A 72089-nucleotide genomic window follows, 5' to 3' on the forward strand; every position below is an offset into this window, starting at 1 on the left:
CTCTAGAATATTTGGGGGCCAGGTTCGACACAGCCTCGGGGTATGTGTACCTACCCGAGCAAAGGCGGTGCAAGCTTCAGAATCAGGTCCGTCTGCTCCTGATGATGCCCAGCCCGCGAGCTTGGGACATTGTCCAGCTGCTTGGATCGATGATGGCCACCATGGAACTGGTGCCCTGGGCGAGAGCGCACCTGAGTCCTCTACAGTATGCTCTACTCCAAAGCTGGTCTCCAGTATCTCAGGATTACCAATGCAGACTTTCTGGCTCCCTGCGGCCCGACTCAGCATGGAGTGGTGGCTCTCAGACAGCATGCTGCGGCAAGGAATGACGCTGGCACTCCCCGATTGGTGCCTAGTGGTGACAGATGCCAGTCTGAAAGGCTGGGGCGCACATTGCAAGGGGAAGCATGCCCAGGGTCTATGGACACCCGAGGAGTCGGAGTGGTCCATCAACCGCCAAGAGTTGAAAGCGGTGTTGTCAGGCGCTTCTGGCCTTTCAAGTGACCCTGGAAGGATTGGCTGTCAGAGTGATGTCGGAACAAACACGACAGCAGTGGCCTACATAAATCGACAAGGCGGCACTCAGTGCAGAGCTCTAGCCGCGCAGGCCGAACAAATTTGCCACGGGCCGAGCCTGCATCGACAGTTTCTGTCGGCAGCTCACATTACAGGTCAGAGCAACGTGCAAGCCGAATATCTATGCAGGCATCAGATCGATCCAGCGGAGTGGGAACTTGCAGACGAAGGTTCCTGCAGATATGTGCCAAGGGGGGCAAGCCCGTGATGGATCTAATGGCGACAAGCACCAATGCCAAAGTGCCCATGCTTTTTCAGCAGACGGAGAGATCCTCGCGTGGCGGGGTTGGATGCCTTGGCTCAACCCTGGTCTCCAGGCCTACTGTATGTCTTTCCTCCGTGGCCCTTGATAGGGCGAGTGCTCCTGCGATTCGGCTGCATCCAGGAGAAGTGGTTCTCGTCACCCCGGATTGGCCCAGGAGGCCTTGGTATGCGGACCTCCGACAGATGCTCGTAGAGATCCCCCTTCAGTTACCTCTGGTTCCCAACCTGTTGTCACAGGGTCCGGTGACCATGGAGGATGCCGGTCGATTTGGTCTTATGGCCTGGCGATTGAGAGGGCGCAATTGAGAGGCAGAGGCTATTCCAATAAAGTAATTACCATTCTCCTGCAAGCCCGCAAGCGTTCCACTTCCGTGGCTTATGCCAGTATTTGGCTCCAGTTTGAAGTCTGGTGTGCTTCCAGAGAGATCACACCCCTGCGGGCTCCTGTCTCGCCGATTCTGGACTTTTTGCAGGATGGTGTACAAAAAGGCTTGGCCTATAATTCCCTGCGGCTGCAAGTGGCAGCGTTGGCCTCCCTGCGTGGCAAGGTTGAAGGCGTGTCTTTAGCTGCTCATCCGGATGTGGCACGGTTTCTTAGAGGGGTGCTTCGGCTCCGTCCTCCCGTGGCGTGCACCTTGTCCAGCTTGGAACCTGGGGCTAGTGTGAAGGCCCTTCAGGGTGCTCCCTTTGAACTGCCTTCAGCGTGCTTCAGAGAAAGATTTGACACTGAAGGCCGTCTTGTAGGTGGCCATTACTTCGGCGAGACGGGTGTAAGAGCTCCAGGTGCTGTCCTGTAGGACCGTTTTCTGCAGTTTTCAGAGTCCGGGGTCACGGTTCGGATCGTGCCTTCCTTCTTGCCTAAGGTGGTTTCAGCGTTTCACCTAAACCAACCTATGTTCTTGCCCTCCTTTGTCGAGGAGGAGTTTCCAGAATCTTTTGGGCAATTGCACCTGTTGGACGTGCGCAGGACTCCGCTGCAAGTATCTGCGAGTTACTAACTCTTTCAGGACCTCTGATCATCTGTTTGTTTTGCTATCAGGTCTCTGCAGAGGTCTCCAGCGTCTAAAGACACTATTGCCCGCTGGCTTAAAGAATCTATCTTTTCAGCTTATTTGCTTGCCGGTCCGGCCTCCACCTGATGCCTTTAAGGCGCATATCCACTAGAGGAATTTCCTCTTCTTGGGCTGAAACTGGAGCACTTCCTCTCTTCAAGAGATTTGTAGTGCAAGCAAACATGGGCTTCTAAGCTCTCTTTTGCCCGAATCATTATCAGCTGGATGTGGCTGCCAGGAGGGATGCACAATTTGGAGCGCAAGTGCTGGCCGCGTGGTGTGGCTTGTTCCCACCTATCTAGGGATTGCTTTTGATACATCCCATCTGTAATGGCTGCATCTGCTTGATGACAAGGAAGGGAAAATTTAGGTTCTTACCGTGGATAATTTCTTTCCTTTAGTCATAGCAGATGCAGCCATGATCCCTCCCTGTCTGATGCTATCTGCTGTAAATCTATTTCAGGTTCTGTTCGTGTTTCTGGAGATTCCGTCCTTGGGAGAGTGTCGGGAAACAGTCTCAGGATTCTTGTTCAATTAAAGGAGGATGACTTAATTCCTCCAGTTTCATGTTTTGGAGGATGAGTTTATACCCTCCGGGAGGATGAGTTGTATTCCCGCGAGTTATGTCTCAGTGGAGGATGAGTTTATGCCCTCCGGGAGGATGTTTCATTCCCTCCATTCTGAGTTAAGGCCCTTTGTTGTAGGGCCAGCGTTCGCTGTGAGGAAAGCTCATGTTATTCCCATTGCGGTTTGCCGTACTGCTTTGGAAGCTTCAAATACTGAAGAGAGGCAGTGGAGCAAGCTGGATGAGGCAATGAAAAAAGTGTGCTCTCGATCTCCCTGTGCTGGTTGATGGACCAACCCATCTGTAATGGCTGCACTCTGCTATTACTAAAGGAAAGAAAATTATCACGGTAAGAACCTAATTTTCTCTTTCACAGCACAGACCGTAGAAGTCTTCCCAGCACTAGCCCCGCCTCCCAACCACCAGCCCCACCCCCCACCACCGCTCTGCCACCCAATCTCCGCTAAGCTTTCTGAGGATCCATTCCTTCTGAACGGATTCCTTTATGTTTATCCCACGCATTTTTTAATTCCGTTACCGTTTTCCATCTCCACCCACCCTCCCGCAGGAGGGGCATTCCAAGCATCTACCACTCGCTCTGTGAAAAAATACTTCCTTGACATTGTTCATGAGTCTGACCCCCCCCTTCAATCTCATTTCATGTCCTGTAGTTTCTACTGCCTTTCCATCTCCGGAAAAGGTTAGTTTGCGGATTAATACCTTTCAATATTTGACGTCTGTATCATATCATCCCTGTTTCTCCTTTCCTCCAGGGTATACATGTTCAGGTCGCAAGGTCTCTCCTCATACGTCTTGTAACGCACAATCCCATACCATTCTCGTAGCTTTTCTTTGCACCGCTTCAATTCTTTTTACAGCCTTAGCAAGATAAGGCCTCCAAAACTGAACACAATACTACCAGGTGGGGCCTCACAAGTGACTTATACAAGGGCATCAACACTTCCTTTCTTCTGCTAGTCACACCTCTCTCTATACAGCCTAGCAACCTTCTAGCTAGGGCCACCGCCTTGTCACACTGTTTCGTCACCTTCAGATCCTCAGATACTATCACCCCAAGATCTCTCTCCCAGTCTGTACCTATCAGACTCTCCCCACCTAACACACTTTGCATTCTTCGCATTGAATTTTAATTGCCAAACCTTAGACCATTCTTCTAGCTTCCGCAGATCTTTTTTCATGTTTTCCACTCCCGGGTGTCCACTCTGTTACAAATCTTAGTATCATCCGCAAAAAGGCAAACTTTACCTTCTAACCCTTCGGCAATGTCACTCACAAATATATTGAACAGAATCGGCCCAGCACCGATCCCTGAGGCACTCCACTACTCACCTTTCCCTCATCTGAGCGAATTTTATTAACCACCACCCTCTGGCGTCTGTCCGTCAACCAGTTCCTAATCCAGTTCACCACGTCAGGTCCTATCTTCAGCCTGTCCAGTTTATTTAAGAGCCTCCTGTGGGGAACCGTGTCAAAAGCTTTGCTGAAATCTAAGTAGATTATGTCTATAGCACGTCTGATTCATTCTCCAGTCACCCAGTCAAAGTATTGAGATTCGTTTGGCATGATTACCTTTGGTAAAACCATGTTGTCTTGGATCCTGCAACTTATTGGCTTCCAGGAAATTCACTATCCTTTCCTTCAGCATCGCTTCCATTACTTTCCAATAACCGAAGTGAGGATTACCGGCCTGTAGTTTCCAGCTTCTTCCCTATCACCACTTTTGTGAAGAGGGACTACGTCCGCCGTTCTCCAATTCCACTGAACCTCTCCTGTCTCCAAGGATTTATTAAACAAATCTTTAAGAGGACCCGTCAGAACCTCTCTGAGCTCCCTCAATATCCTGGGGTAGATCCCATCCGGTCCCACGGCTTTGTCCACCTTTAGATTTTCAAGTTGTTCATACAAACTCTCTTCCGTGAATGGTGTTCTATCCACTCCATTCTCATTTGTACTTTTCCCAGTCAATCGCGGTCCTTCTCCAGGATTTTCTTCTGTGAAAACAGAACAAAAGTATCTATTAGCAAATTTGCCTTTTCTTCATCATTATCTACATAGCAGTTCGCAGCATCTTTCAGTCTCACAATTAATTCCCTTTTTATTCATTACCTGAAGAAATTTTTGTCACCTCTGCTTACCTTTCTAACCATTTGTTCTTCCGCTTGCGCTTTCGCCAGACGTATCTCTCTCTTGGCTTCTTTCAGTTTCATCCGGTATTCCTCTCCGTATTCCTCTTCTTCAGTTTTTCTGTATTTCAGGAACGCCAACTCTTTAGCCTTTATTTCTCAGCCATTTGCTTGGAGAACCATATCGGTTTTCCTTTTTCTCTTGCTTTTATGTACTCTCTTTACATAAAGGTTTGTGGCCCTATTTATAGTTTCTTTCAGCCTGGACCACTGCCCTTCCACTTCTCGTATGTCCTCCTAGCCCCTCAGCTCCTTCCTCAGGTATCCCCCATTTTGCTAAAGTCAGCACGCTTGAAATCCAGGACTTTGAGTTTGAGTGCCGCCCTCCACTTCAGCTGTCATATCAAACCAAAACCATTTGATGGTCACTGCTGCCCAGGTGGGCACCCACTCAGACATTTTTTTTTTATTTGTACCCCCACGCCGTCCCACTCATGGCAGGCTCAATGCGGCTTAGGTACTTATTTGTACCTGGGGCAATGGAGGGTTAAGTGACTTGCCCAGAGTCACAAGGAGCTGCCTGTGCCTGCAGTGGGAATCGAACCCAGTCCCCCAGGACCAAAGTCCACCACTCTAACCACTAGGCAACTCCTCCAACTCCTGCAAACTTTGACACACTGTCCCCATTTGTGAGCACCAGATCCAGCGTTGCTCCCTCCCTCGTGGGTTCCGTCGCCATTTGTCTGAGCAAAGCACTTTGGAAAGCATCCACGATCTCTCTACTTCTTTCCGATTCCGCAGATGGGAACCTTCCAATCTACATCCGGCAGATTGAAATCTCCCAGCAACAGCACCTCTCTCTTCTTTCCCAACTTTTGAATATCCGCGATCAGATCTTTATCTAATTCCTCCAATTGTGTCGGAGGTCTGTAGACAACACCCACGTGGACAGAGGTTCTATCATCAGAGTTGACGTCCTTTCTAAAATGTAACGCCACATGTATAGGTTTCAAAAATTAAGTACTGATGCCGTAATTCTTATTGCTTTTCATTTTAGAGATGAAATTTAAAACGTATTCCCTCATGTAAAACCCGGGCTAAAGTGAGCACTTTATTAAAATCTGTTCATGGCTCTGAGCGGGTGGCAAAATCTGACAGGGTAATTTTTTCACATAAATGTGTATTTTTTTGTAAATGGGGAATACATGTGTAGATTTTCCTTGTCCAAGCCCCCCCCCCCCCCCCCACCCCAGAATCTCTCCATGGTGTGGATCTCCTATATAAATGATACTGTTTACATGTGGAGATATTTTTAAAGTAAAGGCCCTAAGCTCTTTGGAAAAATGCCCCTTAATGAAATAAAAGTATATGAAGCATTATTGTGTCTGGGACAGAGCATTGCACTTCTGATAAGACTGCCCCTAATGTGGCATATTTTTACTTGGTTATATTGTTGTTATTCACTTTGAGCATTGTTTAAAATGGAAGGATGTTAAATTGTGATGCCAATTCAAAAGATGAGAGCAGGCACGCCATAACTACCTGTCATTAGTAATAATTCTAACAGTTATCAGTGAAATGATTATATTTTATTTAATTGATTGATTTTCTCTCCTTCTTCTGAGTGGCAGGACTGTCCTTAGTTCTTCTTACATTGATTGTTTTCTATTATTCATGTTATCTAGAACAAAGAAGACCAGTCACTGCTATCGGGATTACATACAGACATATGGAGAAGCACCTCACGCAGGACGAGGTATCTATCATTCATCATGCACTCCAGAAATCAGTAGTTGAAAACCTGGGGGTGGAAGGCAGGTTTAAATGGGAAAGAGATTCATTTACGTTCTGTGGAATCAGTTCCTCAATAAAGACAATGGGGGAGGAGGGGAGAAAGAGAGATTATATGTCATAATCCAGCTGAAAACATTTTGTTTAAGTGGGGAATTCATATAATAAAACATTACAATAAAACGCTGAATCAAAGCATCTGTGTCTTCATGGTTATTTTTTTCTATTTAAGGTTGAATAAAGCAGTAGTTTGATAATATTTTTCAAGTGCTTTTCTTGTTCTTCTATGCTGTTAATTGGTCCACGGGATCCATTAGAGCATAAATCTGTGGCATTATTTCAATATAATCAGCAATCTAATATCTTGGCAAGAAAGCAAAAAAAGTTGCTTGTACATTTTTAAAACACTGAACCTCCTCTTTTCGAAGCCATGCGGCAATGCCAACACAGCCCATTCAAGGGGACCTTTTACCAAGCTGTGGTAAAAATGGACCTTTGGTAGCGACGAAGGCTGTTTTGCTGTGCGCCCTAAAGACATAGCCATGCGGTTAAAGGCTCCCGCAGTACCTGGCATTAACCGCTGCCCAATTACCACCAGGTTAGCACCGTGCTAAGAATGTCACGCGCTCGAAGCAGAACTACCGCCGGGTTTTCATGCGCCAACCCTTTAGTAAAAGGGCCCCAAAGTGAATGGGTTTGTGTTGGCATTATTGCACGGCAGCCGCTAGCACCAGATAGTAAATGGGAGGAGGGGGGGGGGGGGCGAATGTGAGTGTTTTATTGTACAGTACCATTTCTGAAGTTCCAGTGCAAAGAGGTTATATGAGAGAGTTGGGGAAACATGCGGCCCGGCATAGTCCATATATAAGTACATAAGTGTTGCCATACTGGACAGACCAAAGGTCCATCAAGCCCAGCATCCTATTTCCAACAGTGGCCAATCCAGGTCACAAATACCTGGCAAGATCCCAAAAAAGTACAAAACATTTTATACTGCTTATCCCAGAAATAGTGGATTTTCTCCAAGTCCAATTTAATAATAGTCTATAGACTTTTTCTTTAGGAAGTCGTCCAACCTTTGTTTAAACTTGTGCTGTTGCCTCCTGTGTTCCTCCTTTGTTGTTTCAGTGATAACTATCATGACAAAAAACGATTGCAGCTCCTCCCCACTGCCCAGACTGGAGAGGATTTTCAAAATGGGAGATCTTATAAGAAAGTCTCCTCTGATTCCTGTACAAAGATTTGTGTTTTAAAGGATTATCACTATTAAAGATACATATCAAATTCACATTTAGCATAAAACTAAAATATGTACTTTTTGGCCATATTTTGATTGGTGCTTTAATTATTTTTCCTGCAGCCCTTTCCCCCAGTAAATTTTTAGTAGTGACAATTGTGTGTCATTTTTCTTATAGAAGGATGCAGAGAATTTTAACAAATCTTCCAGTCCTGATTCTCTTGATGCGCATCACTTAAGATATATGAATTTTTCTGCTACAATGGTGTACCAATGTGGTTCTACATGCCAGCAGCTCACTCCTAGGCCCCCATTATTTTTCTGAGCTATATTTTAAATGATACACTTGCACAATTGTTATGTTTTCTTCTGTTTAGGTCCCGATTTTAATCTGCAGAAGAGGCCTGATCAAATCTCTTTCATATGCTTCCAAGCTTTTGGCTTAGATCACACAGAAATATTTATTCAAAGAAGTTGTAATTGCATTACATTACAGTACATTATAAAAGGATTTATAACCCGCATATACTCCAACAGTTCAGTGCAGGTAACATCAAGAATATCTGACTAGATCTCCAAGAATTACAATCAAAATTTAAAAATACAGTTGTAATAACATGGTTAAATTATCACTTATAATGGTGTCATCATACAACTAAATCTTACCAACGTTCATACCTAAAAATGTACTTCCAGAATAAATTTTTTGAAATTTCCTAAATATGGAATAATCACCAGTCATTCTGATCATGGAAGGTAGAGAGTTCCAGATTGAGGCGGCCTGATAGGGTAACGAAGTCATCAGTGCTCTACGGGACTTAATATTATGTAGAGTTGGAAAAACTGAGTAGCAACTGATTCCTAGTATTATGTGGGGATCCGCTGTTCAACCAGATGAAAAAAACTCCAACATCTAAAAACGGTGCTAAGCCATAGAGGATTTAAAAATGAGAATGCAAATTTTAAATTGCACGCATGGCCTCTATAGGCAGCCGATGTAAATGAAGAAAATATGGAGAAATAGATTCAAACTTATGAGCAGAGAAATCAACCTAACAACAGAATTTTGAAGTAGTTGTAATCTTTTCTTCAAGGCTATAGAATATCCAACATATACAGAATTGCAGTAATCTATCTGCGACAGAAATAAAATCTGAACAAGTAGCTGAAATGTAAAAAAAAAAAAAAAGCAAAATATTTTGTAATAGCTCTAAGCTTTTTCAACAGTATAAAGAAGTTTTTGATTACTTTCTTTACTTGAACATCCATAGAAAGACAGCTATCCACCTCAACACCTTAAATACGGGATGAGAGTTCTATCTGAATTTCCCTATCTCCCAATACAAATTGGAGAAGGAATGCATTGAACTTGGGTCTCTTATAATGATGTTGGTAGTGATTAATCCTGGATAAATCTGGGCATACCATCATTTGCTTGGGTAGACTGAATTTAAGTGCCCTGAACTGCTGTCTGTATTTGCTCTGACCCTCTCTTTGATACTAGCACATGAGAAAGTCAATCCCTGCAACATTTTGGTGGCAATGCAAGCTATGCAATGGTGCTCTTTTAAGATGTCTGTTTTTGGGGGTGGAGCTGGGCAGATCCTGGGCAGGGCACACACATATGTGTAGAACTTATAGAATACTAGAAAGATACATGTATACATCCAGACTCTGGGTGGGAGCACTTATACTTGCTCTATATATGCAATTACATTAGAACTTCCTTTGTAGAGCTGGCTCCATTTAAGTGCCCCGTTATAGAATTTTTCCCAGGCCGTCTAAGGAGCCCTTTTACTAAGGTGCACTGAAAAATGGCCTGGCGCTGGTGTAGGTGCGTGTTTCGGATGTGCACAGGTTCATTTTTCAGCATGCCTGCAAAAATGGGCTTTTGGGGGGGGGGGAATGGATGTGCAGCAAAATTAAAACCAGGGCATTTCCATTTCGGCCTGAGACCTTACCGCCACCCATTGGCTTAGCAGTAAGGTCTCATACGTTAACAGGTACATTGCCAACTACCGCTGGGTATGCGCCACGTGATACAAAAATTTATACCGTGTGTTTTGGATACACATCAAAAATGGAATTATCGCCCAGGGCATGCGGTAGCTGGGCGGTAGTTCCAATTTGGTGCATATTGGACGTGTGTAGGTGCCTACACACCTTAGTAAAGGGCCCCTAAATACTTACTTACCAAGGAATACCACCTCACTAACCCTCCTGTTTACTAAGCCACACTAGCAGCTGCCATGTGCTAATGCCACTAGTGCAGCTTACTAAACAGGTGGGGGTAAGTGAGACCAGAGAATTGGGTAAAGTACAGCAGGATTAAAGGAAAGGAGTTTGATGTTTTCAGTCACTCGTGGAGCTCATATAATAATGCTTTACTAATATTCAGATCTTTGTTGGACGGCTTCCGGGAGGAAAAGGCCATAGAATGTTATGAATGGACGTGGGAAAAATCCACTATTTCTGAGATGGGCGGGACAAATTGTTTATTCTTTTGGCCACTGTCAGAGACAGGTGCTGGCTCGATGGACCCTTGGTCTGTCCCAGCATGGCAATGCTTATGTACTATGTACTAAAATCAATATGCTGCACTGCAAGTTAGAGATTGGAGCCGAAAGTGATAAACCCAACAGCCCTGCCATGGCACTGTGTAAGCTTGAGTAGTATCACTTCCCCCTGTTGAATATAGGCAGTAAGTGTTTGTGGGTTGTTTTGTGCAGTGCTGTGCCTTCTGATGGACTGTGTAAATTGTCTAAAAAATGCCGTCAGGAGCCACACAGTTTAAGAAAGAAGCGAGTCTTTGCACTCCTTTACTCTCCTGCTGCTTTATGGAATATCACTTTAATCTTATTCTGTTTCATAAAATGAACAAGTTCCTACCATGAAATAGCACCCGAGTCTGCAGAAGTTTACAAGTAGCATAATAAGTACTTGATAAGGCAATGAAGCTACACATCATGGCTTTTGTTCTTAGAGCTATTTAACACAGTTTCAGTAAAACATAAGACATGCCATGCTGGGCGCAGACTAAAGGATCAATAAGTCCAGCATCCTGGTTTCCAACAGTGGTCAATCCAGTACTCTAGGAAGTACCAAGCAGATCCCAAAGAGCAAATCCATTTCTTATTGCTCGCATCATGGTGATAAAGTTGTGGCTTCCTCTAAGTTTACGTGACAAATAATTGTTTTGTGGAATTTCCTCCAGGAACTTGTCCAAACCCTTTAAAACCCAACTGTGCTAGACGCCTAGACAACAACATCCAAACAGCAAAATTCCCAGTTTAATCAAGCAATGAATGAAAAATTTCTGCCTCCAGCTACTTGTTAGTTTTGTTGGAGGTGGGGAAGGGCAATTTCCAAACAAGTGCATATTTTATAAAGGCAAAATCCAAGAAAACTCGCCCATCTTTCTGGTTCCAATGACTACTGGATAAAATGAAAGAGCCATTCATTCAAGGCAATTCATTAAGGGCCCCACTTATTAAGCTGCAGTAAAAGAGGGGCCTGCACTAGCATCAGCCCGTGCTTTTGTCTCGCACTGAGGCCCCCTTTTTCCACAGTGGGTAAAGGCTGTCTTTTTTTTTTTTTTTTTAAAGAAATGGCCAATTCGTTAAGTGAATCACTTACCATGCAGACTTTTCAGGGGGGGAGCACTTACCACCACCCATTGAGGTTGCGGTAAGGGCTCCTTATTAATGTGGCAGTAATCGGCAGCGCCGATTACCACCAGATAAACACTGACGCTACAATTAATAATAAATATTTTTGTAGTGGCGGAAATGGTGGGGGTGGGAACTACCGCTGGGCTGCTGCGGTAGCTGGCTGTAGTTCCGGAATAATGAGTGGTAAGCCTTCATTGGGCTTACTGCCGCTTAGTTAAAGACCCCCTAAATGTTCACATTCCCATATTGGTCTCCCCATGGTGTAATTCTAATGTGTATATAGTGATCAACTTGATAAGCAAAACAAATAAATCTGTTCATATCATAATGGAGTGGAGGTGTGGCCCAATGGTTAGTACAGTGGGTTGTGGATCTGGGCAACTGGGTTTGATTCCTGCTGCTGCTTGATGGTCAGCAGTGGGTTGAGATCCGGGAAACCAGGTTCAATTCTCTCTGCAGCTCTGTTGTGACCCAGGGCATGTCACTTAACCTCTATTGCCCAAGGTACAACAGTAGTACATTATAGATTGTGAGTCCACTAGGGCAGACCCAGTACCTGTAAAAAGAAACTGTAAACCACTTAGGTCTAAGTGGTACATAAATGCTTAAGTGAATGAATAAATGAAGCATTGCAGTACACTTCATGATATTCGCAAAGTTATCTTAATTAACGCAAGGCACAATAATATCATAAACTTATCTGCCAGCAGATATAAGGGTCTGGCTCAATAAGTGTGCCTTCAACTGTTTCTGAAAACTCTGGGTATCTACTAAAGTTGCCAAGTGTACTGGCAATCAATTCTATTTGTTCAAAAGAATCATTCTTAAGGAAGGAATTGAAAGATCTCTTTGTTGTTAGGGCCATAGATTCATCATCAAGCAGGCAATATAATGCGGTGTATCATGAGCTACAGCCTTATTGAATGAGTAGTATTTTCAGTTTCACATGAAATTGAATCGGGAGCTGGTGTAAAGTCTCCAGGTGAGATGATGGTAATGTAATGCATCTGTCAGAAGACGTGTGGCCACATTTAAAACAAGCTGTAGGGGATGGATTGTGACCAATGGGAGTTCCAGAAACAATGAATTACAGTGATCTAATTTAGACAAGATCATTGCTTGTAGCCAGGACTGATCTAAAGTCATTCAGAAAAGGGGAATTTTGAATCTGTAAATTATTTAGAAAAACAAAAGCTGTCTTTTAAAACAGAGCAAATATGGGGTTTGGCTATGAATCTCTGGGAAATGTTGCTATCTACCCTGCACAGATGCTATGGCTGAATGAGAAAAACTCTTTAGTGCATCTGGCCTTAGACTGGAGTAAAGTGTACCCCAGGATTGCTTACCTCAAAGAGGCTTTGTGATGTTGTGGAACTATTGCATGTAGGCCTATGCTGCAGTTGAGCAATGCTGTTAAGACAGCATATCCCATATCTCCTTGAAAGTAAGGCATGGACAGCAGAATGGGGTGGGCCGGGCCATGGCCCCATCATTATTTTGCCCAAAACAGCATCAGCAACCTAAAGACCTTGGAGGCAAGCCTGGAGATTAGTTTGGTTCCGTCAACCAAAAATATGTTCCCCTGCAGTAAAGGGGCATGATAGAAGTCACTGGAGAAACTGGCTGTATTTTTAACAGACTGGAATTTGCTATTTGTCTTGTTTATGAAATACATTTTCATATTGGGGGTACCTATAATCTATGGTAGATTATTCAGGGAATGGATTCTTCCTGCAGTATCCAGATTTCTGATAAAGGTGGTTAAAAATTCTACTCATTTGTTAAAGTTACAGTCCAACCAGAGACCTCATTGCACTTTGCTGGCTGAATACTGAAAATGAGAGCTCCCCTTTAAACTCCTACAGTAAGACCCAAAATAATCTGTGATTGTACACTTCTATGATCTCTTATTGGCCAACAGGTTTGTCACTGTAGTCATAAAAGATACTGCCCTTAAAGATAGCTAATGACTCCATGATAATGGAAACTCTAGAAGGCGGGGGGTGGGGGGGGGGGTTGATGGAAACAGTGGGGAAAGCTATACCATTTATATTGGATTTAATTTCCCAAAAGAAATTGGAGGACATACTTAGCAGCGAAAAATCCAGCAACCTAGTAGAGTAGCGTCTGAAAAATAATTTTATTTTCTGATGCGCAGCAAAACGGTAGTAATCGGCATTTGGTGTGCATAGACCATTACTGCCTGGTTACCGTGTGAGACCATACCACTAAATGGACACTTGCCAATGTATATTTTGCAGAACATCCATTTCAGCAAAATTTTAGAAAGGCATTTTTTACAGACGGGCTGAAAAATGGACCTGCACACACCCAAACATGCGCCTACACTAGCGTAGGCCATTTTTCAGCGCACCTTAGTAAAAGAATCCCTAAATGATTTGAGCTAAATCCAAAATTCCTCCATACTGCATGTGGTCCCTGCAGGATTAACAGAGAGATCCTTTTATTGGTTCTTTACTATCTCTTGTTAATTCTTCATTACAGGAAAAATTCCTGTAAAATGGGGAAAAAAAATCAATTATTTGACTAATTGAAACGAATAGTGTACAAGATATGGTGGTCAATACTAATTATAGGCCAGCATCCCTTTTACTGTTTATACAGTAGACTCTCATTCTCTCAGCATTTATTGGTCATAATTTATTGCCTTAGGTCAGTCTGATTCTCAGGCAGTAATAGTCCTGTGCCCCTGATTATGGGTTAGCTTAACACAGTAATTGGCCAAAAAAGGAACTCCTAGATTTTGCCATCTAATTTTGTGTTTAATAACATAATTTAAGAAATCTGGGTAATTTGACTCAAAATAAACGTCAAGCAAACACTGCATAATTGACTGCCAGAACTCGCTGGTTGCTTACTTTTTCTACCATACAAAAGTGATATCAGTATGAAAATCATTGTTTACACTAACTGTGTAAATGGTTTTTACTAAAGAAGATAGAGTTATCAAGTTTTTGTGATAAATTAAACATTACAGTGCAAAAACAAATTATTCCTGACTGAATGAGAGGAACTTCATCAATGTGTGATCAATGCAGTAATAAGACAGTGGCGGACACGTCTTTGTGCTTGTATGAATGCTTGGGGAGGACATTTTGAACAATTCTGGGGTCCTTGAACTAAGCCATGGCAAAAAGTGGCAAGTCTCCTTTGTTGAAAGGAAGCTCTGGAATGAAGGGGCATAGGATGAAGGTGAAAGGGAATAGACTCAGAAGAAATCTGAGGAAATACTTCTTCACAGAATAGGTGGTTAATTCGTGGAAGTGGTGGAGTTGAAAAACAGTATCTGAATTCAAGAGAGCTTGGGGCAAGTGCATAGGATCTCTTAGGGGGTGATAGGAAGAGTTGATGGCATGGATGGGCAGACTGGATAGGCCATATGGTCTTTATCTGCGTAGCTTTTTGTGTTTCTGTGTTTCTTTATCTGTGTTACTGTAGTCAAAACACTCTCAGAGAATCCATGTGAGTGAAAGAAATCCTCTTGTCGGATGTATGCTTTATACTTGATGCAATTTTCTATTAGCTCCTTGTTGTGAGAGTTCTTCTTCCGATTTAGATATCACATGGTACATATAGTGGAGGAGTAGCCTAATGGTTAGAGCTGTCAGCTGAGAACCAGGGAAGCGCAACTCAGATCTGGCTTTTTGTGAGCTTGGACAAATCACTTAAACCATCTATTTCCTCGGGTATAAACTTAATCTTCCAGGGACAGGAAAATATAGTATTCCTCAGTGTAACTTCCCTTGATCTACAACTGAAAAAGGTGTGAGCCTTATCCAAATAAATAAGTGAATATAAATAAATGTTACCCTTTATCTCATGGCTGTACATTGGCTCCCTATTGGCTTCTGCATTCCATAGAAACTGTCATCTGCACATGCATTCCTTCCACAGTTCCATGCTGCCTTCTTCTCTCAGATCTCTGTCTACGTCCTTCCTCATGACCTCTCTTCTCTGGGCAGGCTGCCGCTCTCTATGCCTTCTCTGCTTACTGCAGACGCTGCGCTTTCTCTCTTGCTGCAATCGTGCGCCTGCAACGGCCTCCTTGAATGGGTGCATCCTGTTCCATCTGTGGCAATGTTGAAATTCAGCTTAAAGAACCACCGCTTTAAGATTGCTTTTAAATTCAAAGTCACTGACTCTTCCTGATCCTGAGGTTCCCACACTAAACACATTTTTGTTTTGTCTGTGTGCCTCAGCTAGTTGTAAGCTCCATAGAGCGGGACTGTCCCTGCTTTTGTGTCTGTAGTGCCGGAAATGTTCAGTGGTAGTAAAATGCCTGATCAGTTTATTCTTCATTACCGGATTACAACCACATCTACATTAGCAATTGTGATAAATGTTATCATTGCCCATAAGGCAATGCATTTATCTTGCTGGATACGCCTTATCACTCTTCAGTACATGCACTCCAGACAGCTGACTACCATCCCTAACATGCTTATTCACAAATTTACATGCTCAATATTTTTTATGGGTGTTCAAGTTCATTTTGGAGATGTTAGACAGGAAACAGCTGTGAATTATCTGAACAGTGTAATTGCAGTACAATTACCCTGCCCCAGTCTTGGTGACCTGTGCTGCAAGAGCATACCCAGGGATGTTAACCAGTGATACAGATCTGATAACTGTCATGTAGCAGAGAATCCATCCGTAGCCAGTGTTCATTAATTCGAAATCTGGTCATTTTCCTATCACTTAGAAAGGAAGAATGGTTTCCTTTTTGAAATGGATTAGATGGATTGTAGGCATTGCAAATCTTTTTTACGACTTTATATCTGCTTCAAAACCTGTGAAATATTATTGAAGTCTCACCAGTATTGATTATAGTTCTATGGCTGAGAAAAGAAACTGAGAAGGAAATTAAGAAAAGACCTGAGAGCAGAGCTTTGTAATGCAGTTTCCTAATGATGATAACAACAAAAGTAGGAGGCAAAGAAATTATCAAATATTATAGGTAGATATTCAAAAGCATTTTTACGGTTTGCAGCAGTGCCAACAGCCTAAGTACTAATTTTAAAAATGTTAGTGGCATACATGTAGAACTTTTGGACGTGCATCGAGGGTAATTCTGTAACAGTTTGCCTAGGATAAGAGGGTAAGCAAAGTGCCTATTTCAAGTCTAATCCGTAAAGAAAAGTAGGTGCCTACTTTTCTGTATAGAATACTAGCACAAGTGGCAGTAAGTGTGCTTACATTTACCCTGGTTTCTGTATCTGTCGCCAGGGCACGATCTCGAGATGCAATGCATCTTACTACTACTACTATTTAGCATTTCTATAGTGCTACAAAGCGTACGCAGTGCTGCACAAACATAGAAGAAAGACAGTCCCTGCTCAAAGAGCTTACAATCTAGTAGACAAAAAATAAAGCAAACAAATCAATTAATGTGTAGCGGAAAGAGGAGAGGAGGGTAGGTGGAGGCGAGTGGATACAAGTGGTTACGAGTCAAAAGCAATGTTAAAGAGGTGGGCTCGAGATTTAAAGATGGTCAAGGATGGGGCAAGACGTGGGGGCTCAGGAAGTCTATTCCAGGCATAGGGCACAGCAAGACAGAAGGAGCGAAGTCTGGAGTTGGCAGTAGGAGAAGGGAACAGATAAGAAGGATTTATCCAGGGAACGGAGTGCACGGGAAGGGGTGTAGGGAAGGACGAGTGTGGAGAGATACTGAGGAGCCAACTAATGGCAATAATTGAATGCTAATAATCAATTATTGGCAATTGGCATCAATTGGGAGTATGGCGCCATATTCGATAACACTGTGCACACAAAACTCATAGCACGCAACCTAAAAGGGGGCTTGGCTATTGGAGGGACATGGGCGGGTCAGGAGCGTTCTACTAAGATGCATACAGCATTATAGAATCCGGGGGATCCGTGCCCAACTTGCATGCCAGGATTTACACCAGATTTTAGGGGGGTCAGGAGCGTTCTCCCAAGATGCACACAGCATTATAGAATCCAGGGTATCCGTGCCCAACTTGCAAGCCAGGATTTACACCAGATTTCAGTTGGTGTAAATCCTTACAACCAAAGTTGGGTGTAGGAATCGAGACTAAGCGCTAGTCTATAAACAGCACTCATCTTGGAACACCCTTTATAGAATACTGTTGTGTTGATTTTTCTTGGTGCCCAGTATTTGGTGCCATTTATTGAATCTGGTCCAAAATGCGTAAGTGCAACTTTCTGTAAATCAGTCACCTTATTTTCTAACTGCTCTAAGTCTCTTACCTATCTATATGTTCCATCTTTGCTTATACCCTACGCTGTCAATTAAAATGTTCTATTACATATTTGTGTTGGCATTGTAACTAGTATACTATCCACCTATAATTGAAAGAGAAAAACGCCTAGATTTTGACCCAAATCGGGAGATAGACGTTTATCTCACAAAACGAATAAATCGGTATATGGAAAGCCGATTTTGGATGTTTTCAACTGCACTCCATCGCGGAAGCGTACAAAGTTGACGGGGGCATGTCAGAGGCGTGGCAAAGGTGGAACTGGGGCGTGGTTATCGGCCGAGGAGAGATGGGCACCTTTCGCCGATAATGGACAAAAAGTATGCATTTGTAGCTAGAATTTAGGGCACTTTTCCTGGACCCTGTTTTTTCACGAATAAGGCCCCAAAAAGTGCCCTAAATGACCAGATTACCACCAGAGGGAATCGGGGATGACCTCCCCTGACTCCCCCAGTGGTCACTAACCCCCTCCCACCACAAAAAATGATGTTTCACAACTTTTTATTTTCACCCTCAAATGTCATACCCACCTCCCTGGCAGCAGTATGCAGGTCCCTGGAGCAGTTGTTAGGGGGTGCAGTGGACTTCAGGCAGGTGGACCCAGGCCCATCCCCCCCTACCTGTTACAATTGTGCTGCTTAATGCTTAGTTGTCCAACCCCCCAAACCCACTGTACCCACATGTAGGTGCCCCCCTTCACCCCTTAGGGCTATAGTAATGGTGTAGACTTGTGGCAGTAGGTTTTGAGGGGGATTTGGGGGCTCAACACACAAGGGAAGGGTGCCATGCACCTGGGAGCTCTTTTACCTTTTTTTTTGTTTTTGTAAAAGTGCCCCCTAGGGTGCCCGGTTGGTGTCCTGGCATGTGAGGGGGACCAGTGCACTACGACTCCTGGCCCCTCCCACGAACAAATGCCTTGGATTTATTCGTTTTTGAGCTGGGCGCTTTCATTTTCCATTATCGCTGAAAAACAAAAACGCCCAGCTCACAAATTGTCGAATAAAACATGGATGTCTATTTTTTTTTCGAAAATACGGTTCGGCCCGCCCCTTCACGGACCCGTTCTCGGAGATAAACGCCCATGGAGATAGACGTTTTCGTTCAATTATGTCCCTCCAAGCCATATTTTGTATTGTTATTTGAATATTTTTACTGCTGTAATTGTCTATTGCTCATGTTTGTTTTATTCTTACTGTACACTACCTTGAGTGAATTCCTTCAAAAAGGCGGTAAATAAATCCTAATAAATAAGTGACTAGAATACCTCCATTAACACTTGTTCATTCTGCCTGAAACTAGTTAGCTTCTTATAGAATTGCCTCCAGTGGTGTGCTGGAGCAGGCTCTCACAGGCTCGCAAGAGCAGGTTGTTAAGCTTTTAAGAATTTTGGGAGCCGGTTGTTAAAGTAGGGCCCTCCATGGCTACTTTAACAACTGGCTCCCAAAATGTGGGCTTGGGCCCCTTGCTGAATTATTTTTACTTTGCAGGTGGGGATGCTGAGCCCTGCCAGCCAAGTAAATAGACTACTGCTGCTCCCCGCTCCTTGTTTCCAGCTCTGGGCAGCAGGCTGGGACGTCTCGAGCATGTGAGAGAAGTTCCAGCTTGCTGTTCAGAGCAAGACGTTGGGAGTGGTAGCAGTCCATTTATTGGCTGCCAGCAAAGGTATGCCTAGCGTGCCCGCACGAAGGGAGGGAGGAGAGAGAGGCAAGTGTTGCTCCCCCCCCCCCCCCCCCCACCGGCCACCCTGGCCCTTCCAACTGCAGAGCTGGCTACGTCCGGAGAAAGAGCCAGTTGTTAGAAATTTACCAGCACACCCCTGATTGCCTCCATGTATTCAACGGTATAAGTCTGAAAAAGGGCAGTGTTTTGTGACAGAGCAAAGGAGAGAGAAAAACTTTCAACCCTAGCAATTAAATTTAGCTGCTGAGCATGTCAATAATTCTATCATTGGGTGCCTGGAAGGAACCATTCTATAAACTACAGAATGTGGGTACCTACTTTTCTTTATAGAATGTTAGCTCAACACTAGTGAACAAAAGTTGGGACCAGATGGATATAGGTAACTCGTTCCATAGTTTAGTGGCTACAGAAAGAAGGCTGAATTCTAGTTGATTCATAATGGGCCTTTTTTGATGGGGAAAGAACTAGATGGTGTGCATCCATGGAATGTAGAATTTGATTTGGTGTGTACGGAATCGTCAGAGATGATAATTATAATGGTGATCCAAGATGGTGCTTTACGTGCAATACACAGAATTTTGAAGAGAGTGTGAAACTTTACTGGAAGCCAGTATCACTTAAATAGCAATGGAGAAGCATAGTTGTGTCGCCTGGCCTTACATAGGAAGTGAGCAGCAGAATTTTGTAGAGTCTGTAACTGGCATAATTGATGTATAGGAATATTACAGTATGCAGTATTGCAGTAGTCCAACCTAGAGTTTTGAAATGCGTGAACTACTGTATGCAGCAAAGAGAAATCAGTTTTTTTATATGCTCCGCCATCTCCATTCCATCAGTAAATTCCTAGACTACTCTTTGCTGCATACAGTAGTTCACGCATTTCGAAACTCTAGGTTGGACTACTGCAATACTGCATACTGTAATATTCCTATACATCAATAAATCTCATAGAGACTTAAATCAGTTTTTTTATATGCTCCGCCATCTCCATTCCATCAGTAAATTCCTAGACTAAAGTCTCTGAGATTTATTTCTCAAATGAAAGGTATGAGTCAACATCAAAATTACACCTAAGTATGGAAAAGAATCTATTGTAGGTATTGGTAAGTTGAAAAGGAGTGGAATAAAAGTCTCCTGCTTTATAGTACTATGACTAAACCTCTGGGGCGGCCCTTTAATATCATTTTATTACATATTTCAAAAGGGCGGTTATACAAAACATCCATTGGTCTTCATTCCTTTAAATACTTCCTTGTTTGCTGCAAAATCTATCCCTCTACAGTCTGATGATTGTTAGTGTTCACATCCCTTGCCTCTTATTCGTTACAAGCAACAAGCCCATTTCGTGAAAAATTAAACTGGCCCTAGGAAGGCTCTCATCTAAGCAATTTCTCCTCTCTCCCTGCCCTCCCTTTCATGTCCAGTGATTCTCCTCTCCTCTGCCCTGCCGTCCCCTCCGTGTCCCGTGATTATGGCCTCCCCTCCATGTCCAGCGATTCTCTCTGCCCTCCCCTCCATGTCCAGCAATTCTCCTCTGCCCTGCCCTCCCATCCGTGTCCCGCAATTCTCCCCTCTCCTCTCATCCCATCCATTTCCAGTGATTCCCCCCCCCCCCCCCTCCATGGCCAGTGACTCTGTCCTTCCTGGCGCCCTGCCTTTAAGCCGTTCATCTTACCTCAGGTCACAGCAGCGGCAGGCTGGGCTCACATCGCCTCCAGCCTTCCCTTGCCTTCCCTCTCAGTGTCCCTCCCTCCTCTGACATCATTTTGGCTTTCCGCGAGGGTGGGACACTGAGAGGGAAGGGAATGCTGGAGGCAAACTGACGTCACCATGCTCTTACGAACCCAGCCAGCCAGCCATCCAGGGAAGCAGAGTTACAAATTATTATATATAGATTTACTATTTATACCTTCAGGTAGTCACATTTGTATTTTCTGGTACATGTGATGCTACCAATAATTTATGTAGAAGCAAATATGCTTTTCTCATAAACTGCTTCTTTTCCTACTTTCGGGAAAAGCATAGTGTTGCCTAGGTGACTACTGTTGGCACCATAGCTGATAGCAGAAAAGACTGAGAAATGGCATGATTCCCAGGACCAGTGTTAAACATTTTGAAGTCCTGAGCAAACTTGTAGGGGGGGGAGGGCCCAAACTCAACAGTCAGCTGCATATCCTTTAGCTTTAAGCAGAATGTGAGTGCCAAGGACAACTGCCTTATTTGCACCTCCCTACTATCAATTCCTTTGTTACAGACTCAACAACATTCTGTTGCTCACTTCCTATGTAAGGCCAGGTGACACAACTATGCTTCTCCATTGGTAATTAAGTGATACTGGCTTCCAGTAAATTTTCACGCTCTCTTTAAATTCTGTGTATTGCACGTAAAGCACTCCATCTTGGATCACCATTATATATTATCTCTGACAATTCTGTATACACCAAACCAAATTCTACATTCCATGATGCACACCATCTAGTTCTTTCCCCACCAAAAAAGGCCCATTATGAATCAACTAGAATTCTGCCTTCTTTCTGTAGCCCACTAAACTAGGGAACGAGTTACCTCAGTGGTGTTCCTAGGGGGGCTGACACCCGGGCGGATTGCCGATGCAGCGCCCCCCCCCCCCCCGGATGCAGAGCGCGACACCCCCCCCCTGGCGAAGGAGCCCCCTGCGAAAGACCCTCCTCCCCGGGTGCACGCCGCTGGGGGGGCCCCCCCCCGCGTGCCGTCCTTCGTCGTTCCATGCTCCCTCTGCCCAGAACAGGACCTGTTCCGGGCAGAGGGAGCATGGAACGAACGAAAGACAGGCACGCGCGGCACCCCCCCAGCGGCGTGCACCCGGGGCGGACCGCCCCCACCCCCCCCCCCCCCCCCCCTTGGTACGCCACTGAGTTACCTATATTCCATCTGGTCCCAACTTTTGTTCACTAGTGTAGAGCTAACATTCTATAAAGAAAGTAGGTACCCACATAAGATCACTCCACCCCTTTCTCACTATAGGACTCTCAGGAACTTATGCATCTGTGTCTACAACAGGCATTATAACAAGAATGTTCTTATCTAATAAAGTTAAACTGTGTACAAAGCAAAAGAAGCTTATTGCAGTCCTACCCATATGTCTATAGTTTAATTTACTTAGGGGTCCTTTTTACTATGCTGATTAGTCTAATCTATCTATGGTATACACGCACGCAACCCAGCAGAAGGTTCGAGATGGTTTACATTATAGAAGCTGCACGGTCCGGAGGCAGTTTAGAATCGGTTTTACATCAGAGTGAAGCTGCACAGAGGCAGGAGAGAACAGGTAGCTAGGGAGGCAGTGAGAAGAGTACAAAATCACATGACTGCATGTAGATAGCTCCCTATCCGTTTTCGCATCCTGTTCAAACTTCTTCTACTAACCTATAAATGTCACTCTGCTGCTCCCCAGTATCTCTCCACACTCGTCCTTCCCTACACCCTTCCCGTGCACTCCACTCCATGGATAAATCCTTCTTATCTGTTCCCTTCTCCACTACTGCCAACTCCAGACTTCGCGCCTTCTGTCTCGCTGCCCTACGCCTGGAAAAACTTCCTGAGCCCCTACGTCTTGCCCATCCTTGGCCACCTTTAAATCTAGACTGAAAGCCCACCTCTTTAACATGCTTTGACTCATAACCACTTGTAACCACTCGCCTCCACCTACCTCCTCTCTTCCTTCCGTTCACATTAATTGATTTGATTTACTTACTTTATTTATTTTTTGTCTATTAGATTGTAAGCTCTTTGAGCAGGGACTGTCTTTCTTCTATGTTTGTGCAGCGCTGCGTATGCCTTGTAGCGCTATAGAAATGCTAAATAGTAGTAGTAGTAGTAGTAGATAGGGTCTCCTAGGAGGAGGAGAGAACAGATTAAAGTTTATCAAAAAGCAGGGTCTTCAGTTTCCTTCAAAGACTCATATAGTTGGATTCTGGTCAGCTTGTAGTTAGGTGCTAATGTTTGCCCAATACAGCTTAAAATGTTATGCATCGTCCTGTGATGACTGCAGAATTAGTGTGCACTAATCCAGGTGCTATTTTTGTAACGTTTTTATGAAGGGGGTGTATTGGGGGCAGAGGATGGCCATTGCTGTTCTAATCAGCAAGCACATCCACATTACCATGAGCTAACTGGTTAGTGCAGGATACTAATCGCCTACAAATAGGTGTCAGTAAGTGCTCACGTGGTTGCAATGTTTGTGCGCTAATGACAACATTAGCACATCGCCATTAATAAAAATAAAATGGAAAATTGGCCATCTTACTGCTGTATTAAAAATACTCAGTAACATAGTAAATGACAGTAGATAAACCCACATGGTCCATCCAGCCAGCCCAACAAGGTGGTTAGAGCCACACCCACCAGTCTGTGTGAGCACCAGTCACCAGGGGCATAGCCACACTTCGGCAGGAGGGGGGTCCAGAGCCCGAGGTGAGGGGCACATTTTAGCTCCCCCCCCCCGGTACCACCAACCTCCCCACCCACTTTTACCCCCCCCTGGCGCCACCGCTTCTCCCTCGTCCCTTTTGACACTCCTCCCGCCGCCAGGTACCTTTGCTGGTGGGGGTCCCATCGCCCGCCAGCCGAAGTCCTCTTCAGCGCCGGTCTCTGGCACGTTGCTGATCTGGATTCTGTTTCGGTGAGTCTTGACATCCTGCACGTAGGAACGTGCAGGACGTCAGGACTCACAGAAACCGAATCCAGATCAGCGAACGCGCCGGACTCGGAGACCAGCGCTGAACGGGACTTCGGCTGGGGGGTTGGGGACCTCCACCAGAAAGGTACTTGACGGTGGGACAGGAGGGGTCGAATGTGGCGGGGAAGGGTCAGCGGCGGGGGGGGGGGGTGAAAGCAGGGGGACCAGGGCTAAATCTGAGGGGGCCCATGCCCCCGTGGCCCCACCTAGCTACGCCCCTGCCAGTCACCCATGCTTAAATGCTGGTTGTCAAGTCTCCACCATGCCAACCATATAGGCAGCCAAAAATATAATCCCCAAATATTACTGACAGTATTCAACTTACAGTCAAGATGTTTTTCCCTCCTCCCTGATGTGCACAGCACCTTCACTCGCAGCACGCTACAATAAAGTGATCTATAACAATGGAGTTGCCAAAGCTTTACCTGGTTTTTTTTTTTTTGCCATTTGCAGGACACAGACTGGAGAATTCTGTCCGCCATCGGCCTCGGTTCCCCAACATAAGTGCCACAATCGGTGCTGACTCCAGATATTCAATGCTGGGCCATTTCCGGTAACTGACACTGAATTTTTTAAATTTTTGGCCGGCTCAAACTTAACCAGCTCGGTGAATATTCAGCACTGGCTGGTTAAGTTTAAAGCAGGCAAAGATAGGACTGCTATTTATGTGGTCTGATTTGCTTTCTAAACTTATCTGGACAGCGCTTGGATATTTGCAGATAGCCGGCTATATTGCATGATATAGTCAGAACCGTTCCTGGCCAGTTAAATTGTGCTGAATATCGGAGGGGGGGGGGGGGGGTATTTATAGGTGGAAATAAATCTGATTTAGATCCCCAAATTTCCTGAAAATATGTCTTAAAGACATCAATTGGTTGTTCTAAAGATCACTTAGGGAAATTGAGAACTCTCGGATTCCATTCTCTCTGTTTGTTTTCCAATGTCTTTAGTTTTCTGTGCACAGCAAACTTATCTTCTACAAGACTATTTTGCCAATTTCTCCACTTTCTGCCCCACTGCTACAACTTATGTTTTACACTCTTCTAAGCATTTCTCCTGAGACTGTAAGTTCCAGAACAAACATTCACCAATGCGGAAACAGAGGCATCTAATGATGCCGGAACAGTCCACAATGTTATCTGAGCCAGCTTTACAACAGTGGGGCACCTGCTTACCTTAGCTAGTTGTTGAACAGCCACTGAAATTTCCACAAGATTTACCCCCACTGAGTTTACATCCAGTGTGTGTATCAAGTGCTGGGGGGGTGGGAGGAAGGGGGGAGAGGAGAGATTTCTTCCATAGCTTCTGGAGTCATTTACGATGTTGTTACTGCTGGCATCGCTCCTCCCTTTGCTGCCCAAGCACCTCCTTCAGTTTAACCTACTGTAGCAGGCTCTGCAGCAATACTCTCTACTTCCAGTCAGGGCAACCTAACCCTGTCTTTCTGGGAGAGTGTTACTTCTAGCTCAGGGTGAAGGAGGCTCCCCTATCCTCCAAAACCAGTAAGCTCAATATCGGAAGGAATTGCCAGCAAAGTTAATAGTAGTCTGATGATGAGCCCTCTCTAGATTTGGCCTTCCTCCTTGGCATATTGAAGGTGGAAAAAAAGGTAAAATTTATTTTATAGAAAAATTAAATAGTCATAAAGGTGCAGCACAATGCTAAGCACTCGCACACATCTCTCATTGGGACGCCATATTGGCCCCCTGTAGGAAAGAGTTTCTTTAGCATGAATCTCCAGTGCCAAAATCATGATCTTTCTGCTCATTAGGGGCCCTTTTACTAAGCTGCAGTAAAAGGGGCACTGCGCTAGTGGCCGTTTTTGCCGCCTTCCAGGGACCCTTTTACCGCAGATGGGAGAAAATAGGCAAAAAATGAAATGGCCATTTTTTAAGTTTGCAGTTGTGCACAGCCATTTCGGGGGGGGGGGGGGGAGTACTTATCACCAACCATTGTGGTGGTTGTAAGGGCTCCTGCAGTAACTGGGCAGCACGCAACATTGCCTGATTACCGCTGGGTAACCCCCCCCCCCCCATAGAAATATTTTTTCAGTATCTCTGCTAGTGCCAGAAATGGCGCATGCTTGGGGTGGAACTACCACCGGCACCCACTTGGGCTGGCGTTAATTCCAAGTTGCCACTTGTTCACAGCTTTCATAGGGTTCTATGAAAAGAAAAGGCATCTTTTGGATTAACACTTTAATGTATTTTTTTAATAGGGTCATTTATCTAAAATGCAAGTGGCATGGAGGAAAAATATACTTCCCTATATTCATTTTGAAACGTTAGCTGCTGCCTTAGGGGCCCTTTCACTAAGCTGTGTTACACACTGACATGCGCCTAACGCAGGTTAAAATGGCGTACTGCAAAACACACTCAGGCAGTGTGTCTGGGGGGCAGAGAGTGGGTGTTCCTGTGCTAATCAGTTAGCACAGCTAGATTAGTGTATGCTAATTGGTTCACACAGGAATAGCATGTGAGCTGTTATTGCCTACAAAATGGGTGGTGGACCGCAATAAGTGCTCACATGCAAATTTTTTTATTAATGGCCCCATGCTAATGGCAACATTAGCACATAGTGATTAATACAGAAAATAGAAAAAGGACATTTTTATTGCCTTAGCGTGTGGGAAAACCCATGCTGCTGGCTGAATGTTTACTCCTAAATGTAGGAGCATAAAAAGTGTGGTGGGGGGGGGGGGGGGGGACAAGGGCAGATTTAGGGCATGATAAAATATCAAAAAACTCAGTACTGGTTTTCAGCACTAGGCTCATACATTAGCTCATAAATCTAGGCAAATGAATGGCAGGCCTGAATTTATAAACATAACTTTTAAGCCCCTAACTTAAGATGAATTTTCAGCTGGAAATTTATGCTTCTAAGACTGGATGAAGATAAAGCACAAATTTGGGAGCATAAATTTAAGAGCTCAGCTCATGCTGAGTATTTGATCCATAGATGACAGCACGAGAGATTTCAAAGATGCATGATCTGGGCTTGGTTTTTTTTGGCTTCCAGGTATATGTGTATTCTGTGTTACACCTGCAGTTCATGTATGCCTTGGAAGTTTTGTCCATTGGCATTTCCAACTGCTCAAAATCAAACATAACCCCTAAGAGGTTTGTTTTGTCAGACCTGGAACACAGAGGACTGCTTGATGGTGGTAATCACTTCTGGGACATACATTGCCTTTAAGAGAAAGACTCCTTAACTTTTGGCTCTTCTGTTTATACGTTTACAAAATCACCACCTATAGGTATAAGAAAGTGCTAGATACAGTGGTGGAAATAAGTATTTGATCCCTTGCTGATTTTGTAAGTTTGCCCACTGACAAAGACATGAGCAGCCCATAATTGAAGGGTAGGTTATTGGTAACAGTGAGAGATAGCACATCACAAATTAAATCCGGAAAATCACATTGTGGAAAGTATATGAATTTATTTGCATTCTGCAGAGGGAAATAAGTATTTGATCCCCCACCAACCAGTAAGAGATCTGGCCCCTACAGACCAGGTAGATGCTCCAAATCAACTCGTTACCTGCATGACAGACAGCTGTCGGCAATGGTCACCTGTATGAAAGACACCTGTCCACAGACTCAGTGAATCAGTCAGACTCTAACCTCTACAAAATGGCCAAGAGCAAGGAGCTGTCTAAGGATGTCAGGGACAAGATCATACACCTGCACAAGGCTGGAATGGGCTACAAAACCATCAGTAAGACGCTGGGCGAGAAGGAGACAACTGTTGGTGCCATAGTAAGAAAATGGAAGAAGTACAAAATGACTGTCAATCGACAAAGATCTGGGGCTCCACGCAAAATCTCACCTCGTGGGGTATCCTTGATCATGAGGAAGGTTAGAAATCAGCCTACAACTACAAGGGGGGAACTTGTCAATGATCTCAAGGCAGCTGGGACCACTGTCACCACGAAAACCATTGGTAACACATTACGACATAACGGATTGCAATCCTGCAGTGCCCGCAAGGTCCCCCTGCTCCGGAAGGCACATGTGACGGCCCGTCTGAAGTTTGCCAGTGAACACCTGGATGATGCCGAGAGTGATTGGGAGAAGGGCTGTGGTCAGATGAGACAAAAATTGAGCTCTTTGGCATGAACTCAACTCGCCGTGTTTGGAGGAAGAGAAATGCTGCCTATGACCCAAAGAACACCGTCCCCACTGTCAAGCATGGAGGTGGAAATGTTATGTTTTGGGGGTGTTTCTCTGCTAAGGGCACAGGACTACTTCACCGCATCAATGGGAGAATGGATGGGGCCATGTACCGTACAATTCTGAGTGACAACCTCCTTTCCTCCGCCAGGGCCTTAAAAATGGGTCGTGGCTGGGTCTTCCAGCACGACAATGACCCAAAACATACAGCCAAGGCAACAAAGGAGTGGCTCAGGAAGAAGCACATTAGGGTCATGGAGTGGCCTAGCCAGTCACCAGACCTTAATCCCATTGAAAACTTATGGAGGGAGCTGAAGCTGCGAGTTGCCAAGCGACAGCCCAGAACTCTTAATGATTTAGAGATGATCTGCAAAGAGGAGTGGACCAAAATTCCTCCTGACATGTGTGCAAACCTCATCATCAACTACAGAAGACGTCTGACCGCTGTGCTTGCCAACAAGGGTTTTGCCACCAAGTATTAGGTCTTGTTTGCCAGAGGGATTAAATACTTATTTCCCTCTGCAGAATGCAAATAAATTCATATACTTTCCACAATGTGATTTTCCGGATTTAATTTGTGATGTGCTATCTCTCACTGTTACCAATAACCACCCTTCAATTATGGGCTGCTCATGTCTTTGTCAGTGGGCAAACTTACAAAATCAGCAAGGGATCAAATACTTATTTCCACCACTGTACATTCATATGTCATGGTTGCTTGTAGAATCCTGACAGATTTATGTAGATAGCATTTCATACATGTGTATGTTCCCACTGTGACAGTAACCTTGTCAGGTTCTAGAATGACCCTAGCTGTTGTCCATGGCACCATTTCTGCAAGTAACTTTGGCATTGTATGTATTTTATACAAGGCTCAGTGCTCATCAAGCCTTTTATAAAATCCTGGCCTAGTTTTACATGGGTGAACATAAACATCTGTTTAGTCACTTAGTACAGACATAGCTTTTAAAATTGTTCACATCTCCAAAAACTGTATTTGCACAGTTTTGGGGACTCCTAATCATTTGTTTCCTTTGGGTGTATTCTTTGTATTCCACCAAAATTTGGATCCTAATCATTTTCACAAAAAGAAATATAATAAAGATGCCAAGATGGCAATTTTCAGGTGGGCCTGGTGGCTCGTGTGGTAAGTGCTGCTCACTAGTCTGCAGAAGGTCTATGGTTTAATCCTCAGGTTGTCTTCAGGTTCCTCGATTGGTTTTGGGATGATGCAGAGGCATCATTTACATTCCTGAATACATATCATTCTTTGTTATCCCTCACAAAGAATTAGAACCCATTGTACTTTTTACTGCTATCTTTGTAGGTTGTGATATTTTTCAAGGCCCGACCAAAAAGATTTTGTAGCAATGGATCTGTTGAGATTTGATCATCTTCTTCAGATGTCTGAAGAGAGTTATGAGGTCTTGAAAGCTAACATACTACTTTAAAAAGTATTGTGGCTTGGAACAACTAGCAGGTTTCTCCTGAACCAGTATGCCTAGTAGAACTCTTGGGTTTCTGCCAGGTACTTGTGACCTGGCTTGGCCACTGTTTGGGAAACAGGATACTGGGCTAGATGGACCATTGGTCTGACCCAGTATGGCTACTCTTATGTTCTAGATTATAATACTTCAAAATAATTAATAATTTGGGAATGTACAATGAACCTACAGGTGCCTGCCCTAAACTGGTAACAGATTTTCCCAGTAGAATCCAGTTCCCTAGTGTGACACTGTAAGTGATTTGCTTGGCTTGTAAAAGTGGATTTGTTTTCCCCATTACTGACTGAGAGATTTATAGTGACAGAGGCGACAAGGGCACCTTTAAAGGCTTATAGCACTGCTTTCTTCAGCAAGTATTAATTTGCTGGGCAGTGTTTCAATAATCTACAGCTAATAATGTAGACAGTCGTCTGGAGTGTCATTCTAGTCATTTTGAAGTTACTCAGTTTGCCAAATGCACTAACAGTGGCCACATTATTGTTAAATTAAAATGATGTCTTTGGTAAATTGTACATAACAAAACTCATAAGACAACACAATGAAAAAGTGCAACAGAGGTAACATAATCTCCCCAAGGAGGACTTATCTAATTTTTGTGGGTAAACAGGAATTCAGACTGTATAATTTTAAGTTGACTCATAGTATCAAACTAGTGAATTCTTCTCATATGCACAATATGCCTCTTGTAACCCCAAATAGTTCATGTGTTGTTTGCTCTGTGGAACATGCTTGCTCTAGTAGAAACACAGGGTTGAAGTGTTTGGTCCCTCACAGAAGCAACTATATTGCCATTTTAACAAAACTCCCAAACGAAAAGCACAATATTGCTGCAAAACATATTTATTCTAATAGCGCAATGACACTTCAATCAGTGTTACAAAGTGGATGTCTAGGTTATAGCTTCTTACTAATTCCTCTCTTTCTATCTCCCCTGTGTTCTGTGTCCAGCATCTCCCTTTCTATTCCCTTTCTCCTGCTCTGTGGCTCTTCTCTTCCGCACTTCCACCTGTAGTCCAGCATCTTCCCTTCTCTTCACAACCATGTCCACCATCTCCACCTTCCTGCCTATTTCCCTCTTGTCCTAACACCTCCCTTCTTCCCTTCCCTCTGCTGGGCTTGCCACTGTCACAGCCGTTCTATCTCCCCGATGCCTGCATCACTAGTTTAAAGCTCAGTGTGGCATGCACTCAAGGCCACAATGTCCTCCACAATGCAAATTTCCCATTGGAAGGGGCAGCAGCACTTGAGTGCACATGTGTGCTTAAAGGCCCCCTGCCCTTCAAACATGGTTTTTTTCTGTTGCATGAACTTGAGCACCTTGCTGCTGCCGCTATCCCCCAAATTGTGCCACCCTAGGCAGACAAGTCCAACTAATTGTAGTACTGGCCCTGGGTTTGTATGTGCAAGTGTAGAATTGCATAAGTCAGTGGTTCCCAAACCTGGTCTTGGAGGCACCCCAGCCAATCAGATTTTCAGGAGAGGGGAAGGCGGTAGAACTAGAGGACATGAAATGAGATTGAAGGGGGGCAGACTCAAGAAAAATGTCAGGAAGTATTTTTTCACAAGAGAGTAGTGGATGCTTGGAATGCCCTCCCGCGGGAGGTGGTGGAGAGGAAAACGGTAACGGAATTCAAACATGCGTGGGATAAACATAAAGGAATCCTGCTCAGAAGGAAGGGATCCCCAGAAGCTTAGCCAGTGGTGGGAGGCAGGACTGGTGGTTGGGAGGCGGGGCTAGTGCTGGGCAGACTTATACGGTCTGTGCCAGAGCCGGTGGTGGAAGGCGGGGCTGGTGGTTGGGAGGCGGGGATAGCGCTGGGCAGACTTATACGGTCTGTGCCCTGAAAAAGACAGGTACAAATCAAAGTAAGGTATACACAAAAAATGGCACATGTGAGTTTATCTTGTTGGGCAGACTGGGTGGACCGTGCAGGTCTTTTTCTGCCGTCATCTACTATGTTACCTACAGTGAATATTCATGAGAGAGATTTGCATGTACTGCTTCCACTGCATGCAAATCTATCTCATGAATATTCATTGTGGATAGACTCAAAACCTGACTGGCTGGGGTGCCTCCAGGCCCAGGTTTGGGAACCACTGGCATAAGTAGTTGCTTGGTAACAATGGGTATGTGAGTGGGTGGGTGGGTTGTGAGTGAGAGTAGTGCACTCTTTCACACTTGAATTGTCCACTTGGGATGGAATCTGTTCCTTCCCTCACAATCATTCCGTCCTCTATCCCACACCTTCTTCTTTCAACTTCCTCTTATCTTTCTTGTCCAAATCTAATATATTGAGAGCTATCTCCTCTTCAGCCAGTGGAGGTTGGGTCTCCAATGAATTGCTGGTGCCTGAGACACTGTGTTTATCTATGGGCTTGGATACATGTCAGCCCACCTATCTGTGTGTCACTTTGGGAGTAATCTGCTCTTCAGCCAGTGGTACTGGGTCCCTGCCAGCTTGCTCATCTCTAAGTCAACATGGGTATTTCATGTTTTCATGCCACTTTTGTTAAAGCACTTCCAACCCACTGTGGTTCTTACTCCAGGGCTCTACTTTTTAGCTCTATATGTACTCCTGTGACAAACTCATGTGTACAGACAGGCAGACCCTCCTTACTAGGTGCTAGGCAATGCTCGTTGGTAACATGTTAGCCGGTGTCAGTGATGTACCATATTTTTAAGGTTCATTAAGAAAGGTATTAAATAACTAAACCTGGTGTCCCAAATGCTGCCTAGAGCCTTCTCTGCCCCAAATTTACCATATTGGGTCAGACCAAAGGTCTATTAAGCTCAGTATCCTGTTTCCAACAGTGGCCAATCCTGGTCACAAGTACCTGGCATGATCCAAAACATAGCAAGATTCCTTGCTGCTTATCCCCAGAGATTTCTACCTTTTCTTCCAGGAATATTAAATCCAGCTATGGTAATTGCTTTTACCAGGTATTCTGGCAATGATTCCAGAGCTTATGTGAAAAATATTTTCTTCTATTTGTTTTACGTGTACTACTTAGCAATTGTATTGCATGTCCCCTAGTCTGTGTACTTTCTGAATGAATAAAAAATTGATTTACATTTACCTTTTCACTCCACTCAGGATTTTATAGACCTTTATAATTTGTTGTAACAGGGGCATAACTACCATTGAGCAAGCTCGGCAAAATGCCCAGGGCTGCCCAGTGGTAGGGGCCACCTGCAGTTGAACTGTCTTCTCCTGAAGCCTGGCATCCCTCCATTACTTTGCCCCCCCCCACCCCACCCCATGCAGGTCTGGTATCTCTCCAGCCTCCTCCCCTCCCCCCCAGCAGTTCACTAGCCTTTCCTCTGCCACATCCCACTACAGGAAAGTTGCATTATAGAGGCAGGACATGGCAGAGGAAAGGCTCTGGTGGAGCCAGTTGGAGGCAGCCTTTTTACAACACTGCCTCTGCTGGTGACCTGCCAGGGAAATGGGATTGGAAAGATGTCTGACCCATGCAAAAAAAAGTTGGGGTTATGGAGAGATGCTGGACTTACTGGAGGGAGAGAGAAACAGAGAAAGAGAGACACCTGGAGCAAAGAGGAGGGGAAGAAATGCTGGACCTGGGAGGGGGAAGAAGAGGGAAAAGAGCAAGAGAGAGACAGAAAAGCCTGGACCAGGAGGAGAAATGCTGGACCATGGGGAGGAAGGAAGTGGGGATTAGGTGCGGGGGGGGGGGGAGGGGGAAAAAGAAGATAGAGGGGAGAAGCTGGATATAGGGAGGGACAGGAACACAGAAAAGAGATGCTGGGCATGGATGGAGGGACAGGGACACTATCAGGCTCATTTTCGAAAGTGAAGGATGCCCATCTTTTGACACAAATCAGAAGATGGGCGTCCTCACAGGGTCGTCCAAATCGGTATAATCAAAAGCTGATTTTGGACGTCCCCAACTGCTTTCCGTCGCAGGGACGGCCAAAGTTCAAGGGAGCGTATCGGAGGCATAGCGAAGGCAGGACTTGGCTGTGACTAACACATGGACGTCCTTGACCCATAATGGAAAAAAAAAGAGGGTGTCCCTGACGAGCACTTGGACAACTTACCTGGTCCTGTTTTTCTTACGACCAAGGCACAGATGAACATCGGAGAGAATCGGGGATGACCTCCCCTTACTCCCCCAGTGGTCACTAACCCCTCCCACCCTCAAAAAACATCTTTCAAAATATTTTTTGACAGCCTCAGATGTCATACTCAGCTCATCACAGCAGTATGCAGGTCTCTGGAGCAGTTTTAGTGGGTGCAGTGCACTTCAGGCAGGTGGACCCAGGCCCATCCCCCCCCCCACCTGTTACGTTTGTGGAGGAAACAGTGAGCCCTCCAAAACCCACCACAAACCCACTGTACTCACATCTAGGTGCCCCTCCACCCATAAGTGCTATGGTAGTGGTGTACAGTTGTGGGTAGTGGATTTTAGGTTGGTGTCCTGGCATGTCAGGGGGACCAGTGCACTACGAATGCTGGCTCCTTCCATGACCAAATGTCTTGGATTTGGTGGTTTCTGAGATGGGCGTCCTCGGTTTTCATTATCGCCAAAAAATGGGGACGACCATCTCTAAGGACGACCATCTCTAAGGTCGACCTAAATGTTTAGATTTGGGTGTCCCCGACCGTATTATTGAAACAAAAGATGGATACCCATCTTGTTTTGATAATACGGGTTCCCCGCCCATTCACCGGGACGTCCTGCGAGGTCATCCTCAGGAAAACTTGGGCGCCCCATTCGATTATGCCCCTCCACGTAATATGTGACTCTCTCTGGGAAAAGGTGACTAAAATAGAGGATCCAAAATGTTGAGAGTGGCTGATTTACATATCATGGATCCATAAACTTAGGTTGTGAGTCCATAGTATATGTAAACTGCTTTGACTGTATCTACAGAAAGGCAGTATATCAAGTCTGGAATACTATTACTAAACATTTCTAAAGCGCTAACATAAGCATATGCCATCTGAAAAAGCTACATGTTTGAATTTCTGTAACTTTTCAATTTTTTCACGAAAAAGGATCGGATTTGGAACTGTTGTATTATAAATTGTTTGCTGTAACAGAATTCATTAAAACCTCATACTTCTGGTGACTTCAGCCACCTTTTCCCAGAGATGGTCACATATGTCAGCTTTGGGAAATATGAATCTCTGATGATATCTTGCATTTCAGTATCTATTTAGTTACTATGACAAGTTTTCTATATAGGTTTTTGCAGGGTTGTTTACTGGAGTTCTGAAGGATTCTCCCTCCTACCCCATCCCCACTACTTTGGAAGAGAGAGAGGGGCATGATCGAACGCGAACGCCATTTGTAAAAACGTCCATCTCTGAGAACGGTGTCCGTGAAGGGGCGGGCCGAACTGTATTTTCGAAAAAATGGACGTCCATCTTCTTTTTCGAAATACATTGGATTAGGGCGTTTTTGAGCTGGGCGTTTTGTTTTTAGCGATAATCGAAACCGAAGCATCCCAGCTCAAAAAGACCAAATCCAAGGCATTTGGTCGTGGGAGGGGCCAGCATTCGTAGTGCACTGGTCCCCCTGAGATGCCTCTATGCCAGCCTCAAATATCATACCTAGCTCCATGACAGTAGTATGCAGGTCCCCAGAGCAATTTTACTTTAGTTGGTGCTGCGCGGGACCCATGCAGAGAGGAAAAATCGGAAGAAAAAAAAAAAAAACAAGCAAGCAAGTGCAGTCAGGGACGTCCAAATTAAAAGATAGTAAAGGGGGAATTGAACCAGCAACCTTTTGATTCAAGCTCAGTGCTCTAGCCAGTGCACCACTGATTAGACATCCTTCCCTTTCCATTAAGTCTCTCCAAGTTTCTGTCAGCCAATCACAGCTCATTTAGCTGACATCTGTGTCAGCTAAACAGCGGTGATTGGCTGACAGAACCTTGAGGGACTTAATGGAAAGGGAAGGACATCTAAGCACCTGAATAATGTGGCTCACTGGCTAGAGCACTGAGCTTGTAATCAGAAGTTGCTGGTTCGATTTCCCCTTTTACTATCCTGGTAATTTAGACGTCCCTGACTGCACTTGCTTGTTTTTTTTTTTTTTCTTCCGATTTTTCCTCTCTGCATGGGTCCCGCACAGCACTAACTAAACTAAAATTACTTCGGGGACCTGCATACTGCTGTCATGGAGCTGGGGATGACATTTGAGGCTGGCTTACAAATTGGAAAAAAAGTGTTTAACATTCATTTTTTTTGGTGGGAGGGGGTTAGTGACCACTGGGGGAGGTCAGGGGAGGTCATCCCCGGTTCCCTTCGGTGGTCATCTGGTCATTTAGGGCACTTTTTGGGACCTGTTCGTGAAAAAAACGGGTCCAACAAAAGTGACCTAAATCTCCTCTGAAAACGCCTCTTCTTTTTTCCATTATCGGCCGAGCACGCACATCTCTGCTCAGCCGATAATCACGCCTCAGTCCCGCCTTCACCACACCTCCGACACGCCCCCCGTCAACTTTATGCGTTCCCGCAACGGAGTGCAGTTGGAAACGCCCAAAATCGGCTTTCGATTATACCGATTTGGGCACCCACAAGAGAAAGACGTCCATCTCCCGATTTAGGTCGGAATTTGGGCGTTTTTCTCTTTCGAAAATAAGCCTCAGAGTGTTATAGCGGGCCCATCTTAATTTTTTCATCCAAAACCCATTCAGTCCTAGCTACGTCATTGCCCCCTTCCCCCATCTTCCAGCTCTTTCAAGTACTTTTGCTAGAGAATGTTGGAGTAGCTCTATTGTACCTGATACCCAGCTGGTCACATGGAGGGGCATTTTCAACATGGCATCTAAGTGACACAAAAAATAAATCTCACAGCCATTTTCAAATAAGAAAAACATCAGGGTTTCCTGTTCAAAAATACTTGAGAATGTCCAAAATGAACAGCCATTTTCCAAAATAAACGTGCAAATTATAAATGCCAAGAAACTATGGACAAGGAAGTCTATCTGGCAGCATTTGTACTAAAATGGCCACACAGATCTCCCTAAGAGCATAGAGGCAGCCTAGTGGTCAGTGCAGTGGACTTTAATACAGGACACCCTGCTTCATATTCTACTGCAACTCTGTTATTTTAAATGGTGAGCCCTCCAGGAACAGGGAAATACCTGACTGTACACCACCTCAATAGCCTTCACGCTTGCAGGTGTCATAACTATTTAGGTACAGTAGATATATCTCTGTTTCTGCAGGGCTCACAATTTAAAGGAGGGGGGAAGAGAACTGAATTGGGAATTGAACTTGGGTTCCTTGGTTTACAGTTCACTGCACTAACCCCTAGGCTACTCCTCAGACCTGTTTTCTATTATTCTCAGAGTGTCTATAATATCTAATACTGTCATAAAGCCAGGTATTCCCTTTCAATTTCACTTTAAGGAGAGAGAGTGGGCAGCAACCATTGGAGATTCATGAGGGGTCATAGCCTAATCCCTCCTGTGGTCAGCTGCTGAATCAGAGCAACGTTTTGTAACTTGGAAGTGATTTGAAACTGAACTAGATAAAAATGTCCTCCTTTTTTGACTTGGACGTTGCTCGTCTCATTTTCACTGAAAGATGTCATAATTTTGGGCCCGCTCAAACATGCCTCCAACATGCCCCCTTGCTATTTTGTATGCTCTGCAGTATAAACGTCCACATTCTGCCTTTCCTAAATTGCTGTTTAGATGTTTTCGGCAGATTGACATTTTTTACTCTTTTTAGATGTCCATCTTTGAAAATGAGGACCTAGTATCTGGAACCTTCATGGGCCACTCCAGACTGTAGTGGCAGCTATCTAAAGTGACACCACTAGAATGGAAAAGGGCATTGGCAATATCATTTACATGGCTAGCATGTGTTAGCTCAGAGTTCTGCATTTTAATTAAAGCATTTCAGAATTAGCTCCTTGACTAAATGACCTCCTGTCCTGCCCTTGTGAGAGGACCAAAATGACATATAGAAAGCCTGAGTAATATGAGGGGCTGGAGTCTGAAAGAACATTTCCACAGAGGACAAACTCTCAGCTTTAGAAGAATAGAGTAATCTTGGATTCAGCCTAAAGTTTCAGAAGCTTCAAGTTTATGGTTTATAACAGTTTGCTTTTCCATCAAGGCTGAATCACATTTCTGAAGTTCTCCAATCTAATATTCTATGTTTTCCACCCCAAGTTTTTTTTTTTAATCCACCAGCATGCTCCTATCAAACCAACTGACTAAAATTGTTTCCATTCCAATAGAGTTCCAGACAGAGTCTAGAGTCACAAAGAAGGTTTCTCTTGAGTGGCCATTTACAAATATCAAGAGCCAGCAAGCCCCTGTCCCATGGTTAGAAACTGTGACAATGTTAGTTCAACTCCCCAGGTCTGAGCCTGAACTCTATTCACCACTACCAGCACAGATCTGGGGAACACAGGACAATTCAGTTGCTGTTGTTTCCAGTGGGCTCAGGCCCCCTCCAGAACTGCAGCATCCCTTTACTTTTGCTGGCAGCGATGTCAAGCCTCACCAAGCAAATAGATTCAGTTGCCTCCTCTCCCCTTCTCCTTGAGCTGTGTCCTTAAGGCAGGAAGTTGGCAGTGTGCCTTCAGCCCACAATGCTGAGACTTCTCACACAGGCACAAGAAGTCCCGGTGTGGGTGGCTGAAAGCACATGCCAACTTCTATCTTAAGGAAGAAGTGCAAGGAGGAGGGGAGCAGCCAGCACTGTATTATTTGAGTGGTGGGGCCTCGGCATCCCCGCCAGCAAAGGTATGTTTGACGGGGGAGGGGGGAGGGAGGGCGGATGAGGCAGCAATGTGTTGCTCTCCCAGTCCACTCCTGAGCATCCCCCCAATTGGAGGGTGGCTACACCCCTGGTTGTCTCCCTCAGGAGTTGCAGAATAGAAATACTGAGGTCTCTTCCCTCATTGGTTGTGAGATGGCAGATGACGTTAATGTGAGCAAGTGCAAGTGATGCATGTGAGAAAGAGGACCCGAATTATAGCTACGTCATGCAAGGTTTCCACGTTAGGAGTCACGGACCAAGAAAGGGATCTAGGTGTCGCCGTTGATGATACGTTGAACCTTCTGCTCAGTGTGCTGCTGTGGCTAAGAAAGCAAATAGGATGTTAGGTATTATTAGGAAAGGAATGGAAAACAAAAATGAGGATGTTATAATGCCTTTGTATCGCTCCATGGTGTGACCCGCACCTCGAATATTGTGTTCAATTCTGGTCACCCACATCTCAAAAAGATATAGTAGAATTAGAAAAGGTGCAAGAGAAGGCGACAAAAATTATAAAAGGGATGGGACGACTTCTCTATGAGGAAAGGCTAAAGTGGCTAGGGCTCTTCAGCTTGGAGAAAAGGCGGCTGAGGGGAGATATGATAGAGTCATAAAATAATGAGTGGAGTGAAACAGGTAGATGTGAAGTGTCAGTTTACGTTTTCCAAAAATACTAGGACTAGGGGGCATGCGATGAAGCTACAATGTAGTAAATTTAAAACGAATCGGAGAAGAAGAACGAAACCTTTTCTTCACTCACATGTAATTAAACTCTGGAATTCGTTGCCAGAGAATATGGTAAAGGTGGTTAGCTTAGCAGGGTTTTAAAAAGGTTTGGACGGCTTCCTAAAGAAAAAGTCCATAGTCCATTTTAAATGGACTTGCGGAAAATCCACTATTTCTGATAAGCAGTATAGAATGTTTTGTACTTTTCGGGATCTTGCCAGGTATTTGTGACCTGGATTGGCCACTATTGGAAACAGGATTGCTGGGCTTGATGGACCTTTGGTCTTTCCCAGTATGGCAATACTTATGTTACTTATGCTCTGGGCATCACGTTGCCAAATCTCTCGGCCTAAAGGGAGCCCATGTCTCTGGATCTTTGAAGCTCTTCTTCCTTGCCTGCTATAACAAATGAGTGATAGCATCTATACAAGCCACAAGAATGGAGGTAGGCTAGATTTATGACTCTGTCACTTGCAGTTGCTGCATAGAGTCCACACAGGAGGAACTATGGATTTAAAGAGAGGTGCACCCATTCAACAGTCATCTGGCCCTGGATTTCTCAAGTTATAAGGCAAAGGAGTCTTACATTTTGTTATATTGGTGTATACAGGATGCTGGGTGGGGGGGTGTTTACTTCCCCATAAGAATGTTAATATCAAGTAAGATTATTGCCAATCTTGTTTTGATTTGGTTGAGAAAGCACGCTTTAGATTTCAGATCTTAATGCTTTTATTAGGGATGCTTCAGCCTGCAGCTCGCTCTGTTGCATGAAGTACATATTTCTTAAATGAATTCAATAGATCTTGATACATCCTGTGAACATGTCTGTTTTTAAAGAGCAATTAGATTCTGCCCACAGAACATCCATTGACTAAAAAGCTTTTCACTTTCAGACTGAAAAAGTGTTTTCTTGCATCTGTTTATGAAATACATCTGAAAGGTTGCTGATAGCCTGGTACAGAACTGTATTCAGCTCGGGAAATAGCATTTCCAAATGGATATAGACAAAATAGACTCCAGAGAAGAGATGCCACAGCTACATTCTATACCATGAAGTCTATAATGAGAGACATAAGGACATTACTAGGTATAACCTCAAAGTGTGAGGGGATATATCAAGGGTTATTGTGATGCTTCACTTAAAGAAATAATACTCAAGGGGCAAGAGTGTAGTGCTGGGAAAAAAAGTTTACGTGAGGCTGAAAGTAGGCAAATTAAGGAAGCAACATAAGATAATAGGAGTGTTCAGCATTTAAGACTATTTGCCCCCCTCTCTGAGACTGACGGGTTGTGCCTGCCTATTCTGTCACTATTCTCCTGGTATCCCTTACCCTTCCTTACTTATACCAGTGTCCTCTTTATTGCCCCAAGAACAGGACCAGTGCAAGGGGGTTGGGTAGCTTAGGTGAATCCTTGTGTTCCCCCTCAATTAACTTCATTAATTCTGATCACCTCAATGCCACACCTCCAGAACAATCCTGTAAAATGAACAATTGAACATTATACAATTAAATATTAAACTTTATTTAGTATGTATGAAATGAGAGCAATTTTCAAAAGGCAAGATGGGCTATTTGGAGATTCCCATTCTCCTGGTGCAAAACAATACAGGCTGATGGGTTTTTTTTTTTGTTACATTTGTACCCCACACTTTCCCACTCATGGCAGGATCAATGTGGCTTACATGGGGCAATGGAGGGTTAAGTGACTTGCCCAGAGTCACAAGGAGCTGCCTGTGCCTGAAGTGGGAATTGAACTCAGTTCCTCAGGACCAAAGTCCACCACCCTGGCCACTGCTTCAGTCCTGATGGTTCTATTTGCTTTCACTGCAGCTACAGTGTACTTTTTTATGTCCCCCTCAAAGTTGCTGCCTTAGTCAACTGCCTAGTCTTGCCAGTGAATGCTTGTAGCCTGTTACAGTGCTGGTCATTATCTCCTCTGATGATAAGCAATTCCAGGCTTTCAATAAATCTCACATTCTCTGTCAGCCTTAGGCCATTTTTGCATTATGACTCCTTGTCCTTGAGCTTATTTTCCTGTGGAAGATGCTACACTCTTGTTTTTGTTGAAGCCTGTTAGACATTTGAATACTTCCATTATATCCTCCACTCCCTGTTCTCTTCCAGAAAGTGCATTATGTTTCTTAAGCCTCTCTGTACCATGTTGATAGCACTTATTTAAACTATTTCTATCCTCTGAATGCCCTTACTAAGGTGTGGTCTAAGAATAGATTTTAGAAGCATCCAAATATCTAACAGGCTTCAACAAAAACACAAGAGGGTAGCATCGTCTACTGAAAAATAAACTCCAGGCCAGCCCAGGGCAAGGAGTCACAATAAGAAATCAGAGAGAGGCAGCTTCTCACAGGGAATGTGATACTTCTCTATTGAAAGTGGAAGATGTCTGGAAGTGCCTATTATCAGAGAAGATGATGATCAGCAACACCTTAACAAGCAAGGTTTTTTGGACAAGCAAGGGAGGGTGAGGGATACCTGGAGGTAGTGTTTGTTGTGATAGAATAGGCAAACACAACCAGACAATTTGAGGGTGGGAGGAGGGTGCCAAACTGAACATACTACATGAGAGAGAATCTTACCAGTGACCTATACAAGGGCAAAATTCCTACCAGTAACAGCTCTGCTTACATAATCTGAGTTTATTACCATCACATTGGCAAACTTCAAGTCCTCCAAACCAATTACTCCTGTGGTAGCTGCGAAGTCCAAGTCCAGTTTATTTGACATATTGCAAATATAGCAAAAAGCTAAGCAGTTTACAAAGTAATTAAAATATAAGGGAAGGGGAAACTTGACAAAACATAAAAACAATAGCAATAAAACCCTACTGACAGTAAAAGCAAACATACACAAAAGAAAAGCAGGGGAGGGGAAGTTGTAATTCAAATATCAGGAAAGAAGGGAAAGGAAAAACACAGAAGGAAGGGATCAAATGCAACCAGAGACACTGGTCCAAAAAAGATATGACGAGGAGACTAACCTCCCTGTTTACAAAGCCGTTCTAGTGGCTGCAGCCCAGCAATGCCGACATAGCCCATTCAAAGTGAATGGGCTGTGTCAGCATTAGCATACAGCTTAGTATGGGGGGGGGGGGGGGTAAGAAATTATTCCCAGGATGCATTTGGGAAAGACAGAGATAAATAACATGCTTTCAGTTGAATTTAGCAAAGGAAGATTCAAGCTGAAGGTAAAGTGGAAGCATATTCCACAGGGTAGGAACTACTACATTGAAACATGAAATTCTGTTGGTATCCAAATGCAACTGCCTAAAAGAAGGGGCAGATAAGAGACATCGATTTAGATGAGCAAAGGACCCTGCTAGTTGAATATGGGCTAAGAAGGGAAGCCAGAAAAGTTGGACAACCAAATGATTGAAGCTGATGGCCAAGGACAAGAAGTTTGTAAGCGATCCAATACACAACTGGAGGCCAATGTTCACTTATAAGAAGTGGGGTAACATGATCGTATTTCTTCTGGTTGTAAATAGATTTAACAGCAGTGTTCTGAGCCAGTTGAAGTCTGTGTATTTGGGTATTAGAAAGCCCAGCGAGTAGTGGAATTGCAATAATCCAGTTAGATAAAACTAAGGCATGCAAAAAAAACATGCAACAAGAAGGTTCTAAGAAAGAATGGATAGAGTGTAGCTGTCTGAAATTGAAGAAAAAAAAACCAAAGAAGAAACTACTTAGAAATATGAGAAGAAAAGGACAAAGAATTGTCATGATGACGCAAGATTTAGTAGAAGACCTGTATGGAATGGGAATACCAATAATAGTTCAAAAAGGAAGAGAAACAGAAGATGAATGTGCAGAGAATAACACTGCAACAGATTAGAAGGATTCACTGCAATTTATTTTCAAAAAGCCAATCAGCAACAGTATCCAATTTGCTACTGAATACCATCTGCATAGATAAAAAAATATAAAACCTCAATGTTTGAAGAAGAAGAAGAATCAAAGGATCAAGAAAGATGCTAAATAAAATAAGACTATGAATTGAACTTTGTGGGACCACCTGAGTGTAAAGACTGTGGCGAAGAAGTTGTGCCAGAATGATAATCACAAAAGAGTGACCAGTACAATGAGTGAAACCAATGCAGGGCAAGACCTGAGTTGTTAAGGTCCCTGAGACGCTGAAGTAAAATAGAAGGATCGACCATGTCAAAAGCGGCAGACATGTCAAAGGAAAATACAATGACATCTCTATCACCGTCAAGAATTAATTTCACATAATTGACTAACCTGAGAAGTGTATGTTCAGTGGAGTGCTAAGGGTGAAAGGGATGTAAAGATTGGTTTGATCTAAAAAAATCAGACACTGACCAGCAACAAGTTTTTCTACTATTTAGATACAAAGGGAAAAAGGGGTTGTAATTAGTGACTAAAGAAGAGTCACCCTTAGGATCTTTAATGAGGGGCTGTATGACAGCTTGTTTCCATGAGGCCAGGAAGACCCCAGAGGACAAGCTTACATAAGTATTGCCATACTGGGAAAGACCAAAGGTCCATCGAGCCCAGCATCCTGTTTCCAACAGTGGCCAATCCAGGTCACAAATACCTGGCAAGATCCCAAAAAAGTACAAAACATTCTATACTGCTTACCCCAGAAATAGTGGATTTTCCCCAAGTCTATTTAACAACGGTCTATGGACTTTTCCTTTAGGAAGCTGTCCAAACCTTTTTTAAACTCCGCTAAGCTAACCACCTTTACCACATTCTCTGGCAACGAATTCCAGAGTTTAGTTACACGTTGAGTGAAGAAACATTTTCTCTGATTTGTTTTAAATTTACTACATTGTAGCTTCTTCGTATATAGACTAAAGAAAAGGTAAGAGTGGATGGATGAACTGCACTAACAGAAAAGCAGGTAGTGCGTCATTAAAAGGAGATCAAGATGAGATGCAGAAGGACAATTAAATGAAGAAAAAGAAGCTAAAGGAACCAAAGAATAAGAAATTGAAAGGGAGGAAGGGGAGGGGGAGATAGTGATGGGGACAGAAGTGGGGAAAGGTTAGAAACTTGTGAATGTTTTTTTTTTTTTTTAGAGAAGCCAACAGCAAAGTCTTCAGCAGAGAGCTGACATTGTACTGATGATGAAGATGGATTAATAAGTTGCATCTGCATACTATAAAGGTTAGACAAATATGCACATTTAGGTTTTGCAATATTTTATTTGTAAAGCGTTGATTGTGGCTTAAAGACACTTGTGTTAAAGCTGAAGGATTTTTTCGCCAAAGGCGCTCAGCTCAACAAAGATGACACTCTATTTATTTATTTCATGGATTTATATCCCGCTTTAAAAATCAAAGTGAGTTACTTTAAGAGATGAAGACCAGGGTGATACCAGGTTTGAGAACCATGACGTGTGGAATGTCAATATAAATATGGATAAAGTTTATCCAGTGATGCTCTAAGGGTGGTGTTCCATACAGAAATCTGTTCTTCTAAGGGAAAGGAAGAAAACAGTCATTCCTATGTCCCTTTTCTGTGTGGTAGTTGCTAATTTTTACTCTCCTAGTTGATAAGTGGTAAATAGATTTTTGTACCTGAAATGTATGATTTGACACCAGTTTCCACTAAAATGCAGTTTCCAAATCAGAGACTGCTTTTCCAGTTGTCCAACACACAGAAACAATTAGCACTTTTACTTTGCATCTGCTTCAGCACCTGAGATTAGCACATTGTTTCTATAAGGCCTAGAATAATTCCAATCTCACTTATTTGTTCTTAGAACTGGGAAAACAGAGTTAAAGCCCTGATAAAGGGATTTTCATTTTTGTTATAAAATTTCATAGTAAATGATGATGCATTCTAGCAGCCATCTTGGTCTTAGTGTTAAAATGAATTGTTTGCAGGTAGTGATAATTTCTGTTGGACTAACATATGTTTTATCCCGTGAATCCTTTATGATCTGAGAAGCTCATGTGCAACAGCCTGTTAAGCCAGTCCTGACGGTATACTAGTAAAATATATTGCAGCCTGTAGAAAGTCCAGAAAATAACAGCTAGCAAAAACTGCAGTGGTAAAAAAAAAACCCCAAAACAACCCATTAATGCCTAATCAATCATGCAGTTATGAGGGGTTTGATCCACCCACATTTGGAACTTTAAAAATGCTCCACTAAAGAGATCATTACCATACTGATGTTTCTTATAGTGGAATGGAGGAGTAGTCTGAGAGTGAAGGAATAGCCTAATGGTCAGTGCAGTGGGCTGAAAACCAGGGGAACCAAGGTTGATTCCCTCTGTAGCTCCTTGTGTCTCAGGGCAAGTCACTTAACCCTCCAATGTCCCAGTATAAAATAAGTACCTAGATATAAATATGTAAACCACTTTGATTGTAACCACAGAAAGACAGTATATTTCCAGTGGTGTGCTGGTAAATTTTTAACAACAGGCTCTCTCCCTGCCCTGCAATTTAGGGGAGGGGCCTGCGGGGGAGGGCGCAGAGATGGATGGGGGGGGGGGAGGGTAATGCATTACTCTCTCTCTCCTTCCCCCCTCATCTCAGAGCTCCCATTAAACAACAAATCTTTATAGCCCAAATCAAATGCCATGTTCATAATTAACTTTGTATGAACTCGTCCCAAGCATATTGAATTACCTGTAATACAAAACCTACAAAAATCACTCAGGACCTATAGAGCTAATCTAGTTCACTATAACCCCACTAGCTCACAAAAGTAACATATGCACATCCAGCCACTAGCGCAGCTTTGTAAACAGGGTTAATCCTAAATTAAAAACAAAAGTTATTTTTCTACCTTTGTTGTCTGGTTTCTGCCTTCTTCTATCTTTTCGTAACTCTTTCAAAGAATCTCCTGTCCATCTGCCATTATCACTCTCCTCCTGTCTTCTTTACCTTCTGCACTACGTCCAGCTTCAATTTTGGTTTGTTCCTTTCAGCTTTCTTCCATTTTTTGCTGCTGCTCTATCCATTCAGATTTCATTAATTTTTATTATCCAGTCTTCACTCTCCCTCTTTTTACTGTGTCCACCTACAGTTTTCCATCTTTTCCCTTCATCCCAGCCCCCCATTCCCATTCCTTATTCCTCAGTTTTTTTTTACTAAAGCTTTCCTCTCTCCTCCCTGCCAGCTAATCTCTCCTTACCTTCTAACCCCTGATATCCAGGCTCTTTGTACCTCCATGCCCCCAACATCCAGCATTTTCTCTCTCTCTACCCCCACCATCCACCATTGCCCCTGTCTATCTCTACTTCTGGCATGCAGCAATGCCACTGTCTCTCTCTCCACACCAGCATCTCTCTATCTCTCTCCTTCCTATGCATGATTGCTCTCCTTTCTCTCTCTATCCCACCCAGCATTGCCTTTCTTTCTCTCTCCTCCCATCTTTTTCTCTCTCCCACCATCTAGCATTGTTCCATCTCTCCCTTCTCTCTTATGCAGTATGCACCTATCTCTCTCTCCCCCCAATCCAGCATTTATTGTCTCTCTCCCATCCCTCATTCAGTATTGCTTCTATCTCTCTCTCTTCCATTCCATCTCTTGCACAAGTCCACTTCTTTCTCTTTCTCTCACCCCAATCAAGTATTGCCATTATCTTGAGTCTCTCCAGTCCAACATTCCTTCCCTCATTTATATCCCTTTTACCTCTCTCACCCCTCTGTCTCTCCCCTTCCCACGCATCATCATGCAGTATCTTTCCTTTCTCTTGGTGCCTTCTCCATTCGGCGGGACCCTGACTCTACATACTGCTACTTTCTCTAGCAGTTCCAGCCCCTCAAATATAAACCTCCTCGGTCCTCTCTCTCTCTGGGGTGCAGGCTGCAGCTTCCTGAGGAAGTAGCGCATGCGGTGCCGCGGGTCTTTAACTTTCCTGTCAAGATTGGAACTTTGAAAGCAAACAAAAGTTTTCCTCACTAGAGCCCCACCTCAGGAACAGGAAGTTACGCAGAGGGAAAGCTTCTAGGGCTTGCAGGATGGATGGGAGGCTACTTTGATCTCCATTGCTGCTAAGTCAGAAGATTGCAGTGCTGGAGGCGGGCACAGGAAGGTTTCAGAGACCAGATCGCGAGAGGGAAGGGAGAGAAATACCAGAATGCATGTGGAGGGAGGGAGCGGGACAGGCTGAAGAAAAGTCTCCAGGATTGGCTGAAGCAACCTGCTTTTTCTGACTGTGCCTGCAGTGCCGGCTGGCACCACTTAAAAAAAATTGCTGCAAGAAGAGGAGCAGGAACTGCATCAGGTAGCGGGGAGGTGGAGAGACATGCTGAGCGAGCCACAGGGAAGGAGGACATCAAGAAGAGGCACAACAAGCCTAAATTTTGGGAGCCAGTTGTTAAAGTAGGTACTTTAACAACCAGCTCCCAAAATTCTTAAAAAACTAACAACCGGCTCTTGCGAGCCTGTGCGAGCCAGCTCCAGTACACCACTGTATATTTCTATCTCTTTCCCTCTTTAAAAACTGTCACGGTTGTAGCCGTGCCCATGCCCTTATGTTCAGACCTACTGTTTCTTTGTATCTAGCTCTGTGACCTCTCCTGTCTGCCTTTTTTCCTGTTGTTGTTCTTCCTGTTAGCCAAGCCTCGCTATGGTCTCCCTGCTTCTGCTTCATTTCCTACTTGTGACACCATCAGCCTACTCCTTTATAAGGACCCTGGGAGCTTTCCTGTGTGGCCTTTGCAACAGTCTATTTTCCTTTTTCTTGTTGTACTGTTGTTTGATTGTGGGGGAAGTGGTCCTCTTGTTCTGCTATGCCTTTGGGCACAGCCCTGAGCAAGTGGTTTTGGTTTGCTCTCAAGCGAAGCCCTCTTCTGTTTCTCTTGTGTGTTCTGGTTTTAACCTTTATGGATTACATGTTTGTTAACTTTGCTCCTCAAGCAAAGTCCTGTTCTGTGTGTGGTTCTGGTCTGAATCTAAATAGATTCCTTTCTTGTTTCTAGGCTCTCTAGCTTAAACCTGTTTTGTTTCCTTGTGTGGTTTCCCTTCTTATCTTTCACTGTTCAGAGAGCTGGTTGTTGCCAGCCCAGCTGCATTTCTTGATTACTTTGCCTTCACAGCCTAGCTGCTTTCATTGATTACCTTGCTCCCGTGCAGCCTTTCCCTTCCCTTCCCTTCCCTACCTGGCTGTGTTTACTGGCTGAGTTCTGGTAAGAACATTGTTTGTTTTTTCCTTTGTATGCTTTATACCTTTGACTGCAGTGTAAGCCCTGCTTCTTTCTGATGTGTATGTAAAGGCAGCTTTCCCTGTTTGCTTGACCTTCCCCTTGTTTCTAGTGTCTGTTTTTTGATTCTGTGGCACAGCCTTTTGTATTCCTATAGGTGGTTTTCCTTTACCCTTTCTCTGAATGCTGTATGGTACAGCCTAGAGTATTCCTTTGAGTGGCTTCCCCTTTTCCCTGAGTGCTGTAAGGAGAGAATCGGGGATGAGCTCCCCTTACTCCCCCAGTGGTCACTAACCCCTTCCCACCCTCAAAAAAAAATCTTTCAAAATATTTTGTGCCAGCCTCAAATGTCATACTCAGCTCCATCACAGCAGTATGCAGGTCCCTGGAGCAGTTTTAGTGGGTGCAGTGCACTTCAGGCAGGCGGACCCAGGCCCATCCCTCCCTACCTGTTACACTTGTGGTGGTAAATGTGAGCCTTCCAAAACCCACCAGAAACCCACTGTACCCACATCTAGGTGCCCCCCTTCACCCGTAAGGGCTATGGTAGTGGTGTACAGTTGTGGGTAGTGGGTTTTGGGGGCTCAGCACACAAGGTAAGGGAGCTATGTACCTGGGAGCAATATATGAAGTCCACTGCAGTGTCCCCTAGGGTGCCCGGTTGGTGTTCTGGCATGTCAGGGGGACCAGTGCACTATGAATGCTGGCTCCTCCCACGACCAAAGGGCTTGCATTTGGTCGTTTCTGAGATGGGCATCCTTGGTTTCCATTATCGCCAAAAATCAGAAACGACCAAGTCTAGAGACAACCATCTGTAAGGACCACCTAAATGTCAAGATTTGGGCGTCCCCGACCGTATTATCGAAACGAAAGATGGATGTCCATCTTGTTTCGATAATACAGGTTTCCCCGCCCCTCCATTGGGATGTATTGCGAAGACGTCCTCAACAAAACTTGGGCGTCCCTTTCGATTATGCCCCTCAATGTCTTTTTTTTTCATGCTTATTTTTGTTTGCTAATGACATGCAGTGACCTGGGATATGTCATTGACATTTCCCATGTCATCAAACTAAAAAATGTGAAGACATAAATACAGCAAAATAATAAAACCAACTCGATAAAATCTCACTCAAACATAGTGTCAAAAATATGTTAAATAAGAAGGGAAAAGTGCTCACTATAAAGTGCATGTGTTCAATATATCAAACTGGTGATACATATCAACTATCATTGCACCTTAGTATCAGGATAAAACTGCAAAACTGTAACAGCATATAATAATATTCAGTAAGGGGCCCTTTTACTAAACAGTAGTAGAGCTACCGTGCAGGTAGCATGCAGCAAAACAGCACTACCACTGGTCACGTCCAGACGCCCTGCTTTTGCCATGCACCATTTCCCATGCTAGAAAATGAAAATTTCTAGCGCAGGGCAGGGAATGGGTGTGCCTGGCGGTAATCTTACATCGTATTTTTGTTGACTGGGGATCGTCAGCGTGGCATCAAATCTGATACGCTGCCTGTGACTACCCCAGTGCTGTTCCTCTGCTGCATTCCAAACAGGAAGTTGCATCAGAAGGGGGTGGAATGCGGCAGAGGAACAGCACTGGGGTAGTCACAGACAGTGTATCAGAATTGCTGCTGTGCTGACGATCCCCTGTCAACAAAAACACGATGTAAGGTAGACGGGGAAGGGAGAGAGACCTTGGATCAGGGTGGGAAGAAGGGGGAAGAAATGGCGGACTGCGGGGGACCCCTGGAGCTGGGGGGCCCAGGGCAGCTGCCCTGTCCCCCCCCCCCACAACACTGGCCCTGCTTTTCAGCTGTGGTAAAAAGTAGACGCAGCACATGGCAATTCCATGCACCAACACTACCTCAGGCCACTTTTTACTGTGGCTTTGTAAACGTACTTATTTTTTGAAGAATAAATGTTTCAACTTGAGTGTAAAGATTTTATCCATCAATAAAAATAAAAGAAAGAAGAAGAAAAGTTTTCAATCATAACTTGTTGCTACAGCACCTCTTAGACAGATTAAAGGGAGTCATGCAATAGAGGTGTGCTGGTGAAGTTGGATAGAGAGGCAGAAGGGGATAGAGAAGGCATATGAAGCACTAGTCTGGGGTACAATTTGGGTAGGTAAAAGTACCGCTATGGCATACTGAAACAAACAACCCTAGTGAACAAGCTCTGCCTTCTTTGCTATTTTAAATAAAAGGGGTTGATATTCAAAGTGATTTAACCAGTGCGTTTTTTCTAGCGAAAAAGGTGCTGGTACTCAAATGCCAGGCCACCCTTCAGGGGTGGGGTGATCACTGAGGGAACTAATACAAAACTGCAGTACTGGCTAGAGCAAATTAGTAATCTAATGCATGTAACACGGGCTCTAGCTCAAATCATTCGCAATAGCTCTAGTACTATCTGAATGCTTTTAGATTCGGAGAAAAGCCCTCAGAAACCTCAGACACTCTTTCCTAGGTTTTAAACACTGTTACTAAGTTTATAACAATGTATCCAGTGTTCAGTTTCTATCATTGGGCAAAAACTCCGTTTAGCTTACAAATCTCAGGTTTGTGAAAAGTTAACTATCGTTTCCTCAATATAAAAAAAAAGCACTTAGCTTTCAATTCAATATAAAAAAGAGCACTTAGCTTTCAATATCAAAAAAGCACTTCGCTTCAATGTTCCAGAATCAAAGATCCAGCAATGGGTTATAAAGTTCGACGGGGCCACCGTTTCACACTTTTACGGCTTCGTCAGGAACTTTGCTGGTAAATGTGAGATATTTTGAGAACAAAGTTCCGAGACTAAAAATATCGCACGGAGATTTTGCCCAATGATAGAAACTGAACACTGGATACATTGTTATAAACTTAGTAACAGTGTTTAAAACCTAAGACAGAGTGTCTGAGGTTTCTGAGGGCTTTTCTCCGAATCTAAAAGCATTCAGATAGTACTAGAGCTATTGTGAATGATTTGAGCTAGAGCCCGTGTTACGTGATCACTGAGGGACCCACCCCACAATAGCCAGTCACAGAATCTATGACAAGGCAGAATTGGTGTGTAGAGCCAGAGCTCTTTCATTAAAACTTGGGGACCATGGGTCAATTTTAGCAGACAATGGAAAAATTGCCAGTACTCAGTACCCCCCAAGTACCCCCTCAAATAAAGCCTGGATTTAACCAGCCAGCAATGGCTCATGGTTGGTTAAATCACTTGTTTAGGGCTAACCAGTCATATTCAGTGGCGCTAAACCAGATAGTGCTGCTGAAAATATCTTGGTTAGTACCCAACATGAAACCAGCTATTTTGTGGGTGTTCTGGGGGGGGGGGGGGGGTGGAGTCAGCATCAGCATTTGGCCTGTTAAGTGCCAGTATCCAGCACTTAACAGGCCAACGTAACTGCATAAATAAGTCAATCTTATCTTTATGTGGTTCACCATAGCAGGTTGTCACGGTTGTGCCCATGTTTCGTGCTGTCCTTCCTCTCACCACCTGGTGGCCAGATCTGGTGGCTGCAATGGACTGTCTGGTTATTGTCACCCGTTCCAGATTTCAGCCCAGTCCGGTCCGGATCTTCTGGGCTGCCAGACTTGCTTGCTTTGTTTGGACCTACACAGCACCCGTAGTTGCCTGGTGATTGCTGCAGTGAGCCTCAGCTGCTGCTAGGCTTATTAGCCATTTGGAACCTCTCTGCCTTTGCCTTTGCATCATCTAAGGCTCTGGTATGTTGGTGCTTGTTGCACTTCAGCCTGAGTTTGTTTCCTTGTTCTAGTTTCTTGCCTGAAGTTCTTGCCTGGTTCTAGTTAGTCTATGTTTAGTTTAGGGTTTGCTTGTTTCTTAGTTTTGCTCCTTGTTTGTAGTTCTTTGTGTAGTGCTTAGGTGTCTGTGTTGTCTGTCTTCAGTGGCTGCTTGCAGCTTTTAGTTCTTTCCCTTGTTTGTCTGTGTTTGTTTCCTGCTTTTATGGCTGCTTGCAGCTTCCAGTTTCTGTCCCCTAGCTTGTCCATTCCCTGCCTTGTGTTGTGTTGTCTATTCTGTGAGTCCTAGCCCAGTTTCCTGCCTTGCTGCCCATGTTTATTCCTTTTCCCTCTGACCCTCAGTCCCTGTGCTGCCTAGCTGTTATCCAATCCTGCCCTGTCCTATAAGTCCTGCCGGCCGCCAGCAGCCAGGGGCTCAACTCCTAGTGAAAGGTGGCCATGTGCAGGTGAAGCCTAGCTTTTTATCAGACTTCTGCCTTGCCTCTGGGGTGGGGTGGTTTTGCCTGCCACTCCTCGGCAGTGGCCCAAGGGCTCACAACCTAGTTTCCTGCTTTGAAAACGTGACACAGGTTAAGTACTGAATATCGTATTTAACCGGTTCTGTTTTTGCCGGCCCCATATACCCCGAAATTCAGTGCCAGAGCCCAGACATGGCCCAGCATTGAATTTCCTGGATAACGATGGCAGCAGTCAGCAAATTGCTGATCACCACTGGCTGAATATCAGAGCCCAAGTAAAAAAAAAACACCAAAAAAACTAAACACCCAGCCTTAAACTATTAACTATAATCTGCAATCTTATTATATAATACATAATATAAAGTAAACTATCACCTCTTGGTTTTAAGCACTGATGAGGAGGGTCAGAACAGAAATGGGACAAAATAAATTAAAAATCACCAATTACATAGGGACCTCATTATTGAAGAAGCTGGCAACCACAGCTTTCATCCAATAATGAATGCTGAGCTACAGTATGAAACAAAGTCTTAACCCTACATTTTCCTAAAAAAAACAAAACAAGAAGAAAGTCTCTCAAAGAAATCCAAATATACCTGTACGCTTTTGGGTTTTCTTAAATTGTACTTAACATGCTACTACTCATGGATAAATGAGTTTAGTAATTGCATCAGTACAATTCAGGTCCTCAGACAGCTATCATCAGAGTGTCTGAGGATTTCTTAGAGCTGTTTAACAATATGTGAAGCACTGAGAGTCATGGTGATGGCTTATAATCTGCAGGATGTACAGATGAATTCTTATCAACTATATTCAATGTAACTGAGCAGGAAAACACTTTAGACTCCTAAGTCTCAAGCATATTGGAAAGCTAAAGTCTGTGAACTAGATTTTATAGGCCCAATATTCAGTGGCTGTGGCTACTGCTGTTCTGCCCCCATATTCATGCAAGCAGGGTGCATTGTTACGTATATTTAATCAGAGTATTTTCTGTATTCAATTGCATTGTTGTGTATAGTTAGCCCTGTGTTTTAGGGCTGCTCTTACTATAGTTTGTAGTATCCCCTGTGATTGACTCCTTGTGAGCTTTCCCTGTTGTTGGCTCTGAACTAGGGTCAACCTTCCTTCTCTGCCCCTGCGGGCTGTGTGAGAGAGTCCAGTCTTGCTAGCATGCTTTGCGATCAGCAGCTGTTCTAGGGCTAATTCCTCCTTAATCTACTGTAATTCCATCAGGATTTTTCACTATTTCCTCAAGTCATGCCCCATTTATTTTCCTTGAGTGTTATAGCTTTCCTCTTAGCTGGGCTGAGGTTCTAGCTATCTCTTTGCCTCTGGGGTGGCTAGATACAGACTCTATGTGCAGAAGGCAACAATTCTCTTCTAAGCAACTGAAATGTAAATTGGATTTTCTTTGTTTATTATGAGTACTACAATGAAGAAGATTTGCTTAAGAATTGAGAGTCTACTGGTAAAGTTCTAAGGTAGCTGTTTAAGCTACACTATACTTTGCCTAGAACAGTACAACTGCATCGGTTTGAGTGCTGCTACACATATAGGTTAATAAAAACAAAAAATGGAAAGTAAGGTGATACCTTTTTTTTTTTGGGATTAACTTAATACTTTCTGAAAGCCAAAATGTTCTTCAAACAATATGAGTAATAGATGACAATATCAGAATATATAAGTGAAATATAAAGCATTCCTATGTCAGTCTCAAGAAGAAAGGCAGAAGTAGGGACAGAGAGAAATAAGTGATCAGAAGCTGATAAAGCAGTAGAATTTTGATAGGAAACTCAGATCTTTAAGTCCTTTCTTCTTGTTATCGTGAAAGTATTTTATCATTTTAACTTTAAAGGTGTTACGTTCCTTGATTGTTTTAAAATATCTTCTTAGTATTCTGACCATAAAGTCATTGGCGCAGTGCTTTGGTCCTAAAAAGTGCTCTTCTAAAGAGGTTGTCACCTTGGTTTATTTTCTGGTATTTCATCATATCTATGTGAATTGATTCTTGTCTTTAACATCTAACCTGTCTCTCCAACATGTAATATGTGCTGGCATAATTTAAATCTCAAAATAGAGTTGTCCTGGATATCCAATAATAAAGAATTACAATTAGCAGTATATGATATCCCAAGATAATCTTGATATGTGTTTATAATAGGAGGAAAAACCTCAAATTCAAAGGGAACACTCCGTTGTTAGATAACTAACATAAGGGAGGACCCTTAAATCATCATGGGTAAAAAACCTCCCTTTTTTTTTTAAATGGCTACTGCTCAATATTTTTAGAAAATGTTATATTTATGAACCGTTTGCACTTTTTGTAAAAAAACGGATCAATATGCACTTATCTTTAACTTTACAGTCATAAAGACACCGGCCACGGTCCGACTTCGGCCCAAGTTTCACATTCTGCTTCAGGGTCCTTGGTGTCAGACTGCTAAGATAAGATACTTCGTTGTCAATATGCTTCTACTTCTGCCAGTGGAAGAAGTGCAATGATATGCTTTCAGTCACAAGGGCAGGCATATCCCTTGTAATCTGCTTGGCCTTTGTGATTGAAAGCATGATATCATTGCCTGTCCTCCCAGTGGCAAGAATGCTGGTGGAAGACTCCTGCTCAAGTGAAAGCTGCTTAGCGAGCACCTTAATCCTAACAGTTGGTAGCTATGGAATCTTCAGAGATAGTTTAATCAGGAGTCAACATTTTGACTTGGGTTCTCAACTGCATCTCCTTGAATGCTCACTGACTCTAAATTTTCTTAGGCTATGTCTGATAAAAATGAGCATAACTCCTGAAGTTCACATCAATTAACATACTTATATACCTTATTTGTATTCTCCTAAAATATTATAAAGGCATTCCTAATTGTCTGAAAGTGTTCCCAGAGGCTCTATTAATTCTCCTGCTCTCAGGAATCTTTCTATTACTTGGTTCTGCAGCTCTTTATTTTCAACACATTTTTTCTTCTGCCTCTGTCCTAATGCTGCTCTTCTTTCCTCAAAGACATCTCTGGCCCCATCAGTACTATTGCCATACCTCTCCCAGTGCACAGGACTCTGGTCCTTTAAATTTGCTGGCCCAGGTGGCATCTGCCTTTTTTGGAGCTTTCCTGGGTTCAGCCCATATCACTGCTGCTTCAGGCCTGGTACATTCGCCTTTTTCCTCTCCTACTGGGGAAACTTCCATGGCTGCTTCACCAACTTGAGACCAGAACCTCAATCGACCCAACCCTAGCACCACTCCTGCCGGATCCCCAAGTAATTCATTATTCACTTATTTATACACGACAGTGTTTTCATAGAAGATTTTGTATTGAGTTCTACCTCTGTGTTTTTGGCCTTTACTTTGAAGAAATCATAGAAATAAATTATATTAAGACACTTGCTGGTACAGCAAAAGATATAGTGGAATTAGAAAAGGTGCAGAGAAGGGCGATGGAAGTGATAAAGGGGATGGGACGACTTCCCTATGAGCAAAGGCTAAAGCGGCTGGGGCTCTTCAGCTTGGAGAAAAGGCGACTGAGGAGAGATATGATAGAGGTCTATAAAATAATGAGTGGAGTGGAACGGGTAGACGTGAAGCGTTTGTTTATGCTTTCCAAAAATACTAGGACTAGGGGGCATGCGATGAAGCTACAAAGTAGTAAATTTAAAATGAATCAGAGAAAATATTTCTTCGCTCAACTTGTAATTCAACTCTGGAATTCGTTGCCAGAAAATGTGGTAAAGTTTTAAAAAGGTTTGGACAGCTTCCTAAAGGAAAAGTCCATAGACCATTATTAAATGGACTTGGGGAAAATCCACTGTTTCTGGGATAAGCAGTATAAAATGTTTTGGAATTTTTTTGGATCTTGCCAGGTATTTGTTACCTGGATTGGCCACTGTTGGAAACAGGATGCTAGGCTTGATGGACCTTTGCAAGAGGCATATTTTCAAAGCACTTTGGGAGGCTAAGTTCAATAGGTTTCTATGGAACTTTGGGAGGCTAAGTGCTTTGAAAATGAGCTTGCAAGCTTGGTCTGTCCCAGTATGGCAATACTTATGTGGACTTTTTGGCATGACTGAGAGCTAAGGTGACTGGCACAGCACAGGAAAAGTACAGGTAACACAAAAATAGAGCCATGTGGATTCATCCTCCCCTGCCCAACAAGGCCCCAATGGTTAGAAGCCTGGAGTTTTACCCTTATCCTACACAGTATGTCTGGTAAGAAGCCTCCAGCCACCCAGGCCATTATACCAGCCTTTGCATATGCAATAAAAGGGTATCAACTAAAACAATTCATTGTTTCTTAAGACATAATAATGTACAAAGTAGGAACAATAAGAATAATTCAGAATTCTTGTTTGAAATAGTAAGCGAACCCCTAGTTTCATTAACACAATTAGGGGCCTTTTTATGAAATTGCATTAAGCACTTAGCTTCCGGTTAATGCCTGGAAATGATTGTATTAACAGGTTTTGTGGTGGTTTGCCTATTACCATGTGTTATTGAAATTCTCAGAGTATTTCTGTCAGTGACGTGGCATGGGTGGCGCGTGAGTGTGGAAGTATTAGCCAGCTAGTGCATTACGCTTTCTACCTGCAGAAAGGAGCTTTTAGATTCATGCCCATCCTGTCTGTTTTAAAATATGCATTCCTTTACCACAAAGTTCTGGGGGCGTTTCTTGGATCGGGTTAGCTCAGGGATGGAGCAGTTACTATGCATGTTGTACTATATAATCAAAAGCACATGCATAGTTTTGCCTATCAAAAGTACCTATACAAAAAGCAAGTGCTAATTTGTGTGGCACTTTTTATTCCTGTTATTATGATAGACATGGGGGAAATCACTGCTTGCCCTGGGATCGGTACAATGGAATATGGCTACTATCTGGGTTTCTGCCAGGTACTTGTGACCTGGATTGGTCACTGTTGGAAGCAGGATACTGAGCTACATTGGTCTGACCCCAGCATGTCTATTCTTATGTATCTTAATAATCAAATCTACACATGGGATTTGCCTTCCCCCAGGTATTTATTTATTTTGCTCACACCTTTTCAGTAGTAGCTCAAGGTGAGTTACATTCAGGTACACTGGCTATTTCCCTGTCCCTGGAGGGCTCACAATCTAAGGGGCCCTTTTCCTAAGCCATGTAGGCGCCTACACATGCCCAGTGTGCGCCAATTTGGAACTACCATTAGGCTACCATGTGGCCCAGGCGGTAATTTCATTTTTTACACTTGTCCAGTACACGCATTCGAAAATATATTTTATTTTCCAGTGTGCAGCGCTAACCGGGCAGTAATCAGCATTGTACACGCGCTGACGAGTATCACCTGGTTAACGCATGAGATCTTACTGCTAAGTGAATGGGTGGCGGTAAGGTCTCAGGGCCAAAATGGACGCATGCCAATTTTCATTTTGCCGCACGGCCATTTTTGACCCCCAAAAAAGGTCTTTTTTGCAGGTGCGCTGAAAAATAGACCTGCGTGCGTCCAATACACACATCTATAACAGTGCTGGCCATTTTTCGGTGCACCTTAGTAAAAGGACCCCTAAGTTTGTACTTGAGGCAACAGAGGGTTAAGTGATTTGCCCAAGGTCACAAGAAGCAGCAGTGAGATTTGAACCAGCCACCTCTGGATGTTAAGACTGGTGCTCTAACCACTAGGCCACTCCTCCAGGTAGTTTGACTATTTGTACTTTTATGCCTCAAGTGTGCACAGGACTGTGTATCTATCTGATTTCTAGTGAGGCAAACCTTTGAGAAACCCTCCTCATGGCATACTGATTTTTTGACCACTCCAACAGGTTTTTTTTTCCAGATATTTTACTTTTACTGTGGTGGAATGTTAAACAATTTGTAGGAACAGGTGCATCTGTCATGAAGCAGTAAATTAATTTCCACACGCTGCTCCTAATGCCAATTTAATTAAACTCCGTTTTAATTATTTCCTGCAAGCGAAGTTTCCTCATGAAAAGATAAGTGAAATTTACTAAATTATTTATATAAATAAACCATGCCATGGTACTATAGAAGGCACAAATATAGGCATGAGGGGGTATCATCATATATGTAATTAGGGTATGGAATAAATTAGGCAAAACCAAACGTATGTGTGAAAATCTGCTTCATTGCACATCCAGGAATAGCTTAGTGCATTTATAAAACAATTTTTTTTAAGGGGAAAATATGTCTGGTGGCTTTCTATTAAGTAAGAAGCTATATTTTATCACATATATTATGGAGAAAGTGGTACATATGCAAATTAAGGTTACCTGAAGCCTCCAGGTCTTCGGAGACAGGCTCAGCCAGTCCTGGATTTGCTCTACTGTGTATAGAGATTAGCATTCTTGCAGAATTACAAGTTCACAAGCATAATCGAACAAAATTGGATTGACTCAGCTTGTCCCTGATGACCTAGAATCATCTGCTAGCCTTACAGTAAATACCAGGTATTGAAAGGTAAACACATGCTTTCACAGGTCTGGATCTCTCTGTCTATCTTAACAAGTTTCTTTCCTCAAAAGGGCAGCGGCAGTGATTCTTACATGCTGCCTGCGGCTGACACTAAAGCCTTCCTTCTGCTGCATTCCATGCAGTGGAACTAGGAAGTTGCATCAGGGGTGGGGGGGGGGGGGGGGGGGGGGACGTGGCAAAGACAAGGCTTCCGGGTCAGCCACAGGCAGCTCATTGCTGCATGTCATATGAATCAACTGTTGCTGTCATTGCCCTTTTGAGGAGAGAAGCTCATTAAGTGAGGAGGAGAGGGAGATGCAGGCCCGTGGGAGCCCAGCTTGCTTCCTTTGTGCCAGCTGTCAGATGTGCACTGCTGCTGGGTGGGCCCAGGCCTGCCCATGGCTACGCCCATGATTCCAGCTCCTGCCCTGATTTCTGGTTCCAGCTCCAGCACATTGGTATGCTGTTCCCTTCCTTAACCCCCAGCCCCTACCTATGAGTATTGGTGTATTTAGGAAATCTAACATTGTGAAATACAATAAATAATATTGTGTCAAGGGAAAGGCGACAAGAATAAAGCAAGATGCAATGCTGTTGATATATATATATATATATATCTTAAATACTTGATTATATATGGATTTAGAAAACTGAAAGACACTGGAGAACAAGTGCGTGTTCTTGTAGTCAAAGACAGAATTAATCAACGAGACAGCAGGTGCTTATGCTTGATTTTAGTAGTGGAGGATAAGTATTTACACCAAGATTGGCATTGTTGGGGAATGAAGTAGTGGGAATTTAGGAACTTAAAAAGCACAGAGCATAGAAGGGGGAATAGCAAGTAGTATGGTCAGAGCAGGATCGACCCATGAAGGATTTTGAAAGGATATACTGCAAGTTTATACTTTGATCTTAAAATAAATGGTGGAGTGAATGTTGTTCAACAAAGTCAGAGAAATGTGATTGTGTTTAATATATGAGTATAGGGATGGGTAATATGGACATATGTTCCTCTATTTTTCTATTCATTTCTGGGTGTTAACAGTTAGATAATCAGCTCCCTACCATGGTGCTTGTGACCTTTTCTTGCTTGCTATCGCCTTCAGTCTACAGTACCAGGTCCTCCCCATCTAAGTACTAGCCAGGTCTGATCCATTTAGCTTCTGAGATCGATCATGCTTAGACATCAGTGTTCCCGAGGTTTGGCTGTATTGACACCTAAAAAGTTGGGTTTTGGGGAGTCCAAAGACTAAAGAGTTGCAGTGCTCTAGTTGGGAACTCACGAAATCATTTGAAGAAGATGATGATATTACAGTCAATGGAGTCAAGAAAGGAAAGAAAAAAACACTAAATCTTCAGAGAGCAAAAGATCACTGACTACACATGGGAAAATAGTTTCAGTTTTGTGATGAAACTAAAATCCTGATTGAAATGGTCCAGAATACAGAAGCATGAAAGGAGGTTAAAGAGGCAAGAAAAGATCACTTTCTGGACACCTTGGATGAACAAATGAAATTCTAAAATGATCTAATAATTTTAGATGAGGTTGGAATCAAGGGGTAGTTTCTAAATAGAATGTTGATTATGCCACTTATAGATAATGGGTTGTAAAGTTGGAAAACAGATGTTGGATAACCAGATGATGCTCTGTGTTGCCGCCACTACAGTGTGGAGTGCAGGAGTGGCCTAATGGTTAGTGCAGTGGCTTTGATTCTGGCAACCTGGGTTTCGATTCCCACTTTAGCTCCTTGTGACTTTGGGCAAGTCCAGTGGTGTGCTGGAGCAGGCTCTCACAGGCTTACAAGAGCCAGTTGTTAAGTTTTTTAGAATTTTGGGAGCCGGTTGTTAAAGTAGGGCCCTCTATGGCTACTTTAACAACTGGTTCCCAAAATGTGGGTTTGGGCCCCCTGCTGAATTCTCTTTTACTTTGCTGGTGGGGGTGCTGAGCCCTGCCAGCCAAGTAAATAGACTACTGCTGCTCCCCACTCCTTGTTTCCAGCTCTGGGCAGCAAGCTGAGACTTCTCGAGCATGTGAGAGAAGTTCCAGCATGCTGCTCAGAGCAAGACATTGGGAGTGGTGGCTGCCAGCAAAGGTATGCCTAGCGTGCCCGCACGAAGGGAGGGAGGAGAGACAGGCAAGTGTTGCTCCCCCTCCCCCACTCCCAGCCACCCTTGGCCCTTCCAACGGCAGAGCTGGCTACGTCCGGAGAAAGAGCCTGTTGTTAAAAATTTACCAGCACACCCCTGGGCAAGTCACTTAATCTTCCACTGCCCCAGGTACAAAAACTTAGATTGTGAGGAAAAAGAAGGGATGCTGGATGGGGAGGAGGGGGAGATAGAGGAATGGGATGAGGAACAGAGAGGGCAAGGAAATGGTGGAGAGGGGTGGGGAGATTTGGGACTGCAAAGAAGAAGGAGACAAGACTGTGGGGAAATGCTGGACCACTGGGGAGGGGCACTAAGATGCTTGACTGAGGCAAAGGGGGAGGGGAAGGAGAATAGAGAGAGGGGAGATGCTGAATTTGTTGGACTATGGGGATGAAAGGGAATGGAGAAGAGATGGAGAGGCACTAGACTATGGGGGAAAAAGTAGAAGGGGGAGATGCAGGGCATGGTGAAACCGTAACAGAGACTAAGGGAGGAGGGGGTTAGCAAGGAGAAGGGGCATAACTGGTGCATAAATATTAGCATCTACCTTTTAGAACTACCCCTCCAGTCTTAATTCTATAAAAGTTAAGCACCACCTTGCGATATCAGGGTGCCCAAAACTGGGAAAGCTCTCAGCAATATTCTATAACATGAAAACAAGTATGTGTATGTAGAGCATGTCATGTACATGTATGTGTCCTGAGAGGGGGGTATTTAGGGCACAGAGTGGGTGTGCACTGTCCTCTGCCTGTTATGTGGGTCCCAGATGAATATTAGCTGGGACCCACATTAGAGAAATATGTATGCCCCCCCAACACCTGCTCTGATCACTCTCCCAACCCTCCCAGCACAAGGACCAACCCTTCTTTAGTTAGAGGAGGCCCTTCTGGACCTACCTTACTCTCTGGTGGTCCTCTGGAGTGAAAGGGTCAGGATTAAACCCCAGTCACTCCTGCCTGTAGTGGCTCCATAGTACAAATGGCTATCATGACCTCTAGTTGGAGTCTTGTGGTATTACAGTTAGTACTGTGAGACTCTCACTAAAGGTTGCAGTGCCACTTTTACAATGTACTTTATATGGTATCAGAGTTACACTTATTAGAGGGGGCTTCTCATATATCAATCTTCTAAAAATGCCCAACTCTCAGACTATTTTACAGATTTAAGAGGTATTTTTGTATAGGATCTGTCAGATAACCATATCACCACCATTCAGCCTATACTGTGAGCCAGGCACTTTTTATGGTGGGCAGGCATTCATCATTGATCCTTACTTTTATTTCTTAAACTTTTCAATCATTAACTTATTTAGTCCATTATTCAAATTAGCACTTAGCTTTAAACGCAGTGTTTTCTTCCTTCGTTTTGTATTTTTCTAAAAAGCAATCAGTCATCTCGGAGACCTCTTAATCCGACATGAACTCATGTTTCGCATTTAATGCTGTATCAAGGCATGTCTCCTTAATCAAAGCTGGAAACATTTCTGTGCTCTCTCCGTATTTCCAGAGAGGCACTAGGGGCAGGAATAAGTGGGGTCATACCCCCACTGGACCACCAGTGAGTAAGATAGGCCCTGGGGGGGGGGGGGGGCTCCTCTAACTGTGGGGGAGGGCTGGTCCTTGGGCCAGGGGATTGGAGGTGGTGTTTGGGGGGGGGGTTGTTGGGAGAGGGATGAGGGAGGGCAGGGGGGGGGTTGTTGGGAAAGGATTGAGGGAGGGCAGGATACTGTACATTGCAGACTGGATGTTATGTGGCTACTGGCTGATATTCAGTGCCAGCACCTGCATAGATAACCGGGCAGAGTTAGGAATGCTTTTGATGTGGTCCTATGTGCCTGTGCCGGCACCAACATAACTCCTGAATCCACCCCCCTGTAGTTCCCCTGACCTGCCCACTTGGAACACAGCCAGTGAGTACCGAAATTCAGTGGCAATGTCCAGTTAAAATACTGTTGCATATAGACAGGCACAAGCCTGTTCAGATTGCTTTGACTATCTGCCTGTACATGTGTACTTGTGAACTCATCTTCTACCCAAATTCTGCCCTTGTGCCTACCGGCAAATTATGCACCATCATTTCATGTCATGTACGTTTATGCCAGTTGATATTTTATAACAGGTCATTTGCCCTGTGTATTTTATTGCATTTGGATTTCTGGTGGTGTGAAAATGAATCTGGGTGACTTTCGCTACACCTTGAAGATTTTAATAAGGCTACTTTAATATATCCGAGTCTATTCTTTAAAATTTTTGATTATCTATCGGACCAATTTTGTAACTCACAGAAAACTATTCAGCCATTATATTTTTGTTGGAGAAACTTTTAAACAGTGCACCTACATGTCTGTTGTACCAGGAAACTTTACATCAGTTTTCAAAGAGAAAACTTTCACTTTGAAAATGACCTCAAGAAAGTGATGATGCACAGATCTGCTGTTTGTATCAATAGTTTTCCCTGGAAAACTTGCAAGCACGCTTTTGGAAGAGCAAACATATGATGTAAGTGCACTCTCTGGCCTAAACTGCTTACCGCAACATCTTCCTGACAGTTATGCATGTGTTAGTTATCTGCATAACTGGATTTCTGCCTTAATCTCACCTGTGATTCTCTTTAGCTTTGGTGTCATAGAGTAAAGTCTTTGTTTCTCTTCACAAGACAAAGTGCTTCATGGAATAAAAACTGTTTGCTACCTGTCTCTGCACAGCACTGTGTACATCTGGTATGTTCTGCACAATTCATGAGAATAATGCACATCCGTAGAGAATAGACATTTAAAAAAATGTGCCCAAAGCTTTGGGAAAACATCATATTGGGGGGGGGGGGGGGGGGGGGGGGAGAGAATTTTGAGTCTATCGAGAAGGTCAGGGGACCACAACAGCCATCTTGACTCTTGGGAACAGCCAGCAAATACTTCTTGCCAGGGGGTTGGGCAATCACCTGCTAAACCATGACAGGTAGCCACCGCATTAAAGAGAGGTTGATCTACTCTGAATTAATCTATAATAATGCTTTTTAACATCACGTTGTAAAATTAATGTTGGCATAATTGAAAATGACCAAATAAAACAAAGGGACATGAGAATTCTATATATGGTACTCCCAGCTATGAATGGGTTTCAGTAAGATTTGTCAGCTATTCATAGCAAAACATATTCATGTGAAAATGATGTCCTCAAACTTACAGAACCATAATATGAAAGACTATTGCCATTACTATCTTTCACTCTTTGTTTTATTCTTTCCCACTCTCCCACCTGCTATTCTCTCACTGCCTTCATAGTCCCCACAAATGATATGGCCTACTTGGCTGTTAACTGCTGCTTTCTGTAAATTTTCTGATAATCTTCTGTTCTTAAATGAGGAGAAGAAGAAAACACCCCCCCAAGTGACTCCTCCACCCCAGAAAAGAAAACCTTGGTAGAGTTTAAAAAGAGAAGAGAATGAAACAGTTTCTGTCACCCGAGGTCACCAGGCAAGAAGAACAAAGACTGCATAAGTAAAAGGAGGAACTGAAAGTGGCAGCATTGATGGGGTTACATGGCTGCAGCGACCGGTGAATTAGGCCGAGAGCAATGAAACACGGCAGCTCATGGTAATGAAATATTTATGAATGGAGAAATGACACGGCAATCTGCAGTGCAGCACAGATGAAAGTGAAGTTTCAGGAACAGTGTAATAGCAAAGGCCTCCATTAATTATTGGAAGCAATCTGTAATGCCAGTTACTATGGCAACAATGTCCCCTATGTATTTTGCACATTTTTTTTGTGTTTCCATTTACTATGGTACAAAGTACTCTCTGTTTTAGTAAGGAATCTCTCTCTCTCTCTCTATATATATATATGTGTGTGTATACACATTTGTGTGTGTATGTATGTGTGTTTGTGTGTGTTGGGGGGGGGGGGGGGAGGATCCTAAGAAAACAGACCTCAGGAATTCTAGAAATTATGGTAACTGGCTTAAAGCCTAAGCAGGTTTTCAAAGCTATCGGATCTTCCCTTGCCCTTGGAAGAGAAGAAGCTCTATAAATGTGCTCAACAAATTGTATAATTAGACATGACAGACTTTTGGGCTCATTTTCGAAAGAGAAGGGCGTCCATCTTTCGACATAAATCGGAAAATGTACGTCCTTCTACCAGGGATGTCCAAATCGGTATAATCGAAACCCGATTTAGGATGTCCCCCAACTGTACTCCGTCGCAAGGATGGCCAAAGTTCAAGGGGGCGTGTCGGAGGCGTAGCGAAGGTGGGACTTGGGCGTGCCTAACACTTGGATGTCCTTGACCCATAATAAAAAAAAACAAGGATGTCCCTGACGAACACTTGGACATTTTCACCTGGACCTGTTTTTCTTACGACTAAGGCACAAAAAGGTGCCCGAAATGACCAGATGACCACCGGAGAAAATCAGGGATGACCTCCCGTTACTCCCCCAGTGGTCACTAACCCCCTTCCACCCTCAAAAACACCTTTCAAAATATGTCGTGCCAGCCTCAGATGTCATACTCAGGTCCGTGACAGCAGTATGCAAGTCCCTGGAGCAGTTTTAGTGGGTGCAGTGCACTTCAGACAGACGGATCCAGCCCTATCCCAACTCACCTGTTATGTTTGTGGAGGAAACAGCGAGCCCTCCAAAACCCACCAGAAACCCACTGTACCCACATATAGGTGCCCCCCTTCACCTGTAGGGCTATGGTAGTGGTGTACAGTTGGGGGTAGTGGGCTGTGGGGGCTCAGCACTCAAGATAAGGGAGCTATGTACCTGGGAGCAATTTATGAAGTCTACTGCAGTGCCCCCTAGGGTGCCCGGTTGGTGTCCTGGCATGTCAGGGGGACCAGTGCACTAGAAATGCTCCTCCCATGACCAAATGGCTTGCAGTTGGTCATTTTTGACATGGACGTCTTTGGTTTCAAAAATCGCAGAAAATCAGAAACGTTCATGTCTAGGGACGTCCAAATCTAGGAATGGCGAAATTTAAGGATTTGGACGTCCATGACGGTATTTTCGAAAAGAAAGATGGACATCCATCTTGTTTCGAGAATACGAGTTTCCTCGCCCCTAGATTTTGCCATTTTGTAAGGATGTCCAAATCGTAACTTGGACGTCCCTTTCGAAAATGCCCCTCCACATATTTTTAAAACTGAATCATTTTACATTGGATGTAAAAAGGGCAATTTTATAACATGTCATCTAACTTGTAAAGCCAATATACCCTTACTTTCTCTTCAAAAATTATGCCACGCAATGCACCCACATATATTTACACCTGCTATTATGTACTAAGATGCAACATGACAAAGTGCACCTTAGGTGTAATTCTAGGAGTTGTCAACTGCAAGAAGGCATGTATCTAGTGAATATTCTAGTCATTTATGTGCATAAGTGGTCTTTTACAAAATATCAACTAGTGGAAAAGTGTGCTCCATGATTTGATTGGCAGTGGGGCATGCACACGGATGGAGTTTGGGCTATAAATTATTAATACTATAAATTACACATGGTCTAACACACAGCTAGGTGCAGCCATTTACACTAGCTGTAGGGTTGGTGCAAGTGCTTGTGCTTTCAACGTGTGCTCATATTCGGCCACTTGCACTAATCCTATATAATAATTCTCACTTCCAACATTCTAATCTTGCTGCCTCAGACAGTGGCTCCTTTGGAGTTGGTCTGCTAGGCTCCGTAGATCGCTTACATCACTGGACCTATTATGACATGCAACCAATGGATGCACAGGAAAACATCGGTGGGGAGGAGGAACAGAAAAAGAGAAATGTAAAGAAAAAACAGCCAGCCAGCCGCGGATACTATTATAACAACAACCGCGCTCCCGCTGCTTTCTTCCTTCAACACCAGCCTCTACTGTGCCGAGAAAAGAGGCTGAATCATGAAGACAGGATTTTTTGTTGCCACGTGCGCTGCTCTGAAGCCTTTTCCTGGCACCAACATCAAGTTGTCTGCGAGCCCCGTGTATAATTATTTGGAAGCCCAGGCCTGAGACTTAGGTTCAGGCTCTAAAAATGACAAGAAAAGTACAGGCCTTTAGCCAAAATTTGAACTCTGAAGTTCCAGCAAGCTCCTGAGCTAAATGAGGAAGGACCATGCAGCAGAATGAGGAAGAAGTTAGGGTGCAGAAACCTCATAAACAGGATACAGATGGCTCCTCAAACTAGGTGTAAGGTTGTGCTTAAGTTTGTGGTTAAGCAAGCTAAAGATGAGAACATGTTCTCATGTTCTCACGATAGAGCTACTCATTAGCATGAGCCAATCAGTGGTAACCATGACATTAGCATAGATCCAATCAGGTATATATACTGTCATATTATCCATATCCTGAGGGCACCTATAAAAATCAGGGTATTTCCTGGTTTAAGCTAGAGAGAAGGGTTGCCACTCACTCTCTCCAGGGGAAACCAATGTGACCAGCAGAATTGACAAATTACCTAATTGCTTTCCCTTGTAAAACCTTTTGATTGGTAAAAGAAATTATAAAAGACTAAGATTCAGATAGCACCTGTTTGCAGCTGGATTATTATATTCCTATAACTAATTGATTGTACATGCCTGTTGGTAAGTAAATAAATTGATAACTCTTGGAACTAAAATATCTCTCCTACTGTTAATTGTATAATCTGTGAGATCTCTGATATCACAGTTAATCACTGATTTGACTTGTATCTTGGCAAATAAACTCCTCATCCCAAATGATGTTCTGTGGGCTTCACTTAGAGGCAGATGCACTAAAGCTAAATGAGCCTTTAATGACTCTCCAACGAGGAAAATTTGATCCGTTGCATGCATCAAAGGGCTTTTACCGAGGAAGCCAGCAGCTAACGAAAACGGAATGGAGATGAGCAATTAGTGTGAAAACCCCATTGAAACGACATGCACTAACCTTTTCCGATTGCCTTTACGCAGGAAAAAGGCAGGAAATCTAACGAGAGGTCTGGACCTCTCGTTAGGACAGCTCTGTGCCAGGAAAAATCATTAAGTGAAAAAATAAACAAACTTTGAGCCAATCCCAGCGCATTAGCAGAGCTAAAAGCGCTGTGATTGGTCCAAAGGACGTCAGAAAACACATAAAAAAATAAAAATAAAAAAAGGATCGGGAGGGGGCAAGGGCGCTCATCAGGAGCATCCTGTATGGACGGCCTTGCCCCCCCCCCGCTGCTCCCCACTTTCCGCCGCTCCCCCCCCCGAAAAAGCAAAATTCTAGCAGCCCCGGCCCCCCTCCCTTCCTCACTACTCTGTCTCCTCTCAGCTCCGCCTCCCGACATCCTCCGCCCTGTGCCCCGCCCCCTCTTGGGGTCGTCGCCGCCATTCCCCTCCTCCATCGGGCCCCCCTCCCTCTTACCGGGCCCGTGCAGCGCCTCTCTCCTTTGTCCGAAGGTGCTGCACGGGCAAGAAGAAAGCTGATGCCTGCCTTCGCCCAGCTTCGGTCGCGCGTCTCTCTCCTCCTGCGCCCGCCCCTGTCTGACGCCCTCCCGACCCTTTTTTTTAATTTTTGTTTTGATTTGGGAGCCATGTGCTTGTGATTTGACTGTGTTTTGACTGTTTGTGGCATGCGCAAAGCAGCTAACATAACGCTTGGCTGCTCTGCGCATGATTTGGGGGCCGATTAACGATGTGTATTGTGATTCTTTGATACATTGTACGTTTCAATACCGATCTCAGCATGTGTGACTTTTTTTTTTGGTGCATTTTTCGTTATTTTAAAATCGTTAGGGACTTTAACGATTTAGATTTTTTTAAGTTTGGTTGCTGCATCTGCCTCTTAATGATCAAAGGCTGAAAGTATAAATGCTTCTGCTCTATCAGGCTTTCTTTCGCTGCATTGTATAACCTGTAGCCTAAATCCAGTTTGTCATAAGGCTGGTATCTTTTCCTTGCCAGTGCGGGTCCCTTAGACCTGATGTCTCTCTCAGTGGCAATTCCTTTTAGAACTTCACAGCTTCTTGATTACCTCAGTACTAGTGAATTATTCTATTTAGAGATGGAGTTAGATTTGAGGTCAATCCAGCCTTCTTGGAGGCTCTCTCTGCCACTGGACAGCTGAACTCCAGTACCAGAGAGAACCTATGGGTCTCTGAACCCCAAAACAAAACACCCGCCACTGCTTGCACTGGACGTGGGCTGCAACTCGGGGGGTAAGCAATAAGGAGGGTTAGCAGCAGGGGATGGGGTGAGCCCAGGTTTATTAACCCTCCTTGGGTGAGCCTATCTAGCCCATTGTAAGGGTTGAAGCCAGTAGGTGGAGCTTGCCGGCGTTGCAGCCATTCTCCTTCACCCAAAACAATAGCAAAAAGTTATTACGAATAACGGACTGTATCTATGTGTGGTCCATCTGTAAAAAGGGGGAGAGAAGGGTCGCTGGGCATGGGAGGGGGGTAAGAGACCAGAGAGGAGGGGGTGGAAGGGGGTCCTCAGACCATAAAGGGGGGGAGGGGGACCCTGAGAGAGGGGGGTGGGGGCACTCACTCATTCACTCTCTGTCTCTCACATACTCTCTCTGACACACTCTCTGTCTATCACACTCTATCTCTCTGTCACACACACACAGTCTCTACCTCTCTGTCTCACACACACTCTCACACACACATTCTGTCTCTCACACACTCTCTCTCTCTCACACACACACACTCCATCTCTCTCTCTCTCATTCTCTCTCTGACACACACACTCCATCTCTCACACACACTCTCTCTCACATACACACTCTCAAACATACACTCCGAGGAAAACCTTGCTAGCGCCCGTTTCATTTGTGCCAGAAACGAGCCTTTTTTACTAGTAGTCTATAAAGTAGGCACCTACTTTTCTTTATAGAACAGGCTTCAAATAACTGCTTTCTTAGCAACTAAATCTAAGCATCCTCTTGTAAAAGGTAAAGGGCCATGGATTTGATAAACCACATTTTTGTGGTACAACCAAAGTGGTTTACATATAAGATAAAACAAAAGTGTAGCACACAATCCAGTGGTGGAACCAGAGACTACTTTATTGCCAGTGTCAAGAATATCTGCAAGAAGACCTGACACAGCTGTGTTTCAGCACAGATACACCCAGTTTCTATATAGGAAGCCTAGAGATCCACGCCAAAATCCAAGTGGATTCTATAACAATCCATGTAACTTAACGTAACTTAACAAGCTAATGAGCTCTGATAGTAGCACTTAACAAGCAATATGAGCATTAATTGGCATTTACATTTACAACTCACTGAACGTATTCTGTAATGAAGTGCACCAAACTTTTAATGCGCAGAGGCAAAAAAGAGCGTGGTTATGGGCAGGGAAATGGGTGTTTCTTGGGCGTTCTGAAATCTACGCATGTAGTTATAGAATATGGCCCAGTGTGTGTAAATCTATGTGCCAGAATTTACACCACATTTTCATTGGTGAATATTGATGCATATAGTTTTATGTGCTGAGAGATTGTAAGCTCCTTTGAGCAGGGACTGTCCTTCTTTGTTAAACTATACAGCACTGCGTAACCCTACTAGCGCTTTAGAAATGTTAAGTAGTATATTAAGTGTATTTTATAATCGGTGCCTAAATCTAGGCACCGATTATAAAATATGCTTAGTTGGCACTGATTTTGGCACCAATTTTTTAGGCACCATAGAGTCTCCCCCATTATGTCCATAATTGATTACTGTTGGGGTAAGATAATCCCACGAGGCCTGAGAGTCTATAAGGAACCAAAAATGTTTTTAGAAAATCAAGAATTTTTAGATCAATGGTGCGTGATAATCAACAAATGTTCCTTAGATCTAATCATCTTGATTGTAGAAACAGCAAAAAAAATAAATCAGACAGTTTGAAAATAGAACTTGATGGTAAATTAAATATACTTAAGGATTGTGACAGCAATTTTATGAATATTGTTCATGATCTCAATGAACATACTCTTCATTTTACGCAAATCCTTCCTGAAATCATCAGGGATGAGGATGATTATAGCATTTATAAATGAGCTAAGGCTAGAACAGTTAACACCTTCAAAACTCTCAAAAGAAGAAAAAGTAAGGATCACCCCGCAATATCCTGCTGTATTTATGAGAAAAGTGGCCCCTTAAAGCTGGGGTGTAGCCAGTCCTCCAATTTTGGGGGCACCAGAGGTGGACTGAGGGGAGCAGCATAGTCCCCCCCCCCCCCGTGCACTAAAAATAATACCTTTGCTGGAAGGGTGTCAGGCCTCTCAAGGGGAAACAGGATTTGTGAGCCCTTGGGCCACTGCTGTAGAGTGACAGTGGCAGGCAAACCCCCCAACCAGTACTGGGTAACACACCAACACGGCAGGGAACTGCAGACATAGATAAGCAGGCAGGGATACAGGACTGGAACAGACTTCACCTACACTTGACCACCATTCCCCAGGGGTTGAGCCCCCAGGTGCAGGTGGTCGGCAGGACTTACAGGATCCAGGAACACACACAGGGGAAAGGACTCAAGAGCAAGCTTGACTAACAGGGCCAGGCATCAGGACACAGAACTGGGGAACCTCCCCAGATAACAGGACTTAGCAACAAGCTTGCACAAACAAGGACTGGAGGGAAAGGCAGAGGGAAACAAGAACACAAAATAGACAGACAAGGCTAAACTCAAGCTGGGCTACAACTACCACCTAATACCTGAACACACCAGAAAGCCCACAAACAGACAGAACACTTGAGGCAGAAGGCAGAAGCCCACAAACCGACACACAGAGGCAGAAGGCAGAAGCCCACAGACAGACACACAGAGGCAGAAGGCAAACGCCCACAGACAGACACACAGAGGCAGAAGGCAAACGCCCACAGACAGACACACAGAGGCAGAAGGCAAAAGCCCACAGACAGACACACAGAGGCAGAAGGCAAAAGCCCACAAACAGACACAAAGAAGCAGGAGGCAAAAGCCCACAGACAGACACACAGAAGCAGAAGTGCAGAAACACACCAACTGACCTATAGCGATGCAAAGGCCAAGCCTGAAAGTTCCCAGGTGCTTAATAAAGGCACTACAGGTGAGGTCACCAGCAGGGTGGGGCT

This window comes from Microcaecilia unicolor, chromosome 1 (assembly GCF_901765095.1).
Source record: "Microcaecilia unicolor chromosome 1, aMicUni1.1, whole genome shotgun sequence".
Taxonomy (NCBI): Eukaryota; Metazoa; Chordata; class Amphibia; order Gymnophiona; family Siphonopidae; genus Microcaecilia; species Microcaecilia unicolor.